The sequence below is a fragment of the Apus apus genome, chromosome Z (genome assembly GCF_020740795.1).
Source record: "Apus apus isolate bApuApu2 chromosome Z, bApuApu2.pri.cur, whole genome shotgun sequence".
Taxonomy (NCBI): domain Eukaryota; kingdom Metazoa; phylum Chordata; class Aves; order Apodiformes; family Apodidae; genus Apus; species Apus apus.
This window is the reverse complement of record NC_067312.1, coordinates 56583970-56648254: the sequence shown is the minus strand read 5'-3', so window position 1 is coordinate 56648254 and position 64285 is coordinate 56583970. Positions and strand designations below refer to the sequence as shown.

The following is a 64285-nucleotide window of genomic DNA, read 5'->3' as shown; positions in this document are numbered from 1 at the left end:
ATAGGTGGCTTAGGAGCTGTGGCTGGCCTCTGTTCCATTGGCTGTTCAGTAGGGGAGAACAGGATCTCTTTAAGAAAAGAAGCTTAAACTTTGTCTTTTATGAGCCTCTGTTTCACATTAGTTGATTGCAGAGAGTAATAATTCCTAAAGTTCCTTTACTGCCTCCTACTAACGCATATTAATGTCATGTCAAGGCCAAAGTAATGGCTTGTTTCCAAAAAATCATAATACAGCCAGACACTGCAAGAGGATATGTGCTTTCTGCTAACACATCTACCTGATTAAAGAACTGCATAGTGACATTGTTTCTTTTTCCTCCTCACATATTTCCATGCACTACAGCATGTATGAATGGGTTGTCCTTGAGACAGGCGTGCTGCTTATCTAAAGAGGAAAGCCTGGTGTCAGGAGTTCAAGGCACTTGACATATCATAAAATAAGCCTTCAACAAGGTTCTGAAAACCTATGGTTAATGCTAGGGTTATATTTACACGCTGAAAGACAAATTGTTTGCTGTAACTAACTTAAAAACTCATGCATGCCATTCTGATGGGTGTTAAGCTAGATGTGAATGCTGGTATGTATTAATCAGCAGTTAACCACCAACAAAACTGGGAATACTTTAGAAGTTGCATGGAGTCTGGCTTTCCAAGTAGCTTTAGAACAGACAACAAGTGTAGTCTACAAGGCCCAAATACAGCTACATGCGCACCTGAGGCCATGCAGTGGGCTTGCTCACTGGCCAGCCCAGTAGCCTCCATTAGTCCCATGTGCAACAAAAGCTCAAGAAACTTGGTATCTTATTTTCCTCTTCCTACCAGCCTCACTTTCATTTTCTTTCACTGGCTTCTGGTTTTGCCTGTAGGCTGAGGAAGTTGGTGTTGTTCAGCCTAGAGAAGAGGAGGCTCCATGGTGACATTATAGCAACTTTCCAATGTCTGATGGGGGCCTACAAGAAAGTTGGGGTAGTGCTTTTTACACAGGTGTATAGTGAGAGGACAAGGGGCAATGGTCTGAAGCTTAAAAAGGGGACATTCAGGTTGGACATTAGGAAGAAGTTCTCTCCTGTGAGGGTGGTGAGATGCTGGGACAGGTCGCCCAGGGAGGTCGTGGATGCCCCCTCCCTGGAGGTGTTCAAGGCCAGGTTGGATGGGGCCTTGAGCAACCTGATCAAGAGGGAGGTGTCCCTGCTCATGCAGAGGGGTTGGAACTGAATGATCTTTAAGGCCCTTTCTGACTCAAATCATTCTATGAATCATTATATGAACCATTATATGATTCTATGAACAACACAAAATATAAGGATGAAATTACGGAATTTAGGGCTGGCAGACATGAAAATACAAGTAAGAAAAAAAAAGAATAGTGAAATCTTCTCAATTCCACAATCTATCAAAAACTTAACATGTGATTAATTTTTACATCAGCAGGAGCAATAATCAAACTGTAGCACTTAAAAGCCTTCCAAACAGAAACAGATCTAAGCTTACACACTTATTACACCCAATATCTCCACACACTGAGAGTGGACTAGACGACCTTTAGGGGTTCCTCCCAATCCAAACTGTTCTATGATTCTATAAACAAATATTTAAATGTTTGCTGAATCATAGATGCTATTCTTTATTTCTTAAAAAGTGACATCATATAATGAAACACCAAACAAATACACAAGCATGCAGCAGCTGCTATCCCAGCCAAATTCTGACTTGGGAAAGTATGTATTTCCTCAGTTCTAGCTTCAGCAAGTCTTTGCAGCCTTCTTGTGTTTGTGGAGTATCATGTATTCAGGCTGTTTGCTCTCATCCTGGAGATACCTACCTTCTCGTGGCAGATGAAATGACCAGTAGGCATGAGGAGATTCTTCAAAAAATAGTGACTAGCTGACCTGACCAATTATGCATACTGAAAAATCAGTATCAGCAGCTGCCCATATGAATTGCTTTGCACTTATGTGCATTAAATATGGGGATGTGATGCAAATCTTCCCAGTGTTCATGCCCTGAGGAGTGAGATTTAAGTGAAAAGCTTAAAAATCCCTCTAAGATCACAATAACAGTCTGGAGATCCTCATCCTTGACTGAAGTTGTTTTAACCTCCCATCTATCAGCAAATCAAAAGACACTGAAAAAAGTTTAGGGATAGGCCACGTTAGAAGTAGGTTAAATGAGCAATAGAGCAGAGTTTTTCACTAGATAAGAACTATGATAATTATTAGTATATAGTAATACACTAAGTATTCTGATATTGGAGGGACCCATGCTAGCAGGCTTATAAGGGCTAATGTGGATTGTAGTGTGGATAATCACTGCCTATTTGTGTCTAAGGGCAGAAGGAAATGTTCTCAAAAATCAAATATATGCAAAATAGTGTGTGTATTTTGGTCTGGAAACAGATCAGGTAAATATCTTATATTCTGCCTCCTTTAAGCCTCAAGTGGAATTTTAGAAGAGTTTGGACCTCACACTGTGTTTTTGCACCCAGAGGATACTTACAGTTTAAGTTCCTGTTTAGTTTAGTTTTCAGTTATATTTTGGGGGTGAGGAAAGGAGGTCCAGCATGTAAGGAACAGCTCTGGGTTAATGCATTGAAATCTGCTGCAGGTAACACCCTCTGTCCACAAGGCAATAGATCTTGGGCATAAAGGACTTCCTCTGTGAAACCCACACCAACTGAAGGCTGAAAGGTCTTCCTAAGGAAATTAAATGAAAGTAGGACCAACCCATAACCCATTTCCAAAATGAAACTGAACATGCACTTTTCTATACTTCTGTAAAAGACATTCTGGGTGTTAGAATCTTGGCAGAACGACAGTATTTAAAATGTTACACTGTCATGGGTTATATTTAGTCAACTAGTAAATAACATTGCTCTTTATTTGCAATTCTGTTTATACAGCCAAGTGCTGCTTTTCCATTTATTTAATTTTTTTTTTTGTGGGTTTCTTTGTATTTTTTCCTCATGTTTTGTTTTAGCTTCTGAGTTTTTAGACCCCCCTGAGTGATATGGCATTTTGATCCCACTGAAGTCATAATAACTCTGGGTGCAATTTATTATTGCAACAAGTTTTCCATCTTTTGCCAAATGTCAAACATAGAGAAAAATTGTTTCCAGTAAAGCACATGAACTAATGGAGTAGTTTGCTGAATTGTCACTGGTTTTTTAATCTTTTTTATTCTACACTGGCTTCAGCTGGTTGTTTTGTTACTGTTTACTGCATATTTTTATTACTGTGTGCTGAGATGCATTGTAGCCATGGATTAAATAAATAAGGGAAAAGATGGTAGCACCCTGAGAAATGAGCCAATCTGAACTTTGAGAAGGGGATGACACTTTCCACCTACTGTACTTAGGTGGAGGACTTACTTGCACTCACCCGTCGGCTGGAGGATGCCATCACTGCTCATATTTTGCTTGCCTGTGACCGACAGCAGCCTCCTGCTCCTCCCGCAGCTTCAGATAACTGTTTTGATGCATTGCTGGATGGACGGGATTTGCACTGGCCTGCAGTCCTGCTGATACAAAAATGCCTTTAAGATCCTGCCTTTCCCATCCTAATCTACAAAGGAAACAGGAAAAAGGAACTTAAACTCCCTGTACTCGGACAGCAACGAGACTGTTCCAGCTTGCGCCAGCACTACGATTTCTTGCCTGTGAGTTGTAAACAGCGTACCATGCAGGATAAGAGTCACTGGTAAGCGTCTGCCCAAGAAAAGGATACTCCATGAGCGACTGTAAGAACTGGATGGATATATTTTGGAAAGCATGGACCCTTTAGCACATCTAGTTCTCTATGGATTCAGCCTGATGATTTTAGGTAAGCCTTTTCTTTAGCATCTGTACTTGACCTTGATACCTTTCTTGTTTCTCATGCACTGTTCAGACACATGACCCTTCACCCCTTACTCCAGCACTTTACTGATTTAAGTAACTGTGCTTGTTTCAGTGAGTCCACTCATCCCTGCACAGTAACTGAAGACAGGGCTCTGAGCAAGCTATTGGGGAGGATATAAGCTACATGCAGAATCCACTGCTACCTCTTTTTAATTGTTGAAGTAATTTGTTGACACAAATGTACATTGCAACAGGAATTTCTCTTCTGTCAATTTATCTTTTTCATAAAGGTCATTATTTTGAAACCATTGATGTTTTTTTCCCAAGAATATCTGCTTTAAATACAGATCAAATGCTGAGTTTTCTGTGACTGACTTTATGAACTGGCTGTGCAGTAGGAAATATTGACATTTCTAGGCATTACTTGATTTTAAACAATTTTTTAGACAAGATTCCACAATTGGATTCTAGATAAAAGTCAGCGGATAAAAAGGGCAGAAAAATACGCAGTATAAAAGATCAATTAATAGCAATTTAAATACAGCTAAAGAATGTTCAGTATTATCAGAAAATGTCATTAGTTCAGCAAGTTGGAAGGTAGTCATAAGAGACATCTGCAGAAAGCCATACAGTGAGAGTATACATATATGAACTTAGTTTATAGTATTTGGAGCATTAATGCCAGAGATGTTTTGCTGAGGCTATCATAAGCAGAGCCCTGAGGAAGTCTGCACTCTTCCCATCAAATTCTTAGTTGCTCAGCATTAGCATGTTGCTTTCACCATCCATATTTTGATTTTCTGGACAGTTTCTTCTGGGTAACATACCAAGAAAGTCTGTAAAAGAGGAATACAACTCACACAGTAACCTTAGACTCTTAACTCACTCCTAACCATTTCACTGAGTTATGCATAGGTTGTTCCAGTCTGCCTTATAGCAAAAAGGTGATGTGCCGTAAAACTGCAGGTTGTCTTGCAATCAGAACCAGAAAGCAGAAAAAAAAATGCCGAAGTCCTCATTGCTGATTAACTTGCTTTACAACTGTCAGATCTTCCTGATTAGCAGCATGTTAATATCTAAGTGGAATTATGAAAAAATGACTTTGAGATGTTAATTTTGACATCTATAAAAGATAAATACACGCAAAAAAAGTGTTTAAAATCTTGCTGAATGCATGTTTGGAAATATTCTTATGTAGACATTGCTGTAATAGGCTGCATATTGTTTTCTCATTCCTCTTCTGCATCTACAGTTTCTTGACTGTTTAGCCATACATTGAGTCCATCTTGCCCTCAGATTACTCCCAGCTTTTCAATCTAAGGATATATCTGGTGCTGTAAGCATTATGGATGGAGAAGAAAAGTCCAGTTTAACCCAACCTTTTTTTCCTTGTGTCTCCCACTTCTTTGTGGTTACGTATACCTAATTGAGACAGAAAGCAAGCATCATTCACCAAGACACAAGGAGGGGAGAAACAAGAGTGCGCCGCGGAGATATAGCTATAAAGAAGAGCTGCCAGTCACTGCCTTTTCCACAGGGGCTGACCAGCGAGGTGTGTGCTGCAGTCACACCCATCTCAATAGATCTGTCAGCTTTCCCGCTTTTGTTTGAGAATGATATCATGTTTCCTGGGGCCAGTGGTGGAAGACAATGTGAACCCGCTTTCCTCTAGATACTGCAGGCGGAGTTCAGGAAGGCAGGAATGACATTCCCTTAGCAGGGGAGGCTTTACACCCAGCACCGACAGTGAACTGGCTTAACCTTGTCCCTGGTGACTGTGGGCTTCTCTGGGTGTGTTGCTGGGTAGGCATGAAATCCACTCCACCCTTTTGCAAGGTGAAGACCATTGCTTGGGACATTATTATTTTTTTTTCCCCTTTTTTTTTTTTCTTTAATAACAGTAGTCCATTTGCAGCTACAGCTAAAGATCTGATTTGGAAGGTAACATTTAAAACATACACAGATGTTAACTTTTGCACTATATATACAGTCACTGCTTGCCATAGCAATCGTTCAATTCAGCTGACAAAGGGGTTAAATTTAATCCTGTTTGGATTCTTGAAACTATTGAGCATTGTCACACTTTTCTTTTAACTGATTCTACTCCAGTCAACATTTTGTAGAATCAAAATTATCCTGGTGCCAGTCCTGAAGTGTGGATCAAAACACCAAGGCTGGGGCTAGATATGATCTGTTAAGTTTTGACCAAAGAAGAGCTATTCCCTTGGAAGGCTGAGGGCAAAGCAAGGAATGTCAGAACTTTTCTTTTGCATCTTAAAAACATCCTCTGGTGGTCTGGAAATGTGCTTGTGCCTTCTAACAGTGGGGTCTCAAAAATGTTCATGTGTGGGCCTTATTTTAGCAAGAAGGCTACCGTAAGAGACTTGTGGAAACCAGTGACAATAGAAATCAGTTGCTAGCACATTTCTTTGACTATTTCTGGCAGGAAACAAATATATTGTCAAATGTCTCCATTCTCCAAGACAGAAAGATTCTTCTTTGCTACAGTTTTGCTCTACCAATAAACTTAGATCCAGTGGGTTTCTAAAAATACTGGATTTTTTAAAATATAATTTAGCTGTTAGACCCAAATATGGTAAAAGTCTCAACAAGTTACATTAGCATTTTAAGAAAGGGTAACAGTGGAGCTAAGAGTGAACTGGCTTTCAGTGGTAGCTCTCTGTCATCTCTGTTGATAACTCTGTTTTCTTTGAAAGCAGGAGATACTATGAAAAAAACCCCCACAACATAAATATTATGTACAATTATGATTATTATGTGACTCATGTATATATTTAGAAAGTCAAACAGCTTTTAACATGCATTACCAGACACACAAGCACCGTTATGATGCTGTAGGTTCTTCAAAATTATAAAAAATAATACTTTTTAGTTAGACTGGAAAGTTCTAATAATTCTCTTTCAAGATTTGTTATTCCCTTGTGAAGCTTAACTTAACTTAAAGAAAACCTGGTAATACATCTGATTAATACATGCCTGTGACAATGAACATGAATGTCATTTTTCCCATAATTAAAGTGTCTAGGCCTCTGAAAGTATCTTCAGATATGTTGTTATAATATGCAAAAGACACCTGAACTTCAAACAGTCTGTCCTCTGTGCTGAGATTCTAAGTCTCCCACAGCCAAAGCTGTGCACCTTAACCATCTTTGAGCTTTTAATCCCAGGTATTTCAAAACTATGCTGACTAGACATTAGACTGACACATAACCTTCCAGACACATAAATTATCTAACTATTCATGTGAATTGCCAGAGAAACTTAAAAAGGGATTTAATTCCTTGTTCCTGAAGTTAATTTGATTTGTAAGACTCAGCAATCACATATGCCCATCACATTCAGGTTATTTACCCAGATGGAAGAGTATCCTGGTGCCTTTTTCACGAGTCCAAAATTTACATGTAATTTAGACTCTTACTGAAATGTAGCCTTCATCTAATCCAGAAATGATGGGCCTGCGACAGGAATCACTGGTTGAATCACTGACCTGCTGAATGTTAGTGCTTCTGCACAATCTTGTTAAGGTGACCATGACCTCAAAATCAATTGATCTGCTTTATGGTAGAAAGATAGTTGTTCTGGTTTGGTTACATTGCTGGCTGTATGTTTGCAAAGAAAAAAATCCATCTGTGACCTAATTCATTGCTCCCTGACTCTGCAGCCAGAAGAAAAAAACCAACAGCTCCAGCCTGTGCAGGCAGCTCTGAGCACGTTTGCTACATGGAATTAAAGAAGTGGGCTGATTTTCTCAAGTTCTTCTTAGCTTTAGAGTTTGCTTTTGATGTGTGCCTGGTTCTGACCCAGTGACAAGTAGAGTAGATCTGAGGAAGCCTGTGTTCCCAAAGGCCATCTCAGCAGCTGGGAATAGTCGGGAGTGAAAAGTTATTGCATCAGATCCAGAGGGATCAAATCTAAAAGGGTAAAATGAAATCATACTGCATTCACAAATGTTAACATATGCTATTGTTTCAGATAAATATTTCTCATACAAATACGTATTTACACACATGTATATTAGATTGTTTATGTATTTAGTCATAATTAACAGGTTGGATAGATTAATTTTTGATGAAATTTCATTTCAGAGAAAAAAAAACAACAAACAAGTAACATTTTGCAGAGATGGTCTGATACCCACAAGAATCTCATCTGGAAGGTTTTAGGTGAACAACAGGGAGAAAAGAAGCCAGAGGGACTGGCTGCAGCTGAGCAGCTGGCTTTAGGGCAAGGGAGATATGGGGTGGGTACTTCATGTGCCCACAATGAGAATTACCTTGTTTGGAAATCTGCTCTGTATTGGTCACATAGACGTGAGCCTGCTTGGCCCAGACCTGGCTCTTAAACACACATAAACCCTGTTCAGCTTTCTCTGGAAGACCAAGAAGTCATTGTGGTGTGGAGGGTGTTGGGTAGGCACAGAAGAAATTAACCGAAAATGGACGCATTTACTGCTCATGTGAAATAAATGTTTACTTCTGTGATCAGCTCCCAATGGGATGCAAGATCTATTTGAGAATGGAGAGATGAAAATCTTAGAGAAATTGCAATGAAGACCTGTTCTCCAAAGACAGCACCTACCCTGTGTATGTGGCAAGACTGTATTTAGGATGCTGTTCCACTTTCGTTTCAAGGGAGATACACAGCAAAGAATCAGCCAGTGTCTGAACTGGAGACTTTCCTGTACTGAGTTTAAAATGCTGATTTTTTTTTTTTAGGATACAGTTTTGATAATTGGTCTCCACCTAACACCCAAGCTAAAAACATGAGCTAATAATGTAAGACAAGGCTTATATAAAAAAGAAGTAAAAAACCCCATAAAATTATTATTTTTTAATTAATCACTAGACAATGCAAGCAATTCTAGGGTGTGAAGATAGTAGGCATTTACTAAGTTCTGAAATACAGGGTCACAAAAGTCATGTATGCATTCAAGGGTAATTTATGTAAACTTTTCTTCAAGGTCAGTATTCTCCTTGCCTGTTATTTATCTACTTTTTGCATTGTGGCAGCCTGCCTAATGAAGTGGCTTGTTTAATTTTCCATTCAGAGTATAACAAGTCCCTCTTGTCAGTGAAGTTTCATCTGCACTTCTGGTTGTGCTGAGGATTTTCTCTTTTATTATTTTATGGCTGTTCATCCCAGACCTGCCACTGGTCAAAGTCCTTAGCCCCATTAGTTACAAAATAAGCTTAGCACCAAGAACATCTGCCACTACTCTACTTGGAAAAAAACAGTATGTGGCAAAGTGAGGGTACACTACTGTAGAGGCAAGGATGTTTTAGAGTATGTTTAATCCAGCAGTCAACACTCAAAGACACTTCCAGACAGTTAACCTTATGCACGTTGTATGCACTGATAGATAAGACTAATTGATTAGCTATGTTATTTTGCATGCTTCATCTTGGAACATGTGCACAAACAACACAGGGCATACATATGCAGTGTACGTAGTAGCTTCAGAATGCATCTTAACAGGACTGCCCTTGTTATGGACAGAGTCATTCTTGCTTGCAAGTACTTTCTTGACAGTAGTATTTGGCTAGCTGAAATCCAGCCAGGTGTTGCTGAACTACAAGCCTGTGCTAGTTGAGCTCTCTCACGTTCCTCATCCCTCTTCAGCTTTACAGTACATTGACACCTGGTCATTCCACAAGCAATTTCTGCTGATATGTTACTTTCTGCTGTACTTGCTTATCATCAGTCAGACGTTAGGAGAAGTAATGAGAAAACGTCCTACGTTTTTACTTCTTACACGTTTTTGGGCATCCTCACTGGGAAACCTCCAAACATGCTGCACCTGTGTTTCTTTTCAAGCTTTTTCATCTTCTAAGATTGCTTTGATGGGTTATGAAATAACTGAAATGTAGGGAAAACAATTTCACTCTACTTTACAAGAAGCCAGTTTCATTTCCTTCAGCTGCTCCAGATGTATCTAAGGGCCTGTAAGAAACCATTAGCCCTAGTGGCTTTGACAGAATATTTTATTTTTCACACTTGTGCCCTGGTCTTCCCACTACTACTAAGTAGCAAAGTGATGTTCTGTCATGATTTTTTTGTCTCTTACTAGTTTAATAATTCCTTCCCTCCCCAAATAATGTCTTGTTTCTAAGGGCAAGAGGTCTTGATATTCTTTGAGCTGTTAGCAGTCCCACAGCTGCCCACTAGCATCAGATTTTATAGGAAATCCTGACTTTTTGCTGTTTTTCAGTACCACTTCTGTTTCTCGCTTTTTTTCACCCTGCTGCTGCTGCCATGTGGCAAAGTATCTCAACCTATTTGGGTACTAGTAACTTCAGCCTTGTTTTCCTTCAGAGGAGTAAATATGCTGTCAAAGGAGAGCTTGACTCACTGGGAAAAATTACCTGAGCTTCTGCTATCTTTGCATCTCAGGGGACGTTTCCAAAACACTTAGAGACTAACAAGCCCATAAAATGAATGTTATTTCATAGCCTCCCCAAATTATTTACTTTTTTAGACAATGAACAAAAAATAACCAAGACTGATAAGAGGAATGTTAAATGCACAGAAAAAGAGGAAATTAAGATTGCCAAATTCTGGTGGAGTATATGTTCCACTCTCATCTGAAAAACATGCTTAACCAGCTAATGTCTTGGGTTTGTTTCTGACTGCCTTTAATGTTAAGTAAGGAGTGTTTTTTTTTTGTTTGTTTGTTTGTTTGTTTGTTTGTTTTTTAAGGGACAGTAGACATGGGGATTTGGTCTCTATTTTGTTAACTTTTTAATATTTCACTTGCATTATTTCTATCCGGATAATTGGTTAACTATTTAATAAAAAACCCCACAAAACCAGAAACAAAACCAAAACAAAACCCAATGTTATTTATTCAGTAGTTCACTAGGAATGAATTAAATGCTACAGTTTTTTTTCAGGACAATGATTTACATTTTTTCCATTTGTATTGCTTAATAGATTTTAATATTTTAATCCGGTGTGTGATTTTATACAGAAAAATATAATCAAGGTGGGTCCAGCTGAACTTGTAACTGCAAAACAAGACACATTGAGAAATACTAAGGTGCAAGCTATTTAGTGAGTTAGATTTGTTCTAAATCAAAACTTTATTCTTTCAACCTGAGGGAGTGCTTGGCATTGTTTTTTTAAGAGACACCTGAAGGAAGGGGGCCTAACTTGATAGTGCGTGACATAAAGTTTCCATCAGTCTCAAAATGATTGTTAAGTCCTGCAGTGATTGTCATATGCAACTAACTGTTTCACTTTCAGAGTAACAAAAAATCTAAACTAAGCACAGATTAGATTTCTTTTCCCTGCTAATGTAGTATATACATATTTCACATTCATATTCCCAGGTAGTTAATAGCAGAATTAATTTTTGTTCCAAGCAATAACAGTAAAAAATAAGAACTGCCTAAGTATCACTCAGGCTGCTTGCCATGGCAGAGGAGCGTTAGCCACTCCATAGAACTGAACACTTTTCCAATTAACAGGCAACTTTGAAAAGGCCTCACTCTAGGTAGAAATTGTCTTGAATATCTGCATGTTTTCCTGGGCACCAGCCAAGGGTTAATAGTGTAAATCTGGAATTATTTGGGCAAGGACTTTCTGAGATGAATAGACAAATTATAACACTTTTTTGTTCTTTTAAGATGCGCTGTGTGTGCTCACCTATGACATTAAATTAGCTCAGACTGAGATTCCCACAATTTTTTGTTCCTAAACTAGTGTTAAAAAACAATTCTGATCTATGGGAGTGATGTTTTAAGCTGTGTCAGAGACTTTCTCATTCTTTAAGCAGACCTGTATCTCGGACATGTTCTAGGGAATTTCTGAAAGCTGTTGATTCCAGCAGGTCCTGGCTGAGTTTTGCTGGTGCAACACAGCCCAGAAAATGTGATGACTCTGTGCCTGTGCAAATGGTGATTCAGTAGGGAACGAGAACTCACAGGGGCTGCAGAGACAGTGTCGTAACACTCTTACTCTGTGCAGCACAATTTCTGCATGTGTGTAAGTACTAGAGAAGCTGTGAATGACACAGCCAGGTATCACCGAACAAGAGGGAGCACAATCCTGTACTTAAGAGTGGGCAAAGAGGAGCTGCAAATGTTGCCCTGCATTCATTTTGCCATCTGGGTTACAGTGGGTGTGCTATCATTTAAACTTACTGCTTTAATGGATGCCATTTTCTCTGTGTTGGAAGGGCTCAAAGCACTGCACCACAATGAATGTGTGTCATAAATTCAGGGCAATGAATCCACTCAGCATGTTATCTCTCATTTCCAGCACTAGCCTTCTGCAAGTGCTTTCTCTTCTCAAAATCTATTTGCACACACTGCAAACTGCCTTCCTGATAAGGTCAGTTCTTCAGGGACCAGGGCAGGAATCAAAGGACATTTTCAAGGAAGCACAGAGGATTGTCACTGATACAGAGACAGGCTGTTTCCTGTCTGAGTTTGTTGTGCTTTTCTCAGAGAGCTAAATCCTGTTGTCCTTACTTGGTCCTTACATACTAAAAGTATTTATTAACATCAAGGGTAGGCTTTGCCTAAATTTTGCCAGACTAGGTAGATTCCTCTTCAGCAAGGACAGCTGGCGTAGTTTAAATTCCATTACCAGAAAGAAATGCTGCAGGAACACATAAGCACAAAGCATATGTGCATCTAACACTTTCCTGGCTGTTTGTGCTTGTCTGTTTATTTGTTTTTCACAATCTGAGAGCAGCAACTCCCAGTGGAGTCAAAGAAAGCCTTCCTCAGAGAACTTAGGCTGGTTTTAAAATGTCAGTCTTTCTAGATTCTGAGTTAAACATGTGAGTGCCTTCAAATCAGTGTACTTTGTCCTTTTTTTTTTTTTTTTTTTTTTTTTTTCCAATTGCACCTAGAATTCTCCTTAGAGCAAAACTTTATCTCGGATATAGTTTAATTTCTCCTTGCAGTGTATCCCAGCTGGGAAACCTTAGCTGCCAAGTCATGCTTGGTGTAAGATTCCGTACCTATGCATAGATATTACCCCCTTTTAGACACAGAAAATATCCCCAGTGCTTCTCCAGGATGACATGAAACTCCATCTGTGCTCTGTCTACCTCGTGCAGGTTTCTGGGTTACTCTGCAGTGTCTCATATGACAAAAATCCACCTATATTTAGACAATCAATCAGAACACTATCCATCCACCAGTTGGTAATTTTGATTAATCTGGAATAATCACAAGTTTAAATAAGCAATATGCCTGAGCTATGGTTGCTCTATACCTTGATTACGTGATTTGTGCTACTACAATGAAAGAGAAAAGCATGAAGCAAATGCCTTGAATCTGGTATGATATTGCTTTCCTTTGTCTTGCATAGGGATCAAAGGCAACATCAAAGCTAATCTCAAAACTCAGACTTCTACTACTTTTCCTCAGCTTACTAAAAGGTTGAGATGGGAGGTGGGGAGACAGAGGTGTTCTTTTCACCTTTCCATCTGTGTTGGCTAGAGAAGTGGAACTGGAGCCATCCTCTGAAGAATCCCAGCAGCTTGGTCCTGTATCTCTATATTGGGAAGGCAGTTCCAGCTCTGTGCCTTCTGCTAGGCAGGAACATCAAAATATTTCAGTTCTAATCTGCACCACCCTGCCTAACCTCAATGCAGATAATCATGTGAAGTCATGGAGTTTGGATCCAGATTTGGTTCCTAATTTCACAAAAGTCTTCAGAAATCAGGATCTGGCAATTTATGATTTTATGAATACTTCCACCTGGCATGTGATCCTTGCTGATATAAACTGAAGCCCTCTACTTTCAGTGTTGGTGACTGCTGAATTACATCTGCCTTCAGCTTATGTATAAGACTCATAGTAAAAGCACAAATGTTCATCATATAAAAACAAAAATGTTGAGATGGATGACCCAGACAATGCATACACAAGTCTGGCCTCATTTCTGTCACATACATCTTTAACTTTGTTGAAAGGATTTATTTTTGCAATGTGCAGCAGGATGAAGTGACTTTGCTGACCCACATCTTTATGCAATATTTAGTTTAACAGACTTTGCATAATTTTCAGAAGGTTTTGTTTATCCATTATGCAACTGCAAGTTATCTGGGCTGGCACATTAAAGGGTGGTGACTGTGGCAGGCTGGGCTGGGTGTGGTGAGTGTCGGCGTGCTGTCAAGATACTTCAGTCCCTAGAGTGGTTGCTGGCATTGAGAGCAAAAGAGGACCTCCTCCCTTGGCCCCAGTGCTACAGAGACACACGCAAAGACTTCAGTCAGCACTCAGACCCTTTGACCTCCCTTATCAGAGACTATACCCCTTCCTTCCAATCAGAGAAACATTTGGAAGCTGAGTGGTACTAAATATTGGGTCTCTCTCTGTAAATGCAAAATATACTTGTACCCAAAGCAGGAAAAGAGATGTGATGAATAGAAGAAATCAGTTATTCTTCCTGTTACCGTTTCCCTTCTCCTTACCCTTATTTTCAAAAGCAAAGGGAAACGCCTGTTATTTGCAAATTGTTAATTATGAGAGAGCTGTATTTCCCTCCTGTTATGCAGATTTGAACGACTGAACCTATAGCGCTCTACCAGTGATTGCTTTAATTAAGCTTGTGGCTACCATTTTCAAAGAACTTCCATCTCCATGTATATCTGGTAGTTCTATTGATCAGAGGGAGCCATCTTGATTAATTTAAAACCTGCCCTCATAAAAAATGGCTTTACTAGGGCTGCTGACCTGCTCTTAATATTTTCTTCAAGTTTATTTTTGCCACGGTTCTTGCCACTGTCTGTTAGGGCTTTGAATGGTTAACATTCAAATGATTGTGAAATCATTAATCCAAATTCATAAAACAGCTGGAAAAAGAAATACTCCAACTGCCCAAAGTACTACCAGTTCCTATAACTGAAAGATATATCAGTTTTACAACAATTCATACATATTAAAGCCATGTAAAGGACATAAAAGAAATACTATTAAACCGACAGCCTTATGATCTGCTGACCTTGCTACCAGCAAAGCACCACACATGTGGCATTTAAGCACGTGTCTAACTATCCAAGGTTCTATCAGCTTCTGCAGCTCACAGATTTCCTCAGGATTCTGCAACAGCTCTTAAAAGAAATTCCACAAGCTTGCAAGGCTTATTTCCTCTTCTGAGAAGAACAAGCTCCATCTGTTTGTGACATTAAAAGTAAATCCTAAAGACAGAATAGCAGAATAGCTAATCTACAGGTTTCCGATTTTGGACAAAAGCTGTACAAGACACCAGCCAGAGAAATCCTGAGTACTGGGTGAAACAACGTGTCCAGTGATTTGATCAGCCACTCAAACTTTGCTGTACATTTTTTCACTTGTTGCTTTTTTCCTTAGGTAAAGTGGAAGCGGCACTGGACCTCATACTGATCAATTCATTCCCTCTGGTGGGCAACTCTGAGACATCACTCATCTGCGTCACTTCCAAATGGCATCCCCGTGAGTCCATCACAATAGACCGAGACCAGGAGGATGTGACAAACCAACACCGGGAACCACTGGAAGTCAATGAAGATTTAAAGAGAGCAACAGCCAAAACAGTGGTGTGGAAGAGGGAACAGGCCAGTGAAACAATTGGAGTGTACTACTGTGAAGGGAAACTCAAGGATGACGTGACAAGGATACACACTATGAAGATGCCTTTGGGAGGTACTGTATGGTGGTCAGGCCTGAATTTTGCATGTCAGTGCACGGAGATTGGCAGCTACCCCCTGGTTGACACAAGTGGGCACAGGCAAGGCAGTCAGGAGTCAACAAGAACAGACTTGGCTCAAACCTGTGGTTTTTTTCTAGAGTGCAGAGACAACTGGTCAATATTAGCTGCTAGTCATTTCCTTGTGGAAGTCAGTCAGACATCTGTAGGTATTCTGCCTGGAACACAAAGTCAGGTGGCAAGTAAGTACTGGCCTCACTGACCTGATGAAACATCATGGAAGATAACTCCTGCACTGAGTTTTTCACATCCCAGACTCTTGATTTCTAAACATGCTTCCATTTTAAAATCTTCACAGGTCTGAGATGTAGATAGCTAAGCATAGCTATCTTTTAAAATTAATTAATACACAACCTGAGCCTAGAAAATAACTGCCTTGCCTAAGGTTCAGTAAAACTAAAGATCAGCAACACTGGATCTGAACAGTCTGTGTCAGTATGAAAAAATCCTAAACAATCCAGCTCAACGCTGGAAAGAAACTCCAGAGAAGTTTCCTAAAAATCAAGAAGGTTAGTCACAAAAATCTACTTTGGATTTCACTTTTGAATTGGTTTTTGTTTTAAGGCTATGCACAGCAGAAAAAGCAAACATGGTAGAGGGATGGTGGGATGAGAAGCTGGGATTTCCAAGGTCCAGCACTCTTACATTACGTTTTCTTATACGCAAAATCATGCTCGTCTCTGGACCTCATTAGACTTCTGGGACAACTTCCAGAGCAAAAATCATCATAAACTACAGAAAAGTGTAAGAAATTTTTGGCTAATTTTCTGCAGCAAATCAGGTTCTCAAAACTTCAGTTGAATAGTAGATTCCCCTGTATTGCTAATGTTTTGTGTTGCAGCAGCTGGTCTGTGAGGAGACACTTTTGATCTTTCTTTACAAGCCTTCATTAAAAGCAATTATTGTTGGTACTTCCTGAAATTACACAGCAAATACTGAAAAAGAGGTTTTTCATTTGTCTGAGCTACAGTTTGTGTCCATTTGTTCCTTATAGTCTGGGAATGTTAGAAATAAAGCAAGCAGTACAAGTGCATTTTACTTTTGCTCATGTTTTCTCTGACCAAATGAGGTCTTTGAAGGGTTGGAATGTTTACCAAGAAAGCTCTGCAGATGCAGGCTGACAACTCTGTTGTTCCCAAGGAGGCTGCATTGAGGAGGAGATAAAAGTCCATGGAAAGCCAGTGTGACCCTTTCCATGGCAGAATATCAGCACTAAACACGTCTGGTTGTCCTGTAGGACAACCTGCATGGGTGGAAAAGTGTCTCCTGAATCAATAATTTTTTTTGCACTTGGCATCTGTGGACTTAGGAACAGAGAACTTAAAGTAATTGAACTCTGAGAGCTTCTATGTAACAGAAGTTGTTCTAACCAGAAGTAAAACAACACTCACACCAGCAGCAGGCAGGTTTCTTCGAATAATTTCTGGGTTTGAGCCCGTATCTCAGATTTTCTCTGTAAAACTTTCACTGACAAAATTTAAGCTAGCAACTTGTCAGTGAACACTTACAATCTAATGAGGCTAGATGGGTGAGAAAGACGCACGACAGAAATTCTCAAAGCTATTAAAGTGCACAGAAAGAGGAAGAAGAGGTCAATGAAGGACTGTGAGGTTTGGCAAAGCATCTGTAGCTGGAAAATAGGCCTTTTTCCCCTTTGCTGTTGTTGCCTGAATAATTTTTAAAGGCAGATTGTTTTTCAACACCAAATATTAGGCAAGAGTTGAAATGTTCATTTTCCCACTGAGGACACAAAAAGCACAGGAAGGAGAGGTACCTCTGAAAACCCAGCCACCCTTTTGCAGTCTCAGGGCAAGAAGCTGCTGCAGCACTTACTACGCATCAATTATTCTAGTATCCCCACTGATTTCAGTGGCAACTGTCATCTGCCTGTTTGTGTACCTACTACCAGATATGCAGATACAGTGAAGATCTATACTGTATAATATGGAAAGATAACAAGTTAATTTTCCTCTTTTATTCTACAAATGTACCATTCCAAAAGTAACAAGTCCGTTCTCCTGCGTTATTTGCATTATGGTAACACATGTAACATTCATACATGCAATGACAGGGAACAAATTATGCTTTACATATATATCAGAAGTAATGCTTATACTGTATGCAGCACAAATATCTAGAATAAAACACTATATACCCTGGTCTGCATCTAATTTATGCAATTTCTCTACAAAATAAGTGTGTATTTTCATATATATGATTGCATTTCCCCCACAGAAACTCCCACAAGCAGGCAAAGGGACAATAACAGAAATGCTGGGAACAAAGCATTATGGCACTTGCACTGCAACTCAGTTAATTATGTCTCTATAAGGAATTGGCACACTCAAGATGTGAAATCATGAAATACAAGTCACAATCTAAATATATGTTGGAACTGAGCCCACTGGGGAGTGTGGGTTCCATTGCAACAATACTCCAAAGAAAAAGTCTTGTCATTAAGATAAACAACATACACACACACAAAAAAAAAGGAACACAAAAGTTTAATATCTAGTTAAAACAATTTGCAATGCCTCACTAAGCTTGGTCCAAAAGACACTTTAACTAAAACAGTTAGGATAGTTTGAAACTAACAACTAATTATTGGGAAAGCTGTTGAACTTTCCTAAATAGATCATGATTTTCACCATGCATTTGATATTCATAAATAACTTCTAACTTAGGAGCTGACAGAAATTTGGGACAACTTTAAGTTTTTGTTTGCCTGCTTCTATTGAAGAGCATATTTCATTATTCTATATTGGAATTCTCTAGTTCTATAAGCTTTAAGTTCAGATTCCAGTGCCTAGGCAACACAGCAATTGCTTAATAGATTCCTATGCATTTGCTTGGTATCATGTAGGGAAAGTCCTGCTAAAATCAATTGGATAGCACTTACAAAGGAATGACAACATGTGGCAGAGGCTCAGAGTGTAAGCACTAGAATTGCACAGGGTTGGAAATCCCTTTCTGCAAGGAATTGTGAGTTTTCAATGGTTGTCGTATTTCCAATCTGAAATTAAACACTGAAATGTCAAAATTCTCAAAGAAACTAAATTCTGGCAGAGAGGCTGGCACAGATTTATAGAAATGTCTTCATTTTAACTCATATTTTCTTTCTTCAACTTTACATCACATAATGTAACACAAACATTTTGATGTTTTAAAATTAAAATGCCAGTCTGAACTGCAAGTGTTAATACGTTATTTCCTCAAATATTGCGAAAGTATTGCCCTTTCCCCCCCGCCTCAGATTTTACAAAATAATATTGTGGAGGTACTGACATGGTTTCTGGCCCACACAAACTTTGATGTATCATTTCACTGCTCATTTTTCACAACTCTATTACATATATAACATAAAGTAGTTGACATATTTTTTTTTTTCTGTTTTTGAACCTCTGTGTATTTCTTTGCCACTACTTTTCAGCCTCAGACTCCAAATTTGATTTCTGCAACTACTGGTATGAACCAAAATATATTTTATTGACAGTTTTCTTAAAATGAAATGAAAAGAGGCATTACTATAGGCAAACTTTTTTTTTTTTTTTTATGACAGTTCATAGTAACCTGTGCATGTGTTCCTTAAACAAAATATACCTTTTGAATTAAATGCAACTTTAACAGAAATGGAGGCTACACAAATGCAGAGCCAACTAGGAGAGTGAATGGCTCTGCAAGGACTCCTTCCAGTTGAGGTTCAGGTGGGCCCCTCTGCTGGAAATACCCCACTCACCTTGCTGAGGAGGAACATGGCAGCTGGAACAGGATCCCAGGAACTGCACAAAACCAAGATGCACAGCAGACTTACACAGCCCGATCTTGCACAGGAGGAACTCTAAGGCTAAACAGCCTCAAAAAACAGAAAGAGAAATGAGGCTGATTAAAATCAATACCACCCTTCTGTGAGTGCTCTAAAAAGGGACAGAGGTGTAACATTCTGACACAGACAAACAGCTGAATAGTTTGGAAGTTAACTTTGCCCACTTTTAGAAGAGTTCTGTAATTTATTTTTTTTTGGCCATACAATACATCAGTGACAGTATGGCATAAAAACTCAGAGCTATAAATGGTCAGAAAACCTGAATTTGTTCTGAAAAAGTCACATGGTTTTCTTTTGGAAATTTCCAGCTATATGAAAGGAAGCATCCTTAACTTTAACTTGTTTCAAAGCAAAGTTGCAACTAAAGTAATTATTTCCCTGCCTTCAAAAAGTGCTGTTACTTGAATTTTTTCTGTCCCTTCACAAGTTGCATTCTTATCTTTTTTTCCACTAGTAACCATAAGGCAAAAGTTTTGTGAAAATCACTCTCCCTGCTACTTTCTTATTTTTCTCAAATCAAGAACTCTAAACAAATGCATAAAAGTGCTTTTATGTTTAAGCAGAAAAATTAGTTTCAATTTCTCAACCGGAAAATTTAAAATTACCACCAATCTAGACAGTTCCTCACACAGAATATTCATTTTAATTAAGCCACACTTTCAGCTGAGAATATTTGGGTCGAAGTACCACTGGCTGTGAATATGTTTATTTATTTTGTTCTTAGTGCAAGCCAACACTCTCAGTCTTTATACAAAGCACAGTAAACTAACAAGCACATAGTCTACCTTACCACATCTCCCCAGCCTATGGTCTTCTGAACTATCTTGATTGCTGTGCATCATAAACCTAAAACAGAAAAGAACTGAGTCACTCAGGGTATTTGTCTGCCAATGACAGCTTGTTCCCTACAATACATTTTCCAGTACTTTATGCAATATGGTTTAAAAATGTCTCAAGGGATGAATAAACTTGGGAAAGTGTTTTACCAACAGTTGGAGTTCCTAGTTAGAAAGTGTTTCCAGTTACACAGCCAAAATATTATTTTTTTAAAAACTTCATGCCTCAGGTATGAGGGGGCTTGTTATTCCAGGCGAATCCTCTGTTTTTGTGAAAACATGGAGTTGAGGTTGCTGGTGATCAGTGCTGGAGTCAGTGTTTTCGCTGAAGAAATTTAAGCGTCAATATTGGAGTCAGGGTCCATTTTCAGCTTTTGGCCCAGAGACCAGATAGAGAAAACCAGTTGTTATTTATCCCATATTTCTCTGCTCTCTTTTCAGCCTCATTCCACCCGGTGGCATTAACTGTTACAGCAAATAAAGGAGAGCAAGTGAATATTTCGTTCATCAGAATGGCAGCAAAAGAGGAAGATGCAGTGATCTACAAAAACGGTAATTAACCTTTCTCTCTTGTCTTTTCTCTTCCTGCTATCATTGTCTTAGCCAAGTGCCACATAACTGTTCCAATGTCATTGCTGATGAAGCCCATGCGGTGCAACTGGAGCACATGTAATTCCTCATGCATTTAATGTTCCCTAAAGGAGACACTTGCCAAATCCAATATACTGAGCTGACCTGCTTCTCTTCCACCAGAACACACGTTGGGAACCATCCATCTTCTCTCCCCCATCTCAGTAGCCTCGATTCCGGCCCGTGACAACACTATATGCTCTATTACCTTAGTTTTGTTTTTAATTTTTATTTTTATTTCCTTTTATATTCCCTCATACATTTGCCTGGTTACTTTAGCTTTTTTTTTTTCTTCTTTTTTTTTTCTGTGCTACTTTGAGGGCCTAGTTACTGCATCTCTCATTGTATTTCTGCTGCTTTTCAAGTCAGTACCCCTCCTTTTTCAAATTACTTTAGATGCTCTTCAGACTAAGAAATTAAGCACTAGTAGTCTGCTATTAAAAGGGCAAAACTGTCAGCGAAACCAAATCCTCATTTTATTCAACTAGCTGGGTGTTGCTGCTGCCTAATACTTGGAAGCACATGCAGTTTGCTGTCTGCCTCCTGCAGAAATATAGTAAAATACTGGTCACTGAACTCATATACATAATCAGAATGTTAAACCCCAACAAATGTGGAAAGCACACATAATATACTGGTCCATCTTGGTCTACTGATAGTATAGCTTACAGAGAGCTACTAGGAAACAGGGAGTGAGTAGACCAGGATGAGGTAAGAAAGTGTCAACCCACAGCAAAAGAACACATGCATTGGGTCAGTCACAACTCAGTTACTGAACACTTGGAACACTTCTGTACAGGCTGGAAGTGAAAAATAACAAAAGGTTGTCTTTTGAAAAGAATATGCAAGCAGAATTTCTTAAAGACCTGTTTCTTCACTCTTCAGAGATTTAACTATGTCAGTGGACAGGAGGTTTGATATCACTTGTCCCTTCAGGGTCCCTTGGAAAATGTTGTGATCTCCTGTCGGCATTTTCTCATACAATAATCAGTTTGTGTGTTAGAGCAGGAGTGCTCACATCTTGGTGCTGCTTTAGTGGGATTCCAACCAGAAATTCAGCAAAAAGCCTCAAATTAACCATGACTCCAGAGAGTAGGTCAAGTTCTTCACCTGACATTACAGCTGAAATAGCATCCCTGAATATTCCTGATACAGCATCTGGCAAAGAAGAGAAAATACTGGTCCTGTTATATTTAACTTTGCAGTATTTCACTTCAGTAATTTAAAAGTACCAGTTCCCCTCTGCAGACCCTCTCAAAGACTTTCTAGAGAATTAAACTGTTCTGATAAAAAAAGACTCATTTAAAACACTGGTAGAACACACCATCTTGGAAAAGAAGCTACAAAAACTGAATATTGCTAACAGACTGTGAGCTTAAGACTTTCTTAATACTTTGCTGCCAAGTTTGTTTCGCAGCGTGTAACTTGGGAAAAAAAAAAAAAAAAGTCTGCTGGTTTCAGAACTACTCCCTTTAATTCTATGCTCTTTTTCTTTGGTCCTATTTTCTTGATGAACTCTGATGTATTATCATGGACTGCTGTTTTGATCATGATCCTCAATCAGATTTTTACCTTTCTAGGCTGCCTGAAATTTGACTACAATCAAATTAATAGTTTGATAATATGTAAGACCACAGATAATAAAGGTCTTGCCTGATGCTGTTTACTTTCCAAATAATTTCAGCAAATTAAAAAAGTTGTTTCATTCTCAGTGTAACTGTAAGGGAATGTAGATGGCAAGAGCATTGGACTTGTGGGAGTATCAGCAATAGTCATTCAGCACAAAAGACTAAGACAAGAAACATGAGAAATAATAAATAAACAGACACACAAGCCCTAAGGAGCAGGAGATGACAGAGAAAACATCAAAAGGCAGAGCTCCCCAGCTTCTGAGGACTATTGAAGGAATAACACAAAACCTTGAGCAGCTTCAGTTAGAGCTTTGTAGGTATAAGAAGCGAGAAGCTGGATTATTGTGGGTCTCAAGGGAAAAGAAGAAATTTATTATGTCATGATTGAGGAAAACCATGAGCATGTGTGAAATAATGAGGTATTTAGAGAAAGAGTCAAACAGGAGAAAGGGAGGGCTCAAAGTAAATGGGAAAGGAACAAGCATGGGAAAATAGGGTGGGAGGCAGTTAAAAGACTCCACTGGTCTGGCCAAGGTCAGCACTACAGTTGGTCTGATCTTTTAAAATTCTATTTTAAATTATTCTTAACATAAATGTGGTCTCTACCTGGCACACATATGTATAAGCCACTTGTCACTTCAGGCCAGACTAAGCAACACAACAGGTTTGGCTTCTAGGAAGTGGAAACATATGCCAGGGGTCAAAGACGCTTGTATGTCTGGGCCCAGCAAAGGGAGAGATGAAGTATTTAAGGCCAGTAACAGCAGGGACCCATGCACATGTGCCTGTGTGGGTGTGTACATGTATGCACATGTCACACTAGGGAACTTTAAGCCAGGTTAACCAGAAGGTAGGATAAGAGGCCTGAGATCCAGCTATTGGAAACACTGTAGGTCCAGGCCAGCTAGGTCCCATTTTTGACTGTGTGAGTGTATGAGATCTACTAGCAAGCCTGACCAGCTCACAAGTGAGAATAGGAAGGGGCTGTCTGGGTTATTCATGTGTATGAATAATTCTATAATTCTGTCTGCACACACAATACCTGTAAAGGCAGAGTTCTGCTGTGTGGGTCTGTTGGTGGCTGACTTTGTCAGCACAGTGTGTGTGAGTGTGTGTATGCATGCTTCAGGGAAAGCTGAGTGGACCTGGCACTAGCCATCTGCTGTAGCCTTGCTCTAACAGGCTGGAGTGGAAAGACTCCTAGGAGTCCTGAAGTACACTGGCTTCAGCTTCCCTTTGACAGCAACCAGTGTTCAAATGTTACTTGGTGATACAGAGGGACAGAACACCAAATGCTATTGCCTTACTTAGCCAGCTTGTATCACCAACTACAGGAAACCTAGAATAATAGATAAGCTCCCTTGGTGAAAAAAATTGAAGAGACAAAAACATGTTAAGCCTGGGAAGAAAAGATGAAGCTGTGCTTTGTTCTTCCTGCTTTCATCTGCTAAGTAAATCTTTGTGCTACTCAGATTAAATAGGACCTGCCTGGCATTTGATATTTGATTCCTTCCAGCCACACTGAGACTCCTCACAGATGGTCACTTCCCACTTCAGGAAAGGCCAAGAAACAAAATTAACACTGTCAAACACTAGACTCTCAGCAACATTCCTGTAAAGAAACACTGAACTTGGAAGTTGTTCATCCCATTCATCTACTAAATATCCTGAAGATCTAGCTTCTGTTTTACTTGCAACTCTGCAGTTATCAAAAACTAGTATAGATGAAGAACTGTTAGAAGATTCATAACTAATAAGTAGATTCTGCTGCTTCAGTCATCACAGCTGTCCTTCCTCAGTAACCAATGCAAACCCGCTTCTATCTGTAAAGGGTGAATGGCTTATCTGTTGTATCCATGTGCTCCTTCCCCAGGTTCCTTCATCCACTCTGTGCCCAGGCATGAAGTGCCAGAGAAGCTGGAAGTCTCGTGTCCTCGAGTTCAACCACAGGATGCAGGAGTTTACTCTGCCAGATATATAGGAGGAAACCTCTTTACTTCTGCTTACACAAGGCTTATTGTAAGACGTAAGTTCCATTAATGTGTGCTGATAATTAATTGTTTAAAGTGGTCATGAATCTTAAATGAAACTTACACTGTGCCCAAATAAGGGCTAAAATCTTTCTTGGCATAAGCAGCCATAAAATTATGTGAGTACTTTTTTCCCCCAAGGATCTTTGTTACAAGCTGACACTGATTTAAGCAGCTGAGAGAGAAAAAAATATCTGATTTAGGTTCAATTCATCTTAGCTATTGCCAGGAGAGCTAGCTCTTTTCTCAGCATCTCAGCTTTCCAAACACCAAGTAAGCATGCATGAAGAAGGTGGGTGGCACTGGTCTCCCAAGAATTGTGGGTCTGAGCACAAAATGGGAATTTTCAAATGTCTCTGTTGTCTGTGGTGAGCTGTATCCAAGCCCCATTTATCCTAATATTGCTAATATTTAGCATATGTTATTGTAATTTCACAAACTACCCCAACAATTGTTAACTCCTGACATTCAGCTCCCAGTGGATGACAGGACCAGTTTACAATGGGGGCAGATACTTTCCATTAAGTATTCTACATGTTATGTAGCTCATGCTGCTGTGTTCATTTTCATCAGATATAAATAAAATTACATTCTATTAACTTGGCTAGAAATATAAATCCAATATGTAAAATTAAATAGCTGTTTGATTACCTTACATTATGGATAAAATGTTTCTGATGATAAAATGTATTTTTCTTGATAGCATGCACAAATATTTCCAGGAGTCACTAATGAATCAACATAATGCCCCAAATTTGGATTTTGAAGCTATGGAGACCTTACTAAATAAAACAGTCCAAGATTTTTCTCTACTTCAGTGCCAAGCTGCACAGCAGAAGACTTATCCACAAATTCTGGCCCCTGCCTCAAAACAGGCTTTTGTCTTGCTCATCTTGCCTATTGGGAAAACTCATCAGGCATGGTCTGGTAGAGGGGTAGGGAGCACACTAACAACAAAGAGAACAGATAATTACATGCCCCTGCACAAACACATCCTGTCTTTCTTAGAATTTGCATTATGGACAGGGACTGGTGATTTTTAGCAAAGATTTTTTTTTAAGTATCCACATGTAAGATTTTCATTCTGGGATGAGATTAAGCTCCCATTGCCATATTGATTCATTAAGCGCTTGCTGAAATCTGAAAAAGCTGATCCAAATCTGGCATTTTTGGTGAGCCTGGCTCAAGACTTTCCAGTTTATTATCTTCTCAGCCCTGGCTGTACTGTAGAAAAAGTCAAGAAGGTCAGTTCCTGTGATGTAAGAAATATTCTTATAGATCAAATACTGAAAATTTTTGAGTCCTTTCAACTCCCACTCATTTCAAAAGGAGCTCCGAGAATTTTGCATCTAGGAGGGTGAATTGAGCATTTGCACTATGAAGTCATATACACTTGCCTAGAACTTGAGCTCTTCTTCTGTGAAATCAGTATCAAAACTCCACTGGCAGAATAAATTATAGTATCTTTTTTAATTACAAAGTGAGGAAGAATATTATCACAGGCATTAAAACAACCAACCACTTTTAGTCCATTTATTCCAGAAACAGGTCACCATCAATCCTTCAGTCTAATTAACTTTGAAGAAAAGTATTGTTACAGAAAAACGTCATGACTTGCCAAATGCTGGTACACTGCCAGTGAAGCCAAGCTGGGTCCTGCTGGCTTACTACCAGTACATCCAGCTCCAGGTGAAGTCTGAACTTTTTGTAGATCTCAGATTCCTGCTACAAGAATAGAAATCTTAAATACATCATGGTTGACAACTTTGACAACTAAAAAAATATAATTATTTGTAGTTTCAAAACCAGAACTTTTCCAGTTCCTTCCTAGAAGATGCTGCATAGTATTACTGTGTAATATGCAGTAATGTTACTCCAGGAATAGAGACACTTTGACAATGTAAAAAGTGATTTATTCCATTAAGTCAGTTGGTTGAGGTTTTGGGGGACCTATATGTATATTTATATATTTTACGGTTTGTCTTAATGAAAAAGGAATTTACTACTTGATTGGTTATTGAATAAGACAAAAAATATGTAACTATATTTTTTAATATATATTTTACATAAAAGGATGTGAAGCTCAGAAATGGGGCCCTTCCTGTAGTTCCCACTGCCCTTCCTGCATGAACAATGGCATCTGTCATGAAGATACTGGGGAATGCATCTGTCCTCCAGGTTTTATGGGAAAAACATGTGAGAAAGGTAAGTAAAATTTAATTTGTTATTAATTTGTTCTCAGTAGCTGAAGTTGGCAGATTATTGAGAGAATCACCAAATGGAGTAGCCTTGTTTTAGTCTTTTTAGCATTTACTGCTCATGCTGGAGAGAGGATAGCGCTGGGTGAGATGAACTCTGAATTAGTAAGGCTGTTCTTGTAGTTGTGATTTAAGTTCACCCTCTCTTCTTCTAGAAAAGATTATATTGCCAGAGAAGAAGACTGTTTCCAACCCTTCTTGATCAGTATGTACTTGGACAGTGCGCTAGATAATCTTATCTAGGCTTCTTTTCACACAGACCAGATGACCTTTCAAGGTCTCTGCTAACCTGGGCTGATCTATGATTACCCTGAAATTCAGTATGCTCTAAGCTGTAGAGTTACTATTAAATGCATGACAAAACATGTTCTTCAGGATGCATTTGCCCTGGGACAATAAACCCAGTGTTAGAGATTTCCTGGCTACTTCTAAACAAGCTGCTAATGTGCCCACAGGGTGATTTGTCTCTGTAAAAGTCTGGATTTTAGAATAATTACAGCAGACATCATCTTTCCAAGTAGTTTTTTGCTCCAGTGTTAAATCTATATCCCAATATTTTGACTGAATTGCAGTGCTGCAAATACTAGAGCTGAGCTATTGGAATAGTTGGCATCAGAACAACTTCAATGTAGCACTGATCTTACCAGCAAAGCAAAACCTTGAGCTTGGAAGTTTTGTATGCACTGACCTCGAAAAAAAAAAATTGGTTTTCATTGCACTGTTTGTCCCTTTTATATTGAAAAGGCTTAAAAGAGCTCTGAGAGCTGAAGCTCAGGCCCCACATATTGAAAGCAATGGGTGCTTTATTGATAGACCTTCATATGGGAGGATGTTTGTTTCTGCTGCCTGAAGTTAACCATTAGTGTGGTCATGGCTTAAGTTTTTATGGAAATTAATATATCTCATGTATGAAGAAGAAAAATGTTAATTTTAATTCTAATTACTTTTTTTCTGTTGACTAACGCTGTATCATTAGAATGATTAGGTCTTCTGTGGACTTATTGCTGTCGGGCTATTCTTTCTCTCCCTTAAATAGCTTGTGGAGCCAATGCATTTGGCAAAACATGTGAAGAAAGCTGTAAAGAAAACTATGGCTGCAGAAACTATATGTTCTGCCTACCAGATCCATATGGTTGTTCTTGTGCGACAGGATGGACAGGACTGGAATGTGATAAAGGTATTTTAAAATATGAGGAATGGTGGAAAGTCCTTAGTGTGCTGCACATAGGAAATACAGAAGGGAACTAACAGAGGAAAGTAGAAGACATGATTTTTTACATTCTGTAAAAGAGAGATAATAATAGTTATTGATCTCAAAGAACCATGCCACATTCTCAGAAGAAGGACATAGTAAAGCTCAAAACACTTCAAATTATGCTGCAAAAGGATCTGACATTCTACTAAGATATTGAAAATCCTCCAACAGCTACAGCCCTGCTGTATTTTTACAAGTCAAACCAAGTAACTTGGCCCAAAATATATATCCATTGCTTAGAAATATTGAGCATAATCAGCATTGTTTGCTTCAATTAGATTGCAATCTCTTTGGGACACAAAGCACATCTTCCTTTATGAATACATGACATCATGTTCCATGGGGACATTACTGATGAAGCCTTTGGACACTAACACTATAAAAGTGATTAAACAGTGGAGATAGAAGATGCTTGCACATTGACATCTAGTACACAAATTACAGGCATGGATACAAATGTCCTCTACTTTTTTGATGTTAGTTGGTTCTCAGGATGCTCTGTAGATGATTTAGTGCTGATACATACAGTTTCAAACTCAACCCAACTGAGGGTACTAAACTCTACTGGAGAACTGATGCATGGAATTGAAAACTAATGGAATACATTTTCTAGTACCTTTACACTAACTGGAAACTTATGTACTCACAGAATGCAAACCTGGTTTTTATGGGTCAGATTGCAAACTCAAGTGTAATTGTCACAATCGAGGGACATGCGACAGATTTAAAGGCTGCATCTGCTCCTTTGGATGGCATGGTCTGCAATGTGAAAAAGAAGGTAAAGCAAGGTAACACGGTAGTAAATGGCTTTTCCCAGTGTAACTGAGACAGATCTTGATTCTTGTACAGCCTTTTCATTATAGGCTGGTATCCTTGCTCTGTCAATTACATTCCAGAGACCCAGACATTTCTGTACATTTTAATTGCAATGTAGTGTCTTCAAGCCTATGCTCCATATACTGCATTTAGTGGGCTGGTATGCTACCATTCAATCTGATTTACTTTCATTAGAGGTAGATTTGCAAACCTTACTCTAGAGGATTTGAAACTGACCTTCATATCAATTACCGACAAAAGCTGCACATCCTACTTTTATGATCAGCCTTTGGTTAGGCTCATGGTACTCTACCATTACCTACCTCTTATTCATCTGTATACATACCTATGTCATGTGCCTCGTGATCTGAAATTGGTGACTGAGACACTAAAACAATTCCAGAGCTTAAAACAGTTCTGTCTATCTGAGAGAAAGTTAAGCTTGCAAAGCTGAACTTACCTCATTCAGAATCTCTTTAAAATCAGGCAAGGTTCACACACAGTATTTTTAAAAACATGCACTCAGTGTGTCTTATTTCTGCCTGATAAATAAAGTGACAAACCCACTGTTAGCTAGTAAAAGCTTTCAAGAGCAAAAGCAAGCAGACAACTAAGACTGTGATCACAGAATCATGGAATCACAGAATTTTTTGAGTTGTAAGGGACCTTAAAGATCATCGAGTTCCAACGCCCTGCATGGGCAGGGACACCTCTCACTAGAACAGGCTGTTCAGAGCCCCATCCAAACTGCCCTTAAACACCTGCAGGGATGGAGCCCCCAAAACATCTCTGGGCAGCCTGTTCCAGTATCTCACCACCCTTACACTGAAGAATTCACACCTGGTCTCTAACCTAAATCTCTCTTCTTTCAGCTTAAAACCATCACCCCTTCTCCTCTCAATGCAAGTCCCTGTAAAAAGACCCTCCCCAGCTTTCCTATAGACCCCCTTCAGACACTGGAAGGCCACTATGATGTCCCCCTGGAGCCTTCTCTTCTTCAGGCTGAAGAACTCCAACTGCCTCAGCCTGTCCTCATAAGACAGGTGCTCCAGCCCTCAGATCATTTTTGTGGCCCTTCTCTAGACACGTTCCAGCAGATCCACATTTTTCTTGTGCCGGGGGCACCAGAGTTAGACGCAGTTTTCTAGGTGAGGTCTCACCAGGGGAGAGTGAAGGGGCAGAATCACCTCTCTCGATCTGCTGGCCACACTTCTTTTGATACAGCCAAGGATTTAGTTTGCCTTCTGGGCTGCAACTGCACATTGGTGGCTCATGCTCAGCTTTTGATCCAGTAGTATCCCCAGGCTCTTTTCCACAGGGCTGTTCTCAAGTGTGACCTCCCCCAGCCTGTATTCATATCTTGGGTTATCTTGGCCCAGGTGCATGACCCTGCACTTGGCCTTGTTGAACCTCATGAGGTTCACCTGGGCCCACTTCTCTAGCTTGTCCAGGTCCCTCTGGATGGCATCCCATCCCTCTGGTATATTGACCGCACCACCCAGCTTGGTGTCATCAACAAATTTGCTGAGGGTGTTCTCAATGCCACTGTCAATATTGTTAATGAAGATATTAAACAACACTGGGCCCAGCACTGACCCCTGAGGGACACCACTTGTCACAGTTTTCCATCTGGACTTGCAGCCATTAACCACTACTCTCTGGATGTGACCATCCAGCCAGTTCCTTATCCACTGAACAGTCCACCCGTCAAACCCATATCTCTCCAATTTAGTGAGAAGGATGTTGTGGGGAACTGTGTCAAAGGCCTTGCAGAAGTCCAGATAGATGACATCCACTGCTTTTCCCTGGTTGACTGATGTAGTCACTTCACTGTAGAAAGCCACTAGGTGATCCATCCAACCAAACAATACTGTTGTGATCTGAATGCTCTTACAAACAGATAAAATGGAGAGCAGTTGGATTCTGTACAGTCAGTACAAAAAATGTGCATGATTTTGCTGTAGCTAGATTGTCTGTGCTTAGTATGTCAGTGAGAAAGAGAGAGGAAGAGACGTGGAAAAGAAAGAAGAGTGGACACAGGGCTTGTTCTTTTTCACATGGTATTTACACTGATGTAACAGTGCTGACCTTGGTAAGAGTGACCCTCTTGTGTGTCCTTATGAATGAAGGGAGAACCAGACACCTATGCTGCTTATGCCCATTGTACACCTAAACCTGTTTTGGTGATGCCTTCTTAAAGTTCTGCTTGAAGGCTGACTTTAAAATTCTCTACATATATCTTCTGTAGGTTCAGCAGATCTTTCACCTCAGATAGAAAATTTACTAGATCCTGTAGAACTCAATTCTGGCGTCGAGTTCAAGCCTTTTTGTATAGCAACTGGGATTCCACTTCCTAAATCTGATGAATTTAAACTTTTAAAGCAAGATGGAACTGTCCTAAGGGTAGGCTCCTGATTAATTGCTTCCTATTTTTCTGATGTTTATATTGATTTTATCTGTAATTAATGCACACTATGCATTTCAAGCATAATGTGAAATTTCAATATTCTGAGATACCTCATGAATTAATGAACTGGAACTCATATGAATCTATGGAATTGTCCATTGTAGACCCTTTCTACTGGTATCACTAAACCCTAGATGAGTTCCTAATCTGTGAGAAAGTGTTTTGGGAATATTCCTAAGTTTCCTGTATGCCTTTTGTCATTTCAGCCTGCCCTAATTGTTACCAGTAATCGTTCTGAAGCCATGTTTACAATTAATCGAATCCAGCCCCGTGATACAGGAACCTGGGTCTGCAGTGTACAGACAGTAGCTGGAATGGCAGAGAAACAATTTCAAGTTACAGTCAAAGGTAAAAGCATGAGTTTCTTCAAACATCTTTGCCTCTCTGCCTTTAAGGGCAGCTTCTGTTCTCTGCACTGCAGGACTGTACACATCAATATCTGCAGTCAGAATATGAACAGAAACCATTTATAAGCCACATACTGATGATATATTCTGAAAAAATAATTGTGATTATAAGGATTAGAAATGATGAGCTTTAGTGTACTTTGTAAGAGTGTTGAAGGACATCTCCCATTTTCCTGTAGATCTAGGGAGATACCAGAGTTTTACTGATACAGGGAACTAAAAGGCTGGTTTAATACTTGCATTCTTGCTCAGTTCCTCCTGTGCCACAGCATGCCCCAAAGCTGACAGACAGCGGACATAATTTTCTCATAATTGATGTCAATGCTGAATCACATCTTGGAGATGGACCTGTTGTGTCAACAAAACTCCTTTACAAGCCAGCAAAACGTTATCAGTCCTGGATGTCTGTAGAAGGTAAGAAGATTTTCTTTAATTCCCTTAAACACAAACTTCAGCTGCACACTGAAACATAATGTAGGGTCTGCTCTTGACTAGACTCAAAGGACTCTACAATGCATGAAAGTTATATCTTTCCTGACAGGATGTGTGACTCTATATATCACTATGTGTAATGATAATGTGGATGTGGTACACGAACAGTTGTCAAAAGTATATATTCAGTTTTCAGTAACTAAGGCATTACACTCTCCTTCCTTAAGGGAAAAAGTACCCAATGTTGGGCCCAGATGTTGAAAACTTCCATGTAAAAAGCAGGCATTCAAAAGTAGTGAGCAGTGTGGAGATGTCCTGGGGCATCTACAATCTTCCTTTGTGTCTATTGTGCCTTCTGGTGAGACACATATCTCACCTTAATATTTATCAGGAATGGTATGGGCAAAGTAAAGCCTATTTGTGAGTCAGATAACCTTTTCCAGCCTTGTTTTAACATTTTATGCAAGGCCTAATGTATTATGGGAAACATTACAGGAACCTTAACGAATGGCAAACAATTATTGTTACTAATTCAAGATAACCCAAGATCTGCATACACAATGCACACTGCCTGAGCAACCAGTCTTGTTCTGTACTGAAAGAAGGGCAGATGGAAATGTCCTTTGGGCTGGCTGGGAGCTCAACTTAAAAAAGAGTATTTTATCCTTTAAAATAGTTTATCTTACTGAATTAGGAATGAAAGAGGAGCCTGAGTATCTTACCTTCCATGGTTAGTGTTTCAGAAATATTTTCCAAACGTTTTGCATCTCAATATTTTTCAGCATGGGCTATGGATTTACTTTTTCCTTTTGTTGTCAGTAAAAGGCAAAACTGAAAGACTGGAAAATCTGGAACCAAAAACAGAGTATCAGTTCTGTGTTCAGCTGAGTCGGCAAGGAGAAGGTGGGGAAGGCCATCCTGGACCACAGGCTAGCTTCACAACAGCTGCGCTTGGTAAGTCGTCAGCTTGGCTTTTCACAAAAGGGCCATTTCAGCTGTTATTCTCTGTGGTCTGTTCCCTGATCTCTGCCAGGGCACTGTCATTGGAGCAAAGGCAGATGGACATGAAAACTATGTAGAGCTTTTCAAAATTACCTCAGGCAAAAAAAAAGAAAAAAAAAAGAAAAAAAAAAGAAAATCAGAGAAGAAAATCAGAAGGAGTCAGGGGCTCTAAATCAGGCAATTCTCCATGACTTAGAGATGGGGGATCTGGGAAAGGAAAAAATCACATATTTTGGCTGTCTATGTAGCAGGATTGGAGGTAGAATTATTTTCTGTGCCAGTCCTTCCTCCTAATACCAACTCAGTCATTCCTCCTATTATTAAATCGGTTTATTTTAAAAATGAAGATGACTGGATAAGCAGAAAAGCTCTTAGTCCACTGAGGATACAGTCCAAACTGAATAGAGATATACACAAAGAATGAGGATTGCACCAGGAAATACCTAAGAGAGCAAAAGAGCTAGCTTCTCACCTCTAAGAAGTGTATTTGCAACACCAGCTCGATGAAGAGACTTTTTTGTTGACATAACAACTGTTGATAAGATACCTGGGGACTACCCATAGCTCTTAGGTGTGATTTCTGCTAAATAGGGTGGGATGGTGGGGAGAACTTCCCTTTGCCCCTGCAACCTAGGGCAAGAGGTTAGGAATAACTAGTACCCTTATTTCAGCTTTCATACCAGATATGAAATGTTGTTCCCTGTCTCACTGTGGCTTTTCCAAGGTCTTCCTCCACCAGAAGGTCTCACTCTCTTTCCAAAAAGTATGACATCACTGAATTTATCGTGGCATCCTTTAACACTGAGGATAGAGGATGACGTTCGTGTTGAAGTGGAAAGGAAGAGTGTGAATGACAACGGTGATGAGAGCAGTGTTATTACTCAAGTGCCAGGAAATATGTCCACCCTGATCATTAAAGATCTTGAGCCTAGACAGCAATACATGTGCAGGGTACGGGTGAACACCAGGTCCCAAGGAGAATGGAGCAACTATCTGTATGCATGGACTTTCAGTGACAGTAAGTAGCTGAATCACATCATTCTGTTTAATTGTTCCTCTTTCCTCCAGTGATCAGGTGATTGTCATTAATGACTACTTTAAGTGTAATCCTGTGTTCTGGTAACACTCTTTTTGTGATGATCACTTGTAGTTGTTGTTACTATTACTATGAAGACAGCTCAGTGACCAAACAAATAAGGAGTTTTAAATTAAAAGCTTGGGAATCCCCTAAGTTAAGTGTGTTACGCTGAAGACCAAAGACCACCCTTGAATTCTCCGAGTGTGAGCAATGTACTTTCATAATGCCACAATATACACCCTGTTTGAATGAAGTCCCATCTGAACAGATGTCCATGTGAATGGCTGATGGGTGCCACTGGCCTCATCACACACTGGAAAGGTGGACTTCTTCCTCCTGACAGATCACATGAGGAGGCCCTCTCTGAGGTCCTATGTGTATTACCAGAAGCATAAATGCCTGTCATGAAACTCTCGTTTCCTGAGCTCTGATGCCAAACAGCACTAAGGAAAATATAGGTGTATTGTTTTTCAGGAGCAGGTACTTAGCATAGTGTCCACAAGTCCAACACTCATCCCTGCTGGTGGTTTTATGATGAAATTTGTGGAAATGCTTGATGATTTATCTTCTTTCTAATAGCCTTTATCCTGAGAGGGAATTGCTCCCTGCAGCAGTGAAAGTGTGGCACCTGGGAATCACACGGGGATGATGATTCAGTGTATAAGGATATTAACCCTTTCTGCATTAATTTGAAAGCAGTAATGTTGTCCTACGGACAGTCAGACCATTTGTATCTTCATCCAAGGACAGAAGTTTATTGAACGACACTCCAACCTCTGTTGGAAGTACGGAGTAGTGCAACTTGAGGGACATCTAGTTCAAAAAACTATTGCATTCGGCTACCATAATAAAATTCTGCTTCTGTTTAGCACAGCAATAGCACCAAGGAAAGCGTTTGGCTCACTGTGAGAAGGAGAAAGAGATGGATGTACACTCCAACACTTTATGTGTGTTTGTGTTTCTCAGGAATCCCTCCTGCACCATACAACATCAGGTTTTCTAACACCACTGACACGTCCTCAGTCATCTCTTGGACAGCTGCTGTGGGTCATTCCATCTCTTCCATCATCATCAGCTACAAAATTTTTGGCAAGGCTGAGTACAATCACATTGATATTATCATAAAGAATACCAGCATTACTCAGTACCATCTGAAAGGCCTTGAGCCAAACACTGTGTACCAGGTTCAGATTAATGCTCAGAACAATATTGGCTTGAGCAACCCAAACACGTCGTTTGAACTGAAGACTCTTCCAGAAACTAAAGGTTGGTTATTCTAGCATGCTGGACTTGCACAAACCAGGGCTAGTTGTGGAGAGTCCTTAAGGGGTTAAGCTAGTAGAAGAGGACAGCTGCACACCTAATTCGCTACAGCTAGTGGTATAAATTGGTTTGACAAGGCAAAGTCATAACATTATTTTTTAGTATTAGGTTTTTTTCACTCTTAATTTTGACACACAATACAGCATGACCAAAAATTTGGTTCTCAGATCACTGCATGGCATTGGTGAAGTGACAACGTGCAATGTTTGTGTGTATCCACTAGGAAGTGACCAACAGCTCATGAATTAAAGGAGCTGTGTATAATAGGACTATTAGATCACTGAATGTGACCTCAGTTCTGTTCTGTTTGAATTCAGCGGGACCTGCAGGTGCTCATACATCTGAAAGCTGGAGCATCCAATGTCTATGATATTTTTTGAAAACAAAGGGATGTAGCTCTATGTCTTTATATAGTTTACAAGACAGGAGGATTTAGCTATGTGTTGTTTATAGCTTTTTCAGAATCGGCTGGAAATAACATTGAATTCTTTATGTGCTTCCTCAACAGCTCCATATGAATCAAAAGGAGGAAGAATGCTACTTATTGCTATTCTTGGTTCTGCAGGAATGACCTGTGTAACAATTCTGCTGGCCTTTCTCATTATGCTGCAGTTAAAGCGAGCCAACTTCCAGCGCCGAATGGCTCAGGCTTTCCAAAATGTGGTGGTGAGTTTCCAGCATTCCTGTGTCAGTGTGGCTATTAATTTTGGCTCCATCCTTTCCTGTCTTTTCCAATTCCTTTTCCTTGGCCTTTCAAAATACTGTCTTCCCTTCTTGTGTGCAGTTAGGACTGTTCTAAAGCTGTTCTGCTACTGATTCTGGAGCTAAAGCAATCACAGTTATAGGTATGAGGCAGAAAACCTGACTTGAATGAAGTTGCACACCATTGATCCTTCTCGCTTTTCTGCTTTGTTATACATGTATGACAAGCACCAAGCCAGATGGAATGGAGGAGCCTGTTCTCCCTCTATGAAGTTATGCTTGATTTTTAAAACTACAGTACTATTTCATGTTGCTTTTGAGCATCAGTGACAGCTCTGTTGTGGCTTTTCAACCTGGGGACAGCTCATCAGGGTTCAGCCAATGGCAACATCATAGTTCTGGCCATGAGGAAATTGCTAAAGCTTGTAACACCACATAGAGATATCTCTCTCTATATACATGTATATATTTGTATCTTGCTGTAATCTCTTTAATGCTCTGCTTTCCAGTGCTGTTCTGTATCTTCAGAAGGGAACCTCTGAAGATGACTGAAGCTGTTCCACAGAGCTCTTCCATATGGATCTGCATAGGTTGTTTCATAAACAGGGGATCAGGGGGCTCATTCAAAGACATGATCAGTCCCCAGGTGACATAGAACAACTCCTGCTCCTTGTCCTGAAACTTTTCCCACAGAATCCTGAAGTCTGGAGAAAGCTCATTTCCTCTTTTTTTTTGTTTCCTTGCTTCTTCTTTGCTCAGTCTTCCTACTGAGCCTATTGGCACAGGATTTAGTCAAGCCTAACATGACACAAATCTTAAACCTGAGACTTAAAAATGGATTTGAGATCAGTTTTACCAAGTGATTTTTTCCCATCTCCTTCATGCTGATAAAACTGTTCAGGATGCCTAAATCCACAAAGGTACTTATGCATTAATTCAGAGCCTGATTAATTTTGTGGATCTGGACATAAGTGCTTAATGCAGTTAGTGTCTAAAGTCGGTGTAACTGTCTACTGTACTCACTCTTGCATAAGCAAGAGATGGGTCAGGCTCTGGGTATGTGAATGTACATGTACTTGGGAGTGTAATCAGAGCATTGCTCAGTAAAGTAGAAATCACAGTTAATGTCATTTGCTTAACTCTCTTACAGAGGGAAGAGCCATCTGTACAGTTTAACTCAGGTACACTCACCTTGAGCAGGAAAGCCAAAAACAGCCCAGATCCCACCATTTATCCAGTTCTTGAGTGGAATGACATAAAATTTCAAGATGTGATTGGAGAAGGGAACTTCGGGCAAGTCCTGAAAGCACGCATTAAGAAAGATGGGTTACGCATGGACGCTGCGATTAAAAGAATGAAAGGTAGTAAAGATCAGAGACTCTGAGACTAAATACTTTTCTTGGTTGTTTGTTCCAAGTGTTTCTCTGACATAAGAAATACTTAGTAGCCCTTTTGTAAAGCTAAAATAAAATTTCAAATTTTACTAGTGAAATTATATCAGCTGTCACTAGGCCAAGATTTGTGCCCTGCCTAAGACTGTATTTGTGCACTGTCAAGTTGTTTTATATTTCTCTCTAATAGTTAATATAATTAATTACTATGTATTTTTTGGTTCATAGGTCAGCATGAACTCGATGTATGAGTTAACCTGCAAAATATAAGCATTAAAAGATGTCTATTAATAGAGAGAGTAGCACAGGGCTAGCCCTGCAGCACAGCGTTGGCTCATCTTGCTTTAACTTAGATATTCAAAGACTACTGCATCTATGCATCTACAGGTACAGATGCTGTAAGGATCACTCATCTTTTTTGCACTTGTTCAGACTGACAGCCACATTCCAGAGAGAACTACAATATGAAAAACAGTGCAAAATTTTTCTTGAAATTTACGAGATCATTATCTAAGCAAATTGGGTGACACTCTTAAGCATGATGATCATTTAAAAAAGAGCCAAGGCCTGCATGCAGATCAAAAGTAATCAACAGCACATAGAAAGAAAGATTTTTAGGCAGCTAGTTTTCTATGGCCTGCTACATTTTACATTCTCAGTAAGGGAAGTGATGTGGCATATTAAGATGTTTTCTTTCTTTGCAGGTGGCTCCTGCAGATTTTCTCTCCCTTTTCCTTCAATTGAGAAGTCCTACTTTTTTCAGATAATATTAATTTATCTTGAAGTTTTTCTGTTTGGGGTGAAGTAGTAGTGCCCCAGGCAGCCTGGACTCCTCATAGTTAACAAAAATATGGTCATAAATTCAGTTCAAAGGACATGCTTATGCTTATGTAATGCAAATACATGCTGATTTGATTTTCAGAATATGCCTCAAAAGATGACCACAGAGACTTCGCTGGAGAACTTGAAGTTCTTTGTAAACTTGGTCACCATCCCAATATCATAAACCTTTTGGGAGCATGTGAACATCGGGGTAAGATACTCTTGAATATGTGTACTTTAAGAAATAATTTAAAAAACCCCCAACACAGTCCCACAGAAACACTAGTTTATAAGCAGGTTTTTCTGCAACTTTTGTTAAAAACCTGAATAAACTTGGTCTTAGGTTTACAAATCCACAGCAATCTTTCAGAAATTTTGTTCATCAACAGCTTTAAATTCTCCTCTGCACCCAGGAATTGTACTGTTTGATATTTTCCTCTCCACTCTGTTTTATGTTTACTTCTTTCTTACTCACAGAAGTGTAAGTGTCCAAATACTGACTATTCTCTACTTTGTGATATACTCAATTTCTGATGTTTCATTAGGATATCTCTATCTTGCTATTGAATATGCCCCCCATGGAAATTTACTGGACTTCCTTCGGAAAAGCAGAGTGCTAGAGACAGATCCAGCGTTTGCTATTGCCAACAGCACTGCATCTACACTTTCCTCTCAGCAACTTCTGCATTTTGCAGCAGATGTTGCTAGAGGGATGGACTACTTGAGCCAGAAACAGGTCAGTCTTCAACTCTCTACCCACTAAAAGCACAGAAATTTTTTTTCAAGGACTATGCCTTTTAATGAAACCAAACCAAGTCTTTAATTTTAGCTTCTATAGCAGCTACTGCATGAGATTTATTTTGTTGTGTTCACTTTGCCCTAACACCTACTCTGGTCATGGGGAATAAAAGAAGAGGCACTAAAGCCTACAAATGCCACAGTAGCTAGGTTTAAAATGTTCTTGGTAGGGACATACCAAGTTGTTTGTTTAGGGGTTTTTTTCTTATTCCAGATGTTGGCATTTTTCAATATAGCACTAGCATGACACGTGCTTAGGGTTTTCGTTGTGGGGGGTTTATTTATTTATTTATTTATTTATCTATTTATTTATTTTAGTTTATTCATCGAGATTTGGCAGCAAGAAACATCTTAGTTGGAGAAAATTATGTTGCAAAAATAGCTGACTTTGGCTTATCAAGAGGTCAAGAAGTTTATGTCAAGAAGACCATGGTAAGGCTCAAAACAAACTGATACAATCTGTTTTCCTCATTTTTGTTCTCTTGTTTCTTAATTTGTAATTTCCTACAAACAAAAACATACTCATAAGTAGTACTACAGAACTGAGTAATTAAATTTTTCATATCAGCATGTATAAATACTCATATTGTGTTTATTAACATACATAATTTCTAAATAAATTATAGACCATGTTTATAATATAATACATAATGTAATTGAAAATTATTTATATGGATGTAGATGGTAGTAAAATAACCAATTATACAGCCAGTTATGACATATAGTAAAAATATACATTTTACATATGAAGAGGATATGTACACATGGGGAAGAACTGCACAGCTACAAAAACATTATTTTTGTACCAGACTGTGTCCAGCTAAGGCAAGCTAGTCTAATTCTATTGAATGAGGCCAAAGTTAGCAAGGTGGTATTCAGAGGCATGTCAGGTTCTGTGAGCTGAGAAAACAACAGCCCTGAGCTAATCCTATGGAAGAGGCAAAAGAAGCGTAATAAGCTTCATGCAGTTCCAGACCAGGAATAACACCAGGTGGTGAAGTGAATTGGTTAGAGGCATCATAAGACATCACTCAGGAATTATTTCCATTTCCTCTTGGTGCTGGTTGGAGAGATATTCTGTTAGCTTTAGTGTGAACTGCCCCCTTCAGGAAGCAAATGCACAAATGAAATAAATAAGTTTATTTACTTTATTAATCTTAGTTGCATAAAGTCAGTTTTCTTTAAGGTAACAGGCAGAACAATTTGGTATAAATTTCAGTATTGCTATTTCAACCACCACCAAGTAAACTTTCATGAAATAATCTCCAGGGACGGCTTCCAGTGCGATGGATGGCAATTGAATCTTTGAATTACAGTGTTTACACCACAAACAGTGATGTGTAAGTATGTTTTCCAAGTGGACTTTTTAAAAAGATTGAAATATTTTGCAGTATCAAGGAAAGTTTGACAGCCAGAATGAGACAACCACTCTTAACTCAAAACACTTAGTAGTTGAGTCAGCATAGGAAGCAATGGAAGTAAAAATTAAACCCATAATGAAAAATTTGCTTTTATTCATCATCAGTGACTGAACAAGTTCTGTGTTCACTAGGTAATTGGATTTGGGCCACTACTTTAGCTGTAATTCTCATTTGAAATCAGAAGCCTGATGACTCTTTGGGAGACCCAGAGAATGTCAATATTTTAGTCAGGAAATCAGATGTGATATTTGGCAAAGCAATTCTGTAACAGCACTATTTTCTGAGAGCTCACAGTCTAGAACAGGATTCTGGTTGATGTACTCAGTGAATTAATTATGCTAAAGATCTCATTCCTGCTTTCTGATTCTATGAACCCTATCCTTATACAAAATTAATTAAAAAAATAAATCACACTTCTCTGTGTTTTAAATGAATACTAGCAAAACTATCTACTGTTTAAAAATACGAAATCTTGCTGCATTATTGTTGCATTTTATAATATCCCTCTGTTGCAGATGGTCATATGGTGTCCTATTATGGGAAATTGTTAGTTTAGGTAAGTATCTGAATTTTGTAATACATAAATAAACCAATCTGAGCCAGCCAGCTCCATTCACTCAGTTTGTTAAAAATTTATTACTTTGCAACATATTTCATTTTTTTTTTGTTACATTCTCCTAAATTTTATTTAGCTTCAATATGCCTGAAAATGCAATTGTCACATTTTCAATTCTAAGTGAGAAAAATGTAATGGCCATGTTTTTAGTGTACTATAAAACCTAGTCCATATCTAAATATAAAATCCAGCATATCACATAATACATATAGATCTAATCCAATATGTTTTGAGTTTGATGGGCAGCTTTTCCTCAACCTTCCTCAGTTGTAGATCAAAACGTATAATGACTTTTAGGGGAGGGGGCAAACATCTGCTATTCCAAGCATTCTCAAAAGAAAATTTTTGAGTATTGATCTTCAAATAAAATGTAGAGCTCATTTCTGCACTCACCTCTATTCATGATGTATATTATTGTGGGAAATGGTTCTTCTTCTTCCTCACATAAGTCTGAACAAAATGCCGGTAGCCTCTGTGATGGCATCGGCTTGCGACAGTGATACAGCCTCAAACCATTCAGAATGTGTTACACAGCCTTTATGATTTGTCTCGGAGTGTACTCCATGGTTTGCTGGCCAGGAGATGCATACTTACTGAGGGGCACATTGTGCACTGGACTAATAATGAACTCGTTTTCTAATTTGGTCCCAGCTTTCCTTATTAATTGGGTTTGCGCTAGATATGGATCGGAACTAACCCACACAAGTGTGGAAAATCAAGTGTCTAAGCAACCAAACACCTGCAAAAAGAGCTTGAGAGTAATAGCTCCACACATCCGTACTGGATCTTATTAACAGCATGCTAATAAAGGAATAACTTGCCTATTGCCATTAAGAGTATTGCAAAAACAGTTCAAATACAATAATTTGCAGGTCCTCAGAGTTGTAGGGAAAATGAGGCCAACACCACAGATCATAAAAGTTTATACTTGCTTTTATTTTTCTCTTCAATAGTATGCATTAAGCATTACAGAAGCATTAACAGGGAAAATGTAGTTGCAAAGTAATCACTAATGTTGGACTAATTTGCCTGTTACTGAGTCAGTTATTTTTTTCATTTCATTTCTGCTATGAAATTAAATTTTGTTTTACTAAAAACATGGTGTTTTCGTGCCAATGATTAAACTCTGCTTTAGGTGGAACACCATATTGTGGAATGACATGTGCAGAACTCTATGAAAAACTGCCTCAGGGGTACAGACTGGAAAAGCCTCTCAACTGTGATGATGAAGTGTAAGTAACTGCCTCAGCAAACAAAATTAAACAGAGTAACACAACATCTGCTATATGAAATATATGATCTCTACAAGGAAATAATGAATTATTTTTTTTTTTTCAGGAAAAGATAAAAAACAGGTTTATGAAAAAGCATTTAAAAAAGGGTGCACAATTGAAAGTAATTACATAAGACCTTTTGTACCCAGCATATTGTTTGCCAGAAACACTTTCATCGGCTCTCTGCTCCTGCCAGATGCCCTAGTCTTTATACAACACAGTTGGGCTTTAGCTCAAGGAGAGCTATTTTTCCAGAGAAAAATAAAATTGTTTTGAGGCAGCAGCTGTGGAAAATGTAACTCCAGCAATGTATAAATCCATTTTCCTTTAAAAAATAAAATGTGCAGGACCTGCCAATGAATTTGTAGCTTTAACTTATGTATCTGAATTATTGAATGTTGGTGTTTGATTTTTAAAGGTATGACCTAATGAGACAGTGCTGGAGAGAGAAACCATATGAAAGACCATCATTTGCTCAGATACTGGTGTCACTGAACAGGATGTTAGAAGAAAGGAAGGTAAGAATGAGCCCCTAGAAAATAATTAGGCCATGAATAATTTCTGTGTCATTTAGCATTCTTGTAGTAATGCACCTTGCATCACACTATTTATGTCCTTCACAGACCTATGTGAATACCACCCTGTACGAGAAGTTTACTTATGCAGGCATTGATTGCTCCGCTGAAGAAGCTGCTTAAGACAGGAGGAATCTTCAGTCATCAGTGATGTATTGAAGAAAAGCAAAACTCAATCTCCCGAAGCCCAAAATGTGATGTGCTGTGTAGAACTTTGTATAGCTCTAACTGTATGTAATACAGTAATACTGTTGTACTACAGATATGTATGTGTATATCACACAGTAACCTCTGCCTCCACAGGCTGTAGAAGTGTATATACTGTTCAGAGTAGGAATAGACTGAAGTCATAAAATCTGCTGTTTCATATGCAGGATTTTCTTTTTTTTCTAGTCATGTAGCTATAGTCTATACGTACATACTGTAATCCATTAGGTTTTGCCATCTTAGATAATTTTTATACTTTCCAAGAGCTACTGATAGCAAAATGGGGATCTTCTAGTAGTATTTCATAGACTTTTCCTTGTAATTAAAACAAAAATGCTAAGCTCAATGCAGCAATGGGAGTTGCAAGCAGATGTCAATCCAGTATGTTATTTGAATGTAGAAGTAAACTGGTAGAAATAATCTGTTCAAAAATTCTGTTGACTCCTGTAAGATATAAGGCACGTTATTGCTCTTTCACTGTCCAGTTTAACAGTCAGAGTTTGTCGATATGCAAAATATGCATACAGTTTGAAGTGTGTAATCCTATTGGAGGCAGCCATACAGCAATTATTGTGAAGTACAGCATTGAAGAATATACTACATAATGTAAAGCACATTTTTACAAGTAGTCAGGATATACATGAAACTTAATTTTATTTCATTAAAAATTTTCACTGCATAATTATAAATTACTACCTACTACATTCAAGCAGAGCTTACTTACTTTTGCTTATTTTATCCTTTATGGGATATGTAGCATGGTATGGCCTCTTAAAAAGACTGTACTGAAATGATTCAAAACAATTATATCCAGCCTGCCAGAAAGATCTTCTAGTCCTTAGGTTACACAAATAGACACCAGATTCACCTGAACTTCTGTTATCAAGTCAACCATGTGGGATCCTGTGGACTTACCCTGTTCAAACCTCACGTATCAGGTAACCTCATGCCTTGCATGTATGTTCTCCTCACACCCCCGTGACTCACCAGCTCATAACTGACCATCAGACCACGCTGACTTTCTAGCTGGATGGATCGGGTCACCCTCCAAGTCTTGAAGGAAGATGCTAGAGAGAGAAAGAGAAAAGGGTTTTCCCTCCTGACAGGTTGGTTACAAGGCAGGAGTAGAGTAACATTAATGGCTGACTCAAATAGAAGCACCAAGAGCCTTATTGAAAGGGAGTAAGTCAATAAACAAGCATGCTGAGGTCATTTTTGTGGCCTCGAGGTAGGCAAAACATGGAAAACATGTAAGTAAATGTGCTACAATCTGCATTTATGGGGTGCAGAGATTCACTGAGCCAAGGAACAACTCCATACTGGAAGAGAGAAACAAATTCCACTGTGTTTTCATAAAAGATTACTTGGCCAGCCATTTTTGAAGCATGAATCCAACCAGCTTTCTACAGGTCATTAAGGTGAAGAGAAGCAGACCTTCATGGGTGCTTTCCAGGCTGCCAGGCAAAGTTAGCTGACATCTTCTGCTGGAACTGCTCCACTTTCTGTACAGAACTTTTCGCAGGACAAAATCAGCATATTGTCTCATATATCTTTAACAAACAGTCACAACTGACTGTTCTGCTACTTCATGTAAGTTTCTTCTTTGTGGCAAACTTTTTCTTGGACCAATATGCCACATAAGGGAAGAATCAGAGTCAATTATCAAACCAATAGGCTGGTCAATACCGTTTGTATGTTTAGTGCTCAGGTCTCACTGTGAATTTAACTGAAAGTCTTTTAAGTATTCTTATAAATGTTTTTCATATGTTCATTTAATGTTGTGACATGCATTAGCTTTCTAACCTGCTGTAGTGAATTACTTTTTTAAAAAACACACAAAAGAAAACAATAATACAAACAGACAGCTTGACATGTCTCTGTTCAGTCTACACATCACAGAACTACAGCTATTAAAAACACTCACTAGTTCTGTCAGTCTCAGATAGACTAATTGTTTCTATACTTGCAACATGCACTGGGCATCCCAGGTGCAATAGCTAGATTTTACTGTGTGTTACCCACTGCTGGAAAGCCACATTTATGGCAGCCGATGCTATATAAACATTCTCAGATGAACTGCTAGAAGGCTGATGTTCTGCCTTCTGCAGTACAATACAACCAATCCCATGTCCCTTTCTTCCCAAATGCTTTGTATTGCTGTCAAGAGCATTATGCTACGAATGCCAACAGTTTTCCATTATTCCAAATACCACCTGTCCTAACTTTCTTCATACACCTCCACCTGTTTACACCTGCTGACACCTATGCACAAGCTTAAGAGTATCATCAGCTACTCCACGTGTTGTTTATTGATATCATAGCATTAGTTTTCCCATATTCTCTCACATGCAGCTATCAAGTTCATACTCAGTACAAGCTTTTGGTTGGGAAAGAAAATAAATGTTTCAGACAAATGGAGCTGGCCATGCTTTGAGAAGTATGTGACACAGAATGGCAGGTAACTGCTTATAGTCTAGCATTATCTATAGTTTAAAAATAAACTATTGTTGACAGTGAGCATTTAAGAACAAAAAGGCAGAAGAAAAGCCTACACCCCCAAGCTTTCTCCCTCACTCATTCTCATATTCCGTTTAGTGCAACAGCTCTGATTGTTCAACAGTCAGAGTTCAGACAAAACAAGACTTCCTTTGTATGTCCAAGCAAAACTCAGGAGCTACAGAACACAGTGTGCTTGGCAGGAAAGAAATTATCTGAGAACAGACATAATTGGGTAGTGTAAGGTCACTAGACACCAGAATAAGGTGAGGGGTAACGAAAACTCGAGAGAAGCACCTTTACTCTCATTAGATTAGCTGAAAATTAAGATATAGCTACTCTTGAGGATGTCTAAATTCAGCTAATCCAATGGCTGCACTTCTCCCACTCCTCAGTAACCCAAAAGGAAGAACATGCCTGGTCTAAAATAATGGGAATATTTAATTCTTAATTCTCTGTGGAGAGACTGACTGACATCATTTTAAAGTCAAACACAGCCAGCCCCTCTACATCAGCCAATGTATAATAACCAGGCATTTGCTGAAACTAGAAGACAAAATGTTGACTGTTACATATATGTCATCAAAACACATAACTACCGGATGGAAGGAAGTAAGACAGGTGGAAGCAGCCTCTTCTCAGCAGTATCCAGTGACAGAATGAGAAGCAATGGGCACAAACAGAAATCTAGGAAATTCCATTGAGGTTGGTAAAGCCATGAAATAGGTTGCCTGGAGCAGTTGCAGAGTCTCCAGCCTTTGAGATATTAAAAACCTGACTGGCCACTGCAGACAGCTAGACTCCATGATCTCCCCAGATGTCTTCCAATCCCAGCTACACTGTGATTGTGTGTACTCCACCAGATAGGGAACAGAAAAGCAGAATATAAGCAGAGGCCCAGTGAAATATTAACAATTCCATTACAAGGGCATAATTCAGCTGTGATCAAACACAAGTTCTCCCTCTTTCTGCTAATTCCTTTCCTGTGATTGTACAGAACATCCCTTGCTCCCAAGACACCATTCTGCCTTTCCCCAAGTCCCATATTGTTCAGCCATTCCCATGTGCAAGGCAACTAGTTGGACAGAGGGGAATACTGATTAAACAAGCTGGAGCAAAGCAAGCCAACCTGTTCCAGGCTGTAAGTCAAAATCCTCAAACCAAGTGTAATATTTCCTTATAATACCTCAGAGCTAGTTCCCCTATTCAGTCAATAGTGCAACATATGAGGCAGGGAGTGACATTCCCACAGTAGGAGCCAGTAGTTACAGTAAGTCGCTCTGTAAACTGCAGAAGTGAAATCAGACCACACTAGTCTCTTACATCCCCAAAACCTAAACTAAGCTTCCAAGTCTTAAAGATACTGGGTCAGGTTTTGCAGTATCTAAGTCTGTATCCTAAATATTTATAGGAAAAAAAAAGTATGCTTAAGCCAGGCAGCAGCAGAGACTCTGAGTTAAGTCACTGTTCCAATGATTAACTCTGCCTTTATCCATACCATCTTTCAGTTTTGGCAAAATTTCATTATGTCCAGCATCAGAAGACTGTTTTATTTTGCTATTTTTACAAAAAATGTTAGCATCTAAAACTATTTTACTCTTTGTGCACAATATTTTATCCATTTGGTTTCAATAATTCAATAGTCAACTACATAAAGTAGTTATGAAGTCAAATGATGAAGGTTCCTTAGATGGCCTATAGAGCCTCAGAATTACCAGTTTGGTAACTGCTAATAGCTTGTTGGATGACTAACACAGGTTTCTCTGCTAAGACAAAGATTCGACAGAGCAGAGTTACCTCTTTCCTTACTCAAAGCTAGATAATAAAGGCAACCTCCGCTTTCAAAGCTGGGAGGATCTATGAGCACCTCCTTTGTAAAGAACATGCCAAAGCCCCTTCTGTAAGGTGTAGGAGGGCTTGTACACAGGACAGTCCTATTAACATAGCAAGAAGTATTATCTCCTCTCGGGTGAAGAAAAGACACAGGCTTTTTTTTTTTATTTTTTTCTTTTTTTTTTGTTGACATTCTGAGCAGCATATATATGGACAATAAATTCACAATGCAACTTTTAACCACTGCTTTGGTGTGTTAGTATCTCACAGAACAGGACACATCCCCCAGGTACTTCAATGTGTAAGAAGCAGCTACTATGATTTTTAACCTTCAACACAGGTTTAGTCATATGGTGTACTCTTTTTTCAGGGCACACCTGTGAGAACTGAAAGTTCTTCTTTACACTACTTATCTTTTCTTATAGGGTCCTTGGTCAAGACCGTTTTTGCTCACCACTCTCAACTTTGTTTGACAAATCAGTGCAAAGCATAACTTCAGCAAGGTGCTAGTGTTGTAAAATATGTGGCCCATTTAATTTCCTTCTGTTTCCTTCACATAACAATAAGTGGCAACAGACTTTAAAATCCTCCTCTCTGAAAGCACCAGATGCTGAATCCTCTTTTAGGCAGGAGATAGGGAATTATATATTGGTGTATAATCCAGTTTTAGGTAAAACAGTGAACATATTTATTTCTTGAAATACTTTACTTTTTGCAAACCCTTGAAGTCAGCTAAGCTTGCTGCTTTCACAGTTGAAAAGCTTCCTATAGGCTCAACTTACTTTAAAAGACACCAGCTTACTCTGGTTCAGCAGAGGTCATATTTATAGCATTATGCCTTTTCTTGTCAACTAGTACATTAAACATGAGTAAGTTTGTCTTCTCTCTCATTGAAAACAGATGGAGAGGTAGACAGAACCAGGAGGGAGAGTGAAAAAGAAAACAATAATCTTAATCTGCTATACAAATAAAGTTTAAGTTTTATTTCACAGAGCCTGAAAAAGGTGAAGTCAAGAGTCACATGCACAACTTTAAACTTTCTCTTACGGCAAAGAACAGCTTCTAGCTACACAGAGCAATAAGGATGATTACAGAAATAATACTTTTTTAACAACAGGAGAAAAAAAAGATGGGCTTGCTGTTTAACACAATAATTTACTCCCTGCATCTTACTTGTATGTATTTTGTGCATTTGTGTTTTCCCCTTCCTGTACAATTTAGGCTTCAGAAGTAGATACATTTAAGTCTTACCATTAGATTTTCCCATTTTCTTCTTTTTCACATCAGAAAAGTAACTGAGACTGAAGCATTACAGAGCAGTGAGCCAAACCAATGTTGACATTTTTTTCCCCTCACCTTGTTCCTCCAGAACCATAATCATCATCGTTTTCTCTTTCTATGGTTCTCCTTGACCTTCCAAAGGATTAGTTCCATACAAGCAATTGCATCTTCCCTGGAATTACGGCCACTAACTGGAGGAGAACAAAAAAAAAAAAGTTAAAAGTGTTAGATTATAGACAGTAATACATTTTTATTACATTTAGTCAAAGCTTTAAAAGTCAACCACTTACAAATTTACGCATTTTATACAATTCCCTTAAATACAAATACTATAGTTGAAAGGTTTTAATGCATTCTGGCTAGAAAGGAGTGTTAGTCAACCAAACAAGAAATGCACACAATCCCCTCATTAGTTGGCACTTACTGTAGGCATCAGAATACCCCTCCTAACATTACATTAATACACGAAAATGCAGGCTGTCAGGATAATAGTAGTTAACTAATGAAAGTTCTGAGCACTTCCTATTCAAAGCCAAAACTGTATGTTTGGTCTGTCTTAATAACTTCAGTACAGGTGGAGAACAGACCTACTCAATCTTTTCTTCACACACAAAGATTTGACACAGTGTCAAATTCACTAATTTGAATACGTGTACCTCATTAAATCCTAAGTGAGCTTACTGAAGGGAAATTTAAATTTAATTTAGGTTAAAGAAAGATACCACTTTGAGTACAGAAGTTCTAATAAAGGCACAGAGGATCTCAAATAGGTCCGGGACAGGCATTGGTTATTCAGAAATCAAAACAGTTGTGGAAGAAAAATCTCACAGCATACAGTTTAGCTTTTTGAAGGTGGCAAAATCCCCTTCTCATTCTGTGTTTCTGAGGTAGCAGCTAAAAAAAATATAAAATCTTTTTGCACTAAAGAACAATATTACTTCACTTCTAACTATCTCTTGTAAAATTTAAATGACAGTGATCTGAGATTATTTGTCCTATGTAGCAGCCTAGACTCAGAAGCCAAGATCTTGAGACATTTGCAAAAATGTAACTGCAATTCAGATACCTACCATATTAAAGCAATGCAGTATCCCATTGAGTGTGGAAGTGGTTACACTTCCCTCTCAGTGAGCAGCCTAGGTATATAGCCACATGCGTAGAAGGGGCATTCTTAAAAATATATGCAGATATCACTAGATTTACATGAATGCTTTAATCAGCATCTTTTCATAAGAACTATCCCTGAAATATGTATTTAGATTGTCTATATAAAAGCTATGGAATCTAACGGAGGAGAGCAATAGATTTTACCTGTGGTCGAGTTTATACCACTTCACAACCTCTACTATTCACAGAACCAGAAGACACAGGGTAATAACCGTGCAGGTTCCGGTTTTCTCCTCTGCTAAATGTACCATAAAAACCAAAACAGAACATTTAATAATCAGTAGAAACCATTTTCTGATTTGGATAAGAAAACTGAGGCAATCATCTGAGCTTCCCATCACAGTTTCAATTCTCATGTACTTTCCAACCCATGAAGTAGTGCTCTGCCTTGCCATTCTATACCTTACCTACTGCTGTTTGAACTTGCTCAAGAAAGCACAACCTCTGAGACATGCTTTTCAAATATTCTGAGAAGACTGTTACTGAAGCCATGTCTTCGAGCTCTGTTATATATTAAATTTTTCAGTCAAATAAGGTATATGATATCCTGTAAGTCAAGCCACCTAAGAGTTTCAGGTCTTGTATTCTCAACATACTATATTTAGAATTTTAAGATTGTCCCTTCTACAAGGGAAAGAAACTGGAACACTTTTGTACATTGAACACTTTGACAGTGTTTGACTGTTTGACAGCTGTACAGGTGGGAATGAGTGAGTAGCTCTGGGGTGATTAGTTACAGTTTGGGGTTAAACCACACCACCAATCATCTTCCCCTTCAGGTATATCTTCTGCTTTTACTATACTGTTGACTTTAAGGTATTCACAAAGGTCCAGTTACAAAGATGCATTTAATGGTATGCAACATTTATTTACTAAGGAAGATCCTCTAAGAACAGCATTAAACTGTGTGCTGCTACCAGGGAGAAGGCAACTTTTGCACAAAGGAAACAAAGGCAATGTGTATGATTGTCTCAACCTAATCTCACCACTGCTGGGGAATGCAACAGTCAGTTTAGGAAGTAAGAAGGTACATACTGGAGATAGGAAGCATGAGGTAATCCATACTTAAGATCCTAAACAAATGTCAATAACCAAACTGACTGAAAAGTTGTAACATTTGATATATTTAGCTAGAAAGCAAAACTATTATAATGCAGGTTTTATCTGACCCCAGGATTCTTCAATTAACTCTGCTTTAAATAACAACAACAAAATAGTAATTTTTCTGACAAGAGAACTGTGTGATACTCTGCCACTCAAAACTGCAAAGCAAAGTTGGCACTAACAAACCAAAATAGGCCTGCACTAACTTTTTGACGAGTTCCTTGAAAATGGTTTATTTTATAAGGGTACCTCTCGTGAAGTCAAATAAAGCCTTTAATTAGATATCATCTGCCACTATACAGAGAATGGTTTGGGCTGGAAAAAATCCAGAAGATCATTTAGTTACAGCCTCCCTGCATGGGCAGAAACACCTACCACTAGACCAGGTTGCTCAGAGCCCCATCCAATCTGCCCTTGAGCACTTGAAGGGAAGGGGCATCCACAACTTCTCTGGGCAACCTGTTCCAGTGTCTCATCACTCTCACACTGAAGACTTCTTCCTAATTTTTAACATAAATCTACCGTCTTTCAGCTTAAAACTCATTACCTGTTGTCCTATCACTACATGCTCTTGTAAAAAGTCCCTTTCCTTTCCTGTACATCCCCTTCAAGCTTCCTTGAAGGGATGATAACCAACATGCAAGCACAACCTGACCAAAAACAAACTAGTACTTCACTCTCCCATGAAAACCACTTTGATTAACAATTTACATCTTTCATTTGTAACATTTGTGTAGTGCTGGCTAGTACAACCAAGGAACATGAAAATACAGTTTCCACAGAAGTTTGATTAAAGCAAAAAGCAAACAAATTAACTTCTTAAAAAGCTATACTGGTATATTACATTACTGGTCTACAGTATAAAATAATGTTTTAAATTAATTGCAGTGTTTTCACTTCTGTTTCCATTCACACATGCAAGTTCCACAGCAGTAACTCTACAGTACCTTCCATGTCACAGGAGTAGTTCTTTTGGATGAAAGTGCACAGGGCGTTGCTGCTACAATGTTTCCTCCCAGTAGTATATGCAGTTGACCACTGCAGGTTTCAATGGGCTTCGTGAGAACTTACAGAGACTGAAACACACAGAAGATACAGACTGAATATAAACTTTTATTAATATAAACTTTTATTTAAATTTAATTATTAAAATTACATTAATCTGGAACACAGGCATTTCACAGCTCCTTTCTTATAGCAGGATAAAGATATATTAATGCACAGAAGCAAACATGGAACATGAAAAAACACATTAAGACTTCACTTCTGCAAATTGATTTTATGCAATTTGATTTTATCCCATCCTTATATTCTTAGGAAAAAATCCCAAGCACTGACAGAGGAAAAAAAACCAAAACCAACAAAAAAACCAACAAAACAAAACAACAACAAACCTGCTTATCACTGTCTTCTTTTGTGCTTTTTCAAACTCATAAAATATTCTCCCACACTCCTCTAGAGGATCATCTGATTCAGTGTCCTCCTGACTGGGTTACTTCCTCATAAGGTCCTTCAGTTGTGGTTTCATCTTTTGATGAATGACCAGTCCACAAGACAGACTGTGTCACTCTTCTACTGCTCACAGAGTCTTCATTAGTAGCATGCTCCTGAACAACTGCTTCAAGTAACATATTGGTTTTTACCTTCCCTTGCTTCAGAACTCCCTTCTTCATGTTCCCCTTGATAGAAGCAGCTGAAGATACACGTTTCTCCTCAGTATAAGCATGTCCTGGTTTGAGCCAGGATTAAGCCAATTTTTCTTTTCACTGATTTTTTTTTCCTTCAGTAAGCTTTCTTTTAACTAGCAACTGTGTGTTCTGCTAGGCTGATAAGACAGTGGAATGTTTTACTAGCTACTAAGGTTTCAAGGTTACACCTTCACTCCGCCGGCTCAGACACTATGGGGAGATCTCTGACCCCCCCCATGGGAGGCTGAGTTAGACAGACAGCAAAATTGGCCAAAGATATTCCATTCCATATATCTACGTAAGCTCAAAGGAAGGTCAGAGATCATAGAAGACAGCTTCCTCCTTCTTCTCGCCTTCTCTTCCATCCATGGCCGGTGTCCGGGGAGGACTCTGTTCATCCATCACCGTCGACCCTTAGGCTCGAGCTCTCCTGACCCTCATAACTCTCTGCTTTCTCCAGCAGCAGCTCCAGGATTCCTCGGGACTCTTCCCAGTTCAGGGGAGTGCTGTGGGAGTTGCTGGGGTGAGGGGAGGCGAGAGGCTTTTGCCCATATCTGAATATATCTGTATATAATTGTATATATTTTCTTGTATGATTCATCAGTGTTTTAATTAAAGCTGTGTAGTTTAGTTTTCAATCCAGCCAAGTCTCTCTCTTTTTCTCTCTCTCCTTCCCTACCTGGGTGGGGGGGGGAGGGGATCGAGAGCATTGTTGTCGGACCTGAGTCAAACGGTGACAAAGCAAAAGCATCTTCTTCCTCCAAAATTCTCAACACATCAGTGTCCAGATCAGGCAAATAATTCTTATTTGCTTTTGGAGAAACATTACCTAGTTTTTCAGATTTATTTAAAGCTTTGCCATTCTTCTACAAAGTTAGTGTTTTCTCTGATTTTTCTTCGGTACACTCAAGAACATGTAATTTATCTGTACATATTACAGTAGCCAGTTCTTTGTCCCTGTTTGTACAGCTCCTATTTTTTCTTGGCTTTTTTATTAACAGCTTGTGTGGCACGTTAGTGACAAGATCACATTCATCATCACATTCTTCAAGTTTTATTGTAAGTTCCTCCGTGGAAGAGTTTCTCGACCTCTTTGTGAATACATGTCTGCTCCTAAATGGAGACATCTTTAAATTCTCATCCTGATGTTCACGTGGAAATTCTTGTTTTGGCTTACACCGGTGATTAGCATTTTCATTCTCGTTTGTTATAGAAGACACAGAGAGATCTGCAAAACAATTTTATAGAAAATCATATTCAAAAGCAGTTGCTGGACAACTATAATCAACAATGTATTTTCCTAATTAAAAAACTGCAACCACTATTCGTATACCAGGAAATTGAAACCACATGACATTATCTGCCTCTTTGAGAAAAGACAGCTATGACCTTAAGCCATCCTAAATGGTAATCTACAGATTTCAGATGAGAAAAAAATAAATAATCTATGTTGTTAATTATGCACCAGACTACAAGTCTCATTGTCCCAAATACCCAGTAACATCTCAAGCCAGGCATATTAATAATTGTGTACAAACTTAAAGCAGCCTTAAAATTAAATTTTCCAGCTGCAGGTTTAAGCAAATATTGCTCTCTTTTTAGCTTTTATCAGCTGTAGAATGCTTAACAAAACCAAGCTGAAATTTTCTCAAGGCACTATCTCCATCCTTACATAGATACTCCAGCAAATCACAAAATGTAGTGGTCATTACCCTCCCAAAATTTTGTAAATTGTATACAGACCCTCTCAATCAAGAAATCTGTTAGCACAAATCATATATTTTAACAGCAATGCCATTTAGGTTGTCATTTTAAAACAACTGTCACCATTTAATTTCAACAGTAATTTTAAAAGATTTCAGGGAACTACCAGAAAGTCACATTTTGTTAGTGAATGGGATCCTTTCCATGTTACTAAAAAATAAGTAGTTTTGGCATTAATATACTACTGATACACTAAAACAGGGCAGTACTGCAAAGCCTCGCTACCCTGTTGTGGGTTAACCCTGCCTGGAAGCTAAGCCTCATGCAGCCACTCTCAACTCCTCCGTGAAATGGGGCAGAAAATCAGAAGGGTAAAAGTGTGAAAACTAATGAGTTGAGATAGTTTACTAGATAAGACAGTTTACTTGATAAAGCAAAGCTGTGCTCACAAGTAAAGCAAATTAAGGAATGAATGCACTGCCTTCAGCCACTTTCAGGAAACCAGGGCTTGATCATGCCTAATTATTACTTCAAATGTCTCCCCTTCCTCCTTCTTTCCCCAGCTTTTATCACCAAGCTCAACATTCAAAGGGAGTATCCCTTTGGTCAGCCTGGGTCAGCTGTCCCAGCTGTGTCTCTTCCCCACTTCCCGCCCACCCTCGGACTATTCACTAGCAGGGAAGCGTAAGAAACAGAGCAGCACTTGAGGCTGGGCAGCACTCTTCAGCAACAACTAAAACACAGGTGTGACATCAACATTGTTTTGGTCACTTAGCACCCTACAGAACTACAAAGAAAACCTTGTCCATCCCTGCCAAAACCAGTACACCCTTCTATATCAAACTGCTACACAGAACCACTATAAGATGGTACCTGTTCTTATCAGAAACATAACACTGAGTGGTAATGTTCCCCCACCTTTTATACAGGTGAGATACGATTTAGATTATGTAGTAATAGTAATCCATGTTATGGGCTTATTTCTTGACTGACTAGAGCCTGAGCAAACTGTAAGGGTTCAAACTTCAAGCTTACTAGAAAACACAGAAGCCACTTCATTACAGATGTTGGTCTCTTGAAAGGAAGCACTTATGGACTCAGCTTTTGACAAGTCACCAGAAAAATCAGCAAGTGAAAGTCAGGAAGAGAATGTCTCCATGCTGCTTGCTGTTGGTTGGTTTTGTTTGTTTGCTTGTTTGGGGTTTTTTGTGTGTTTTTGTGTGGGGTTTTTTGTTCCCTGTGCTCTCTCTCCCCCCCAGTGACTGCCACAGATCATAGCAAGCATGGAATTATCCCAGTACTTTTTCCAGGCTGCAGTTCTTTATGCTCAAGAGCAGAGATCTTCCAAATCAAAATAAAACATGACCTTTCACTGATAACTGTGAAAACTAAGCTAGTTTTTTTTTAGGAAATGAAAGTTTCTGATGCACAGAAAGAGACTATGTGCAGAGGGAGAACCTGCACTGGCTCAAGTTTTGGCACTCCAGAGCTGTGGTGCAGAAAATCAGTAGCATCTGCTTAAAAAGCAGATACATGGCAGAATAAGAGACACTTTGATGGTTCCCTGGATGTCATACTTAGCAAGCAGCTTTTAAAGCCATCAACATAACCCACAGCAAAAAATGTGGAAGAGAGACCAATACAAGCTGAAGGTCACAAGAAAGCAGTTACTTGTCTGTAATAAGTTTTCCAAGTCTTGAAAAAAGCAGCCTGCTTCCAAACATTAACACAGTCTGCTAGAATTGCTGTTTTGTGGCTCTCATATCCAAGTCATTTTAGGACTGCCCCTTGCCTCTTCCACCCATTTGGATTTATTGCCCAACAGTTTGAACATGCTATTATTTCTGCTAATGAGATCTAGTTTACAGTTGCCTGAAGACAGTGATAGGAGAAACATGACAAACACCAGAAAAGCCTGTTCCAAATCTTATTATTCACTATGCTTAAGAAGAAAGTAGAGCACCACGGGAGAGGTTAAATTTTCAGTAGAAAAGTACAAGAAGTCTCCCTGCAGACTGCTAATCCTGGAAGGAAAGCAAAAGCCTACCAAAGATTAAAACCAATTCAGACTTCAACTTCCGCTCTTCATTTCAAAGGCTGAAGGCCCACGAAGGAAAGGTGCTACCCTCCCACCCAGACAGCAAGGCGTCACCAGCACTTCACAGTTTAAGCAATCCCCCGAGTCCAGCTTCCTGAAGCCTAACCTCAGGCACGAACACCAGCTAACACGCTGATTCTAGTCCTGTCACTGCTGACTGCCAAGGTGCACCTGCCTAATTAGTGTTTTGGTTTTTTCTTTTACCCTTCTAATAGCAAAGGCAGAGCAAGACCGTAAAGCCTTCCCATCCTGCCATTTCGCTCTGCAGCTCTTCAGCAGGGCGGGCGCTGCAGTCCTTTATTTATCTCCTGTTCTCAAACGCCAGGAACGACCTCAGTGCCTTCGACCACCAGCCACCCAGGCGGCCCCTGGAGAGCAGCTCCCTGTCCCGCAGCACCGCACGGCCCCGCGCCCTCGGCACGGCAGCCCCCGGGCGACGCAGCCCCCGGGCCGTGCTGGTGCTGAGGGACAGGGAGCTGCTCTCCAGAGGAAAAGGCGAAGGCGAAGGGACTCGGGGCGCTCCCGCAGCCCCGACGGCAGCGACCCAGCCCCTGAGGAGACGTCCTGGCGAAGGGGGGTGAAGGCTTCAGTCCGCGTCTGCGGCGGTGGTGTGAGGAGCGAGTGTCGTGCCTGCAGAGGGGAGAGGGCAGGGGCTGCACTGGGAGCCGAGCGGATCCGCGACTTCACTCCCGGGAGCTGCTGCGGGCGGAGCGGTCCTTCCGCAGCGCGGGTAGCGAAGCTGCGGGGCAGGTCTGCAGCCCGACCTGGTGAGAGGAGGTGGCGGGTGGTGGCACTGAAGGGGATTCCTGCTGTGAGGAAGTACTGGTTCATCCTCCGGGGCGAGGGGGTACCCAGCTGGACGTGTTGATTTGCAAGCTGTGTATCTCAGCTGGCGTTAGGAGCCCAAGGGCCCGGACAGCTGCTCTGCCTCGGCTGGAGGACAGCAGCCCCCCCAGCCTCCATGAGCTGCAGTGACCGGATCCACCTCACCTGGAACCGGCAGCGTGCCCGCAGCTCGCCGCTGAGAGCAAACGTTCGTGGGCCTGTCTGTCCCAGTGCTCTGCCTCCAGCAGACACCAGGCTAGGAGAGCTATAAAAATAGAGCAGAAATATCCAAGTCTTCCCAAGAGAACCTTCCAGGCCTCTGTGTAGGGAGTTTGGTGAATTTGTCAAGTGCAATGGGCTTGTCCAGCCTACTTACCACCCACTGCAAGGACAGCCTGTTACATATGTTGAACCTGGCTTCTGTGGGTTTCATTTGAGGCTCCTTGATTTTCTTACTGGAATGGGTTGTCAATTGTTGTCTGCTTTGCCAGTGTCCCTCCAAAACATACTCTTTCCCAGCCCACTTCTGTGGTTGCTCTTGTTGAAGCAGTTCCATTGTTCATGATCCTTGTCAACCTGCCTTGAAACTTTTCTGGCTTTATTGATTGTTTTTAAGTGTAAGTGCCCAGATTTGCACTTAGTATTCACTGTGTGAATTAACTGGGAATTTGTGGAACAGTATCATCATGTTTTATGTGCTGTTCTGTATTCTTTTCCTAATAATTCTAGTAAGCTGTGTTGTCTACCCTGTCAACTCATGCAAGTGAGGTGAACTTGAGTACCACCCCCAAGGCAAAACTTTAATTTCAGATAGTCAAGGACAATTTCAAAACAAGGAAAACATGAAAAGATAACAACAAGAAAAAAAGAAGAAACTAACTGAAAAGGAGCTGCTAATGTAACTGTCTCATGCTGGCCAGTAATGTGGCTAGAAAAAAGAAATCTCTGGTACCAAATAAGTTAATAATTAAATAGTGATAAATAAGAAATAATGAAGAAAAATCTGACATTGCTATGTAGTATTTCTGCATTATGGGAAGAATTGTGTTCAGAACTAGTCATGATAACTACTTCTGTATGCAGGATCATAAAAGTTAGTGAAAGGATTCCTGGGTTTTTAAGCTGGCTTCAGGAGACCGTAGCCAGGCGATTTGCCTAAATTGGTTGCATTGCCTTGAAGGCAATATATTCTGGCTGTAATCTGGAAACCCCAGTGTTTTGTGCTTGGCTGTTTAAAATTTCTCTATAGACCAGTCTGCTTCTGATCCTGTGGGTCTCATTGCGCTTCCCTTCTGCTCCCTGGAGTAATGTCTAGCTGTTACTTGGGCTTGCGTGTTATTGTATATGTACAAACAGGGTACAGGGCTGTTACATACACAAACATTCCCAAATGCATATATGATCATATAACTTTCCCAAACAAAGGATATATTTTTTAAAAAGGTTAGTTAATTGTTGCTCAGAAAAATCCAAATTTATAAAGTAATTAGTGTTTGGAGATCCAACACTACATTCCTATTGAATGTGTGCTGCTCATATTTGATCACTTGAATTCCTTTAAAGAAGTCACTGTGTTTCAGCTGTTCCTTTTTAACTTGAGGAATTACGTGGAACTGTCTTCTGGCCTTGGTTTTGTCTCTTGCATTTTATTCTGAAACAGTTAATACTTGTCTGCAAACATTTGAGATGTTTTTTAATTACATTACATTTTAATTACACAACACTGGCTTATCAGAGTATAAAGGTTATTCTGTCCTGTCATGAAATGTCAAGTTACAAATTTAGTGATTCACGAATGTTATTTATATAAACCTAGCGGCACATGTAGCACCATCTGAGTTAGAGAGTTTGTCAGTCACTGTCAGTGAGATTCTGTTTAGTCATTGTCTCCTTTTAAGTCTTCATACAAAGAAATACTGCTGGGACTCGGTAAGTGAGAAATTGATATATCAGCTGCAGAATTTATTATAGGTAATGTTAACAATTGTTTGATTTTCCCATTTCTCTGTATGTCTGCTGCTTTCTTCTCATCCCCCAGGCTGTTTTCTGGAGCTCTGGAACATGAAGAATCGGGAACTCCCTTCTGAGGGTCAGGGTAAAATGTTGAAGCTGCTCTCTGTTGTTTCATATGGTATCCTGAATCTATGGCAAAAATTAATAAAATACAGAGTAAAAGTCATTACATTGTTCTAATCAGAGGAATCCAATAGAAAATAGATACTATTGAAAGATGGATAAGAAACTACTGAACTTTCTATTTTTTTCAAGATTTGAACAGACAAAGTGGAACACCTCAACTAATAAGGAAAAGTTTAATACATACCCTTTTGATAATATTAGAATTTTCTATTTTTTAATAATATCTGCCTTCACTTTTCATTTTCATTTTCAGGGAAAAGGAAGCAAATTAACTGCATGGATATACAGCCTTTCTGAGCTTTAATCACATTTTTTCATAATCATTAATCCTGTGTTTGGAGTAGCTCCTTACTTTACTATCTAAATAATAAAATAAAGCACAGCACATAATTGGAAAACTTACTGCTTGTTTTTTTTTGTACTTGAGGAAAGTTGCACAGCAGCATACCATAAATATTAAGGAGCAGGCAAGAGTTGCACATAACAGAGCAAGCACTACATTTGCTTTGGAATTTTCCTGTTTGTCTTCTGGAGCTGCGTTTTCTTGAAGTAAATCAGCAATGTCTGGCACTACAACAGGAAAGAACAGCACACCACTAGCATGCACACAGGTAATGCCCTGGATAAAACGATGTACATAGAAATAGATTATATCTATGTGGATTGCAAATGAAAATAAAATCACTAGTTCTGTGAAAACGCAAATGCATTTAGTTGTCGATGAATTGGACCAAAGTGTATCTTCCTACACATGATTTGTGTCTATTGTAAATATTAATTCTGACAGGAATTTAGCAGAGACGGGGTACTGTGGAGATGCTACTACTTGGAGTCTATTAGAACCCTTTTTATCACCTATGAGAAGGTGAGACAGTCTTAAGCATCTGTGGAACCTGTGCAAAACCCATCAATACTGCTATACTGTTTTCTTGGTGTTACTTGGAAAAATACTTGGATGGTATCTCATGTCATTGAACTTCATTATGTGCTAACTGGAAGATAAAAGTTTATTTGGTGTAATTACAGAATATTTCCATCCATTACTTAAATGCAAAGTGAGTTATTTTGCTTCAAGAGCCAACAGCAAGCAGTTGGCTTTATAGAAGGATTTTAAACAATTTGTGTGTGATTGCTAAAACACTTGGTTACCAACTGTTTCTTCTCTTGCCTGTGAAAAGGAATAAAACTCAGAGCTTTCTCCAGTGAGCTGGTATGTCTTTTAATATGTTAGGATTTTTTTATTGCTTTTTACAGCTGGTTTTGCTGTAGTTTCTATAGATCTGAAACCTCCTCAGTTACTCTGAGATCTTCTTAATTTTTGTAAGTGCAATTTGTACCAATAAGCAGAATCAATCAGATCTTTTGCTTTTAGCACTGTGTAGTTCTCACGTGGTGACTAATTCTCAGTCAAAAAAGGGTTCCAAACCAGTTGTAAAGCTACTTTTATCTATCAAGGTGAAATTCCCTGTTCGTGTTCTTCTGTTATTTTCAGAGACGTCCTCAAAAATGCTCATGAATTTGGGTCTTGGATCTGAAAAATATCAGGTATCATAATACCCCAGTATAACATGAGGAAAACTTTACATTTAGAATGACAGAATGGTTTGGGCTGGAAGGGACCTTACAGATCATTAGTTCCAAGCCCCCTGAGTGGGCAGGGACACCTCCCACTAGAGCAGGTTGTTCCAAGCCCCATCCAGCCTGGCCTTGAACACTTCCAGGGAGGGGGCATCCACAACTTCCTTGGGCAACCTGTGCCAGTCTCACCACCCTCACACTGAAGCATTCTTTCTAATAGCTCAATCTCCTCTCTTTCAGTTTTAAACTGTTTGCCCTTGGCCTGTCATTCCATGTCGAATAAAGTTCCTCACCAGCTTCCCTGTAGCCCCCTCAGATACTGTAAGGCCACTGTAAGGTCTCCCCTGCTCCTTCTCTTCTCCAGGCTGAACAACCCCAGCTCCCTCAACCTGAGATTATTTAAAGTTATTTAAGCAGTAACTTTTTATTTCACCTTTTATGATCCTATACACAATTTCACAACAAACGCATAATCCTTTCAGGATCATTTTTTTCCTTACAGTTTAGTTTTACTTACTAGCCCTTTCTTAAAAAATGAAGTAAGATTGGTACATTTTTCTAGGTGTTCAGAAATAGAAACAAGCTCATCTTGTTTTGCCAGAGATAGAGAAAGCATATATTGCTGTTTCATTTGTGAATCAATATGGATAAAACCAGTATAATTTCAGAAGCCAGACTGTACTGTTTCACACATTGCTCATTGAGGTCAGTAGAAACTTAACTTCATCCATACATTTGTGAGTACACCTAACATTGTCCCTGGGTAGAAACATACCTGGCTGGAGGTAGGAAAACATGAGATGCACAAACTAAAGCATTCTTAAAGGTTTGGGATAGAAGCATGTTTTCAGATTGAAAGTACTTATTTGCATAACTTTTTCTAGATCTTGATAAAATTGTCCATGCTAAGTTTCATTGTATTTGGGCTTTGGTTTGTTTACCTGCTAGTAAGTGCATGTGTCAAAGACAGGGCTTGCCTAATGGTCACTCCTGTGATTCTCAGCTGAAAATGTGACACAGTCTTGTGATTTCAGTTTTCCTTTTAATTTAATTTTTGCCTATCAAATTTGGAATTGCTGTTGTTTTTACACTGTCTGGTTAGAAGAACTGAACTTATATTTAATCTTTTACTGAGTTTTCTGCCATACCATCTGAAGGTGGTTTTTCACCATGGCTGTTTGTGAGAGTGGTAAGTTGATTGGGTCCAAATCTGGATTCTGGGGAGAAAAACAACAGCAACAGTAAGCCAGCTGCAAAGATTATTCCTAAGATAGAAAAATAAAAATCAGAAAATTCCACATCTGACATGGAAGGGAAGGAGAAGAAGCATGCCTAGGAAACCTGCTGCATTGTTGTCAAAAGTCTAAAAGCTACAAAAATGATAAGAACTGCTTTTTTAAGGGAAAAAAAAAAAAAGAAGTATGTTTTATTCCTTAGTAATTTGCAATTTTGCAGTGACTAAAAATTTGAGAACTTGAAATATCATCTACAACCTCCCTGGGCAAAGGTCACCACTGAGTAGTAAATGCTTAGTCAATAACTTCTTAGTCAAACATGGATTTTCTTAAAAATTGTATTTGTTGATCATTTGACAGGCTGCAAAATATGTTTACTGCAACAAATGACTAAAACCAGTTTCATAAATTAGAAAGCAATACTAGTCACTTTTAAAAAATGCTACTATTATTTCAGTACCATCTCAATAATTGCCATGTGATACTGTATTTCTAACATGGCCTGTTTCCAGCAGCTGTGCACATACATTGGCATTCAGGAACTGCCTCCTGTTTTAGGCTCCCTAACGGTACAGAGTTTTCTCAGATGGGACAAAAATTTTTATATGCTTAGAAAACAATATCCTGTCTTGGATCTGGAGTGTAAGATAATAGCTGGAATGGTCAGGAAAATTATTTGAGGAAAAACTTAATTTAACTATAAAATAATGAGAGTAAGAAATACTTTCTGAAATACCTTCTGCTTTTAAAAAATTATTATTTAATTTTTTAATATACCTAGCAGAATGTAAGCTCTGTCATGTTTTACTAGAAAAAAAGTTTTGATCAGAACATACCACGAGATGAAATAGATTTTCTGGTAGTCTCTGCAGAAGTTAGGAGGGATAAAAAGACAAGCAAAAAGACTTTCATAGTAGCAACGGTGCTGCAACGCCGTAGACGCTCCGGGTGGCGGTGGCTGTTCTTCCCGGGGACGAGAAGTGGGATGCGCCGTCAGAGGTGGGGAACTGTGACGCCAGCATCACGCTAAAAGCCCACGTAAGGCCGAGGAGAAGGCACATCTGGCCGTCGGGAAAGACCCGATAAATTATCCTGGAGTAAAAAGGACACTTTAATTAAGATCACACGATTATTGCTTACAAAAGGAGCTAAAGGGGGTCCTGCGGTTGTAGGAGGGCTGAACAGCTTCTCTCCCACCTTAACTCCTCACTGTTAAACCACACCCTGGGTTGCTCAGGGGAGGAGGTGCATTTGACATTGTCACTTATAACAGATCCTGTATTTTTAAAAAAGAAAAAAGCCCCCTCCTGTTGCTGGAGAGCCTTGTTGAAACATACATCCTGCCACCAAATTTACAAGATTCAACACAACTTTCAGTTCCCACCTGTTATTTTTGCTTGGTTGTAAACTACAGCTATTTCAGGTGGATGCTGCTGAGTACTACTATTAAGTTTCTGTCTAAACGTTAAAGGCCTCGTTGCTTCAAAACACGATGTTAACTGTTTAGATAGTGCAGAATGTAGACTTCTAGCATGTTTAAGTTTAAATGAAAAACCTAGGGAAGGTATCCTTTACCTGATCTGTAGCAGTCTGTCAAAATGTCTGTGTGACTGCCTTTGAAATAAATGTTGAGGCATGAGAATCATATGTGAACTGGAAAAAGGGCAAAAAAAGAAGATTCAAAACACAAACCGCTGAAGTTTTACATAAGAAAGTGACATAGCACCCTCTGCTGACTACAGAAAGAAAAGTCAGGTTTTTAAAAGGTAAATGAAAAAAATAGAT

General features: G+C 39.2%; 1 protein-coding gene across 1 annotated transcript; it reads left to right on the top strand.

Moving 5' to 3' along the window:
* The first annotated feature begins 3639 nt into the window (after positions 1–3639).
* On the top strand, positions 3640–45212 carry TEK (TEK receptor tyrosine kinase). The gene is made up of 23 exons (XM_051643131.1): positions 3640–3817; positions 15183–15494; positions 20659–20769; positions 24352–24504; positions 26582–26713; positions 27803–27943; positions 28671–28799; positions 31086–31240; positions 31511–31652; positions 31964–32125; positions 32963–33097; positions 33870–34163; positions 35190–35489; positions 36055–36212; positions 37399–37609; positions 38562–38672; positions 39007–39197; positions 39578–39691; positions 40529–40599; positions 41196–41236; positions 42432–42528; positions 42989–43088; positions 43194–45212. The coding sequence occupies exons 1-23, from the start codon at positions 3766–3768 to the stop codon at positions 43266–43268; spliced, it is 3387 nt and encodes a 1128-aa protein (XP_051499091.1). The 5' UTR covers positions 3640–3765; the 3' UTR covers positions 43269–45212.
* The last annotated feature ends 19073 nt before the right edge of the window (positions 45213–64285 follow it).

Coding starts and splice junctions, on each gene's coding strand:
- TEK (XM_051643131.1), top strand. CDS start 3,766: ATGGACCCTTTAGCACATCTAGTTCTCTATGGATTCAGCCTGATGATT. Junction 15,495..20,658: donor TATGAAGATGCCTTTGGGAG/GTACTGTATGGT, acceptor CTCTCTTTTCAG/CCTCATTCCACCCGGTGGCA. Junction 27,944..28,670: donor AGGACTGGAATGTGATAAAG/GTATTTTAAAAT, acceptor ATGTACTCACAG/AATGCAAACCTGGTTTTTAT.